Source organism: Rutidosis leptorrhynchoides, chromosome 11 (assembly GCF_046630445.1).
Source record: "Rutidosis leptorrhynchoides isolate AG116_Rl617_1_P2 chromosome 11, CSIRO_AGI_Rlap_v1, whole genome shotgun sequence".
NCBI lineage: Eukaryota > Viridiplantae > Streptophyta > Magnoliopsida > Asterales > Asteraceae > Rutidosis > Rutidosis leptorrhynchoides.
The window spans coordinates 331,596,891-331,668,979 of record NC_092343.1 but is presented as its reverse complement, the minus strand read 5'-3'; the positions used below and the strand labels follow the sequence as shown (position 1 = coordinate 331,668,979).

The following is a 72,089-nucleotide window of genomic DNA, read 5'->3' as shown; positions in this document are numbered from 1 at the left end:
CCTTTAGTGGCTTCATCAGGTGGATCACTTCGGAGCCCCGGATTCTTTGCGGGCGTTTCATTATCCGGATTCATTGACGACGATACAAAACGACGTCGGTTTAAGGAGACCTGAAATGATCAATCGATACAATAAAACAACGATTAAGATAATTAACTTAGCTAAAATTAGGTTTAATTAATGATTAATTGAACCTGTGTTGAAGAATTAGTCAAAATTGAGGGGATTCTAGATGCAAAATAATAGGGTTTGGTTGTAGATAATCGTAATAATGAATTAGCGGTCAATAAATAAGCCATTTTGACAACGAAGGTGACGTCAATTGTGTCCGTGTAGCGGTGATACTGGTTTGCCTGAATGAAATACATGATATATTGCAATTTTACCCCTCACGAATATTTATATGTATTTATTTCACTTGAAATTATACATTATACATTATACATTATATTATACATTATACATTATATTATACGTTACTCTATATACTAATATGCGTAAATGGAATACCACACTTTCCCACGGTTCAACTGTAGCTACAGTACCCATTTACTGTAGCGTTTTTTTTTCCCCACTCCCACAGATTTCTGGGAGTTTCTTCAACTATTCCATTGGAACAAATTTCATAAACATGAAATTACAATCAATATGTTCCACGAGATAGTCAAACAAAAAGAAGATTCACTTTTAAAAGCATGAATACATGAGAAACCTTATCGGAATAGGGTCAAAAAATTAAATTAAGGTTTTTGATGCTTACCTTATAATCACATGCTGTAAAGTATAAAAATTAGAACAGTGATTCATTTGTTCATCTTGATATCTATAGCCTACAACACTAATTATATAACGACCCGTTCTAATCCATTTGGACGAATACATTACATTTGGTTACATCGCGAGGTACTTGACCTCTATATGATACATTTTACAAACATTGCATTCGTTTTTAAAAGACAAACTTTCATTATAATAAAAGTTGACGGCATGCATATCATTTCATTATACATCCAACTATAATTGACTTAATAATAATCTTGATGAACTCGACAACTCGAATGCAACGTCTTTTGAAATATGTCATGAATGACTCCAAGTAATATCTCTAATATGAGCAAATGCACAGCGGAAGATTTCTTTAATATCTGAGAATAAACATGCTTTCAAGTGTCAACCAAAAAGGTTGGTGAGTTCATTAATTTATCATAAATAATCATTTCATAATTTTAATAGACCACAAGATTTCATATTTCAATTTCTCATAAATATACGTCCCATGCATAGAGACAAAAATTATTCATATGGATTGAACACCTGATAACCGACATTAACAAGATGCATATAAGAATATCCCCTATCATTCCGGGACATCCATCGGACATGATAAAAACGAATTCGAAGTACTAAAGTATCTGGTACTTTGGATGGGGTTTGTTAGGCCCAATAGATCTATCTTTAGGATTCGCGTCAATTAGTAGATTGGTTTACTAATTCTTAGGCTACCAAGCAAAAGGGGCATATTCGGCTTCGATCATTCAACCATATAATGTAGTTTCGATTACTTGCGTCTATTTCGTAAAACATTTATAAAAGCGCATGTATTCTCAGTCCTAAAAATATATATTGCAAAAGCATTTAAAAAGGGAGTAATGAAACTCACCATACGATATTTTGTAGTAAAAATATACATACGACGGAACCGAACAATGTAAGGTTGACCTTGGATTCACGAACCTATATCATGTATATATATTAACACATATCACATTTAATCGACTAAGTTTATTTATATTATATAATGTATTAAGATTAATATATATATATATATATATATATATATATATATATATATATATATATATATATATATATATATATATATATATATATATATATCACCATACGATATTTTGTAGTAAAAATATACATACGACGGAACCGAACAATGTAGGGTTGGCCTTGGATTCACGAACCTATATCATGTATATATATTAACACATATCACATTTAATCGACTAAGTTTATTTATATTATATAATGTATTAAGATTAATATATATATATATATATATATATATATATATATATATATATATATGGGATTATATTAAGATATGTTTTTATATAACTACTACTTTATTTGGTAAAATAATATTTATAATAGAATGTGGTAATATTTTTATAAAAAATAAGGACACTAATAATAATAATAAATAATAGTAGTGTTAGTAAAAATGATGATAATAATATATAAAAATCTTGATAATGATAATGATAATAATAATAATAATAATAATAATAATAATAATAATAATAATAATAATAATATCAAGTGTGTGTGTGTGTGTGTGTGTGATGGGTTTTCGGCCCAAGAGGAATTTCATAAGATTTCACTAGTCCACATTAACTTAGTTTGGCCCAACAACAAGCTTGTCCTCGGCCCATCAACCAAATAAGTTTACACGGCCAGACTGAATAAGATAGATTTTTGGCCAAACAAAATTACACGGCCAACACAAGAAATGGTACATGCTTATGATTTTTAAAATTCGAAACAGGTAACCAGAGGTCTCCATCATCTAATACTTTCATCATCAACATAACCCAATCTCAGTTTCATCATCACATCACTCATCGTCATAATTCATGTATTGCGTATTATTATAACCAAATCATCATCATTGTTATAACCGTAATATTATCACTTACGTCATCAATATCATTATCTACACATCATCACATCATCATCGTCCTATATCATTCACCTTCATAAATCTTCATCAACTCCTCGACCCAACTACTAACCCTATTACTGTCATACCCCGTCCTAATCCATCTGGACGAAGTCACCAACATCTGGTCCCATTGCGATGATCGACTCCAAATAATGACTTTAAAATGAGCAAATGCACAGCGGAAGGTTTCTTTCATACCTGAGAATAAACATACTTTAAAGTGTCAACCAAAAGGTTGGTGAGTTCATAGGTTTATCATAAAACAATAAAATTCATCATTTTGATAGACCACAAGATTTAAATCCTGCATGGTACAAATGGGCCCGAATCCTATACCCACCTGTAATGTACATGCGATATCTTTTAATTACAGTAACACATTTTTCATGTACGCAACCATTTTTCATAAATCTTAGTAACCGTACACATATCTCGTGTACAAAATATCATACACATAACCTGTGTATAAAAATCATTCTCTCGATACATAACATTCACTTCAATTGGTGGCAATTATCATGTCCACATAATTCAATGGTGGCAATTATCATGTCCACATAATTCAATAATAATCCGTAGAACTTTTGTCTGCATATTAATTCATTCGAGGAATGTTTTGCTTGTATCTATCTCGTCAAATATTTATAAAAGCATTTCATGTATTCGCAGTTCAAAATATATTTCAAAAGCATTTAATAAAGCAGTTGTAAAAACAGCGCATGTATTCTCAGTCCCAAAAATGTAAAGAGTAAAAGGGAGCAAATGAACTCACCTAATGTATTTTGTAGTAAAAATACATATGATTATATTGAACAATGCAGGGTTGGCCTTGGATTCATGAACCTATATCATTTGTGTATTTATTAATATACATAATTGTAATCGAATAAGTTTATATATATATATATATAACTTAATAAATGATGTTATTTTTATATTAATAATATATTTATATTTCATTTTTATATAATAAGAAAATATTTTGTTATGTTAAATGTGTTGAATATACATATTTATGTATTGTATTCGTTTAACCAAACAGTAGTTCTAATTATACTAAGTTAATATTAGTAATGATAAAAAAAATAATGATAATAACCTTATTAATATACTTATGTTAATATTAATAGTTATACTATTTTTAAAAATGATAATAATACTAATTTTTATGAAAGTATTAATAAATTGTATCATTTTTATAATAATATTAATAATACTAATCTTATTCATAATATTGATAATAATATTAAAATGCTGAGATTATTAATATTAGTATTTTCTTTTAGTAATGCTAATGATAATATTAATACTAATATAATATTACTAGCAATGATAATGATAATAATAATAGTAGTCATATTTGTAATTTTTACTTGTTAGTAATAATAAATGATAACTTTTATTATGTTTATCATAATACTAATAATAAGCCTAATAACATTAATAATAATAATAATAATAATAATAATAATAATAATAATAATAATAATAATAATAATAATAATAATAATGATTCATATATTAGTAATAATATTAGTATTATATTATAATAATAACAACATTTATGATACTTATAACACTAATTATAATACATATTCTAACAATATTAATGATTATAATGATAACAATAATTAAATTTATAATACTAATATCATTAATAATAATCATAATAATTACTAATAATAATAATAATAAAAATAAAATATAAATGTGTATACCCTTTTGAAAGCTTTCCTAGAAAAAAATTACCCACAACGAGGCTCGAACCCGCGACTTCCTGCTCACCCATCAAACACCCAACCAACACGCCATGACTGTTTTTCAGTTTAATACCCAAACGAAATTTTTATAACCCGTTTCTTTCTGTTTCCATATTTTTTTCTTAAAAACAATACCCATTTACAACTTCATCATCATAACCCATAATCAACATAACATCACCGTTATTCATTATCTTTGTCATTTTATGTTTTAACATCGATCTTAATTATCAAACTAAATCATTATCACCATGGATACCCTTCATTATCTAGTCGCCCCATTGTTAAAAGCTCAAATGAAATTGGGCTTGTTCCGGCCCAAAAGAAACTAGCAACCCAGCTATATATGATCCATATTGCAATTTAACGAATGGCCTATTACCAAAAAAAAAATATGTGGACGTTTGCAATATAAAAGAACTTGGTTTAATTGCAAGTGATATTTTAGGATCCAAGAAAAAAAAATGTCCCTATCCTAGCTTCCTTCATGCTTCCTTTTTATTTGTATAAAGCAACTATCAACCACTTCATTTATCATGGTCACCATCATTAATTCATTATTAATAAACACAATTATTCATCATCATCTTCATAATTTACGTCACCACCAGTTTATCTTTAATCGTTTCATCATTAAAATCATATCACGATCAAAAGGTCACGTCCATTATGATTAACCTCATACGGTGTACACATCACAGAACCAACCTCGTTCCAATCATGTTACCATCATCTTCTCAATTATTCAACAACTTCCATCATCATAACTAAGTATAATTCACGTCACTGTAGAAGAGGAATGCATTTATTGTGTAGCCAGGGGTGGTGGTTTCGACCGGAAAAACAGAAGAAAAACAGCAGGTCCTGCAACAATGGTGGCGGTTGTTTTTGGTATTTCACGGTTACACAAACAGAATGAATCAATAGTAGCTTCGATGGGTGTTTGTGTTGGTTCTTGGCTGCCAAAACAGGAACGAAAATACCAGCAACACTGGAACGAAGGTGGTGGTTCTTGATGGTATTGTTCGAAAATAACCAAAAATAGTGGGTATGATTGTTGAAGGAGAATAGTAGAGAGAGGAGAGAGATGGCGGGGTTGTTCATGCTCGATGGTGGTAGCTCTTACGGTGGTGGTGGTTAGGCTTGAGAGAGGTGGTTGGAGTGATAGAGGTGGTGATAGGTTGAACGGAGATGGTGGTTCATCAAAGGAAAAATAAGAAAGAAAGAAAGTGATTATATCTCTATATACATGTATCTGTGTATTAGTCTATATATATAAATTATAATTATATATATGCTCCTTAACTATGCATGTGGGGAACAAGAAAAATAACTACTAACAACAAAGTCTAAGATGTACAGGATAGCAGCCTTTTAATTTGGCATCATCCGTCGACATATATTAGGGAGATTATTGCGTGCTCCGTTGATAATCAGTGGCGAATAAAAGTCTTCAGGAAAAAAAATCTCATATTTTTTAATCTAACTATCTATATTTATTTATTTTGGTCATTAAGATATAAAATTCGAGCATTAACTATTAAATAAAAATTACATCAATTGTCCCTCTCATTTGTGGGTAAAATATAAAAAGTGTTAAAATTAAATAATTAGGTCCTAAATATACTTTTAATAAGCCTATAACTTATATAACACATTTTCGTATCATCGTTTATTTTAAAATCAAATAAGTTTCCTTTTTTTTTAACTCGTTTACTATTAATTGAATTTACAATTGAGCGTTACCGTTGTTTACTAAATAACTTCGAAATCACAAAATATATTTAATATACCTTTTACGTATATATATAGATCTATTTTTAGGTAATCAATTTTATTATCTATAATATTATTTATAATTTAAAGCATATGTTAAGCCAACTATGTTTCAAAGTATTATATATATTTATACATATTTAACTATATATGTATTTATTTATTTATATGTAATAGTTCGTGAATCGTCAGAAATGGTCGAAGTTAATTTGATTGTATGAAAAACAGTTCAAAATTTTTGAGACTCAACATTACAGACTTTGCTCATCGTATCTGAAACATATAAAGATTAAGTTTAAATTTGGTCGAAAATTCCCGGGTCGTCACAGTACCTACCCGTTAAAGAAATTTCGTCCCGAAATTTGAGTGGGGTAGTCATAACTAACAATAAGAATATTTTCATGACGAATATTAATTGATAAATAGAGTTTTATCATTACTGAGTAGTACAGATAAAACAATTTGATTATTCGAAGAACACGAATGAAGCTATCACAAAAGAGTGAAATGAATAAGTGCAGATTCATCTTAACTTTTGACGTAGTCATGGTTGAATTTAGAAAATAAGGTGCGTCTTAACTTTGGACGTTGTCTTGGTTGAATTCCGGAATTTAAGGGATTTAAAGAAAATCTTCGAAATCTAAAAGAGTTGATTCTTCGACGAATAAGGAAATTAGGATCTCTCTAATTAAATGCGGTCATCTGCCTCGATTGCTCTGTTGGATGTTTCCATTATAAATTTACCTCTTCCTTTCCATTCTTTTCACCGTTCCTTTACTCAATTCATACTTCCAAAAGATTCTGGAAATGCTGAATCCAGTACTAATACTTTGTATTTTCCTGACTATCGCTTCTGTCATTCTTCTCTTTCATTTATCACCAGAGGAATCTGTTTACTTCTATGATTACCTTGGGGTTATAATATTTTTAATTCTCCCGTGTCTTTACGTTGCAATACGTATTGATATACAGGGTTTGTAATTTATGTGTTGCTGTCGGGCTTTATATTTTTCCTTATATTTCGGAGTTCCATACTCTAGTTTTCTCTTCCTGATTCTAAATCAAGCGAATAATGGTCCAGAATTCGTAGATATAGAGTTTTGAATGAATCCTAATTAAGATTTTAAGCCGAGAGGAATGGTATTAGTATGATTTGATTTGGTAAATTGCTGGAAATCACAAAAAAAAAAATAGAACTATTAAGGAAATATGTTCTTGATATATTTGGAGATTATGTAGAATGCAAGAGTTGTGTAACATGGTTCATGATAAAGGTATGATATGTGATCCTTTATCACGTTTCATCAGAAACTCAGCATGACTTACTGTAATATAATCACGTTGGCCAAGCGTCATTATATTATACTAACTCATGCTTCAATTTCCAACACTTCTCCACAATTCATTCATAATGTATACTTAGATTTTTACAGAAGTTTCCAATATAATGAAATACAGAAAACACGAAGAGGTAGATAATTTCGGACAAGAATATTTATGAAAATATCCTCAGAAATATCGAAGATATTTATGATGGTATTTTGGAATTTCTAAGTTCGAAGGTTGATGAAGAAAAGTTTTCCGCAAGATTTTAACATGACTTCGGAGCAAGATATTCTCTAAAGATTTCATCGGATCCAGAATTACCTGGATTCTTTGAATATAGGGTTTGGTCCTTGTATTTGCCCTTGGTCTCCTTCATGGTTATCTCAATCCGTTTTTCAGTACCAAATTTTTCTATCGAACGTTCCCAACACTCCATTATTTATCATCAAACTCTTAGCCATTTAGGCCATCTACAATTTTACTGTTTCCTCTACATTTAATGCAGCCATATCTGAATCGTCGGTTATCAATCCGAGGTGGTTTCAAGAAAATTGTGTTTTTAGATAATTAAACGCTGATGGTATTATGGTAGAATATAAAAGGTTCCCCAGTAACAATAAAAGAGCACGCGTATATATCAAGGTTATAATAAGGTTGTTTCGAACGAAAAATCGAAGTTGACTTGCTGGAGCTGTGACAGAATTTGCTACTTTGAAGGGGATTATCAAGTTATTTTGGGTAATAATAACGCTAAGGAATTAGCACAACTATGTGTTAAACGTTTACTCAGTTTCCGAGAGTTTTTCAGGTGCATATCTATACGCATCAATCTTTTCTTCCGTAGATGAAGTGTGGTTGGTTCATCCTCCCGATTGAGGAGTTTTCAAGATTCGTGAAAGGTTTGAACACAGATTATAATCGTCAAGATACAAATGAGGTTTAAGATGAAATCAAGTGGCAAACTTGTAGAAATTTTTAGTTTCATATGTTATATTCAATATTTTAATTCATTTTAATTGTCCAACATTATTAGTCCACAGTCGATAGTCCACAGTTAACAGTCCAATAAATTCATATATAATATTCGAATTAATTAATACGTATCGTGACCCGTGTACATGTCTCAGACTCGATCACAACTCAAACTATATATATTATTATAGAATCAACCTCAACCCTGTATAGCTAACTCCCGCATTACTGCATATAGAGTGTCTATGGTTATTCCAAATAATATATATAGATGCGTCGATATGTGTGACAACCCGTAAATTTCCGACAAAATTTAAACAAAAATCTTTATATGATTTCATTTAACCTCGACTAATTCCGACGATTCACGAATAATTATTTGTAAATAATTACGCATTAATTTGATATATTAATATTATTATTATTAATATCCTTTTTGAACAAGATATCAATAATTAATATCTTTATTATCAGTATTGTTATTATGAATAAAAAAATATTGACAAATATTCTTGGAAAAGTAGTAAATCAATTTGTGTATTTTAAAAAAAATATAAAAAAAATCCTTAAAATAAATGATTTTTTTAATAAAATAAATAAATAAATAAATAAATTACTTTTTAATTAAAAATTATAATGGAAAACTACTTTTATTATTTTATTTTGTGCATTATCCCATGACCTAACATTTAATACTTTTGAATTTTAAAATCCCATTAAAAATTAAAATATTTCTTTTTCTTTTAATTATTTTTTTTTACCTAATTTTTTCAAGTATAAATACCCCTCATTTCTCATTCAAACTCACACCAAAATTTCTCTCATTCTCTCTTTGAAGAATTACTACTAGTAAGTATTCTTTTCTTACTTTTTACTTTTTACTTTTTACTATTTACTTCAGTTTATTATTTTTTTACCGAAACATGTAAATAATGTTATAAATTATATGCAATTAAAATTAAAATAAATAACATGTTATAATTAGTAATATATGTTACTAAAAATTATAAAAGTATTTTTATGAATTAATATATAGGAGTTATAATTAAAATCGAATTAATGAATATATATGTATATACGCACCTAACGTGAAGGTTATAATTAAAGATAGCGTACAAAGACTACAAACATCACCGTTACTTGTGGCCTAGGGTGATCCTTGTTACCATTATGGGACGCTTGTGGATCTCAAATGCCAAGACTTAGATTCTGGTCAAGAGATCCTGGGCCTCTCGGTAACAATAGATCATTCGAGACGAAGTTTGGGCGAGATTGTACAACATCTTTGTTAAGAATTATAACCCGAACATTCTTAAACTAGAAGCTTACTATAAGTGAAAGTTTTTCATAAATAGTAGGTTTTCAAAAATAGAAACTTTTGAGAAATAGGAACTTTTCTCGAAAATCGTCACTGTCAATATAGTTGCTATATTAATAAACATACTTTATGTCAAGTTAGACATTAACTAATCAAACGTTATACCTCAAGGTTGATATCCAGATCACTTACTTGTTTACTTTCCTTCTTGCGTGAAATACTTCAACTGCTATTTAAGGTGAGTTCATCTGCTCCCTTTTTATATATTTTTGGGCTGAGAATACATGCGCTACTTTTATAATTATTTTTATGAAATGAATACAAATACTAAAACTGATTTTTCGTGAGTTTTCATATGCTCCCTTTTACTCTTTACGTTTTTGGGCTGAGAATACATGCGCTACTTTTATAACTGTTTTTATGAAATGAATACAAATACTAAAACTGATTTTTCGTGAGTTCATCTGCTCCCTTTTTATCTATATTTTTGGTCTGAGAAAACATGCGCAACTTTTATAACTGTTTCACACGTATCAACTATTAAACTGTAATATGTTGGGCTATGACCAGCAAGTCCCCAACCGACAAGTATAAACGATAACTTGTTACGGGGCAAACTTGAAAGTCTAGTCTAAATACAAGTACCAACTATTAAACTGTGATATGTTGGGCTATGACCAGCAAGTCCCCAACCGACAAGTATAAACGATAACTTGTTACGGGGAAAACTTGAAAGTCTAGTCTAAATATCAGTACCAACTGTTAAACTATGCTATACCCGGCTATGTCCGACTAAGTCCCTACAGTGATATTTTTAATTGCTGCGGCATTCTTAATTATTGGGGATAGGCCTATCGGGAGTAACGTCCCCAATACATTTGACTAAGTCTTTGTATTACTTGATAATGAAATTAAACGACAAGGACAAAACAACTTGTCACGGGGCAAACAACGTTTAGTCTAAATATCACGCACTGGCATAACTTTTTGATCCTGCGGGAGATCAACTTTTGGATCTTGCGAGATCTACTTTACAAACTAAATCTTGTGGTCTAATACTATTACTGAAATCATTATTTATGACAAACCTATGAACTCACTCAACCTCGTGTTGACTTTTTAAGCATGTTTATTCTCAGGTACTTAAATATTACTTCCGCTGTATATCTGCTGCTTTGATGATGATTGCTTGCCATGCTTCTATTTATCTTCCGCTGCAAAACTCAATAAATCGTCTCATATAGAGTTGTTCTCGTTTATACAACTGTAATTTGATATAATTAGTCACAAATACCCTAGGCCCTATTTGGGGGTGTGACAGATTGGTATCAGAGCAGGTTGTTGTAGAGAACCAGGATTGCATTTTATGTGTGCCTTATACAATTAGGTACCTTAGCAATGTAGGACTACAACTTTCCTTGACCATAGTGCCTTTAATTGTTGCCTTTAATTGTTAAATGCTATATTATACTTTAGAAACTTTACTTATCTTAGAATGCCGAGCCAACATATGAACTTTGCTCACTTTCCTAAGTACTATCCAATTCCGCCACCACATTTAAATACGACACGTCATACTGCCATTATTGCATAAGTGGAGTATAGACACATCATATCTTATCATATCTATCTCAATAGACTTTGTCTAACACTGTTCCTAAATTTCTTCCGTAAATGATGGAAATCTTTTTGCTATATATACTATTCGAGGAGACGAAGATATCATTCAATATTCAATACCCATTTCATATCAAACCCTATTCCAAACACATAATATGAATTTCTCGAACTCCTCGAGCTCCAACGGCAGCGTAACCGGAACAAACGAACCAATCAGCCATCATCTATTCTGGATAAATTGGGGATGGGTTCGTATCCGACTTAATCAATGGAGGCAAGAAGAAGGTGATCCCTTCCACCAACCGAATTCACCTCTTGGCGAAGAACCTGAAGCGCTTACCGGTGAACCAGTCCGAAACACCATTTTCTCTCTTCTTTCCAGGGTATCCCGTCACGAATATATAATATCGAAGATTTTAGATCTTATTCACCCCATTGTTCCAACCGCCAATCATCCCGGAATAGTAGAAGAAGTCAACGAGCTTCACGCTCGAGTGGTGGCACTGGAGAATACGGTGCGATATCTACAAGCATCAGCAGTACCAGCAGCATAACCAGTACCATCAGCATCACAACCAACATCATCAGCTTCATCAACAACAACATCCGCATCTTACTCAGTACCTCGGATATCAACATTATACGTCCCATATATACCAAGGAATATTAATAATAATGAGTTAAGATGTATTGACTCATTCTTCGTAAAGAATTATATATGTATACTTTATATATATATATATATATATATATATATATATATATATATATATATATGATTTGGAACAATAATAAATCTTGTCGTACTAAGCAATTACGTGAGAATCTTAACTAGTATGTACTACTTGGTTAATTCATATCACTAATATGCTATGATGTAATCCCTTCGTTAATGACTTAACAATTGTTAATCACTGCTTTAACACAGTAAACTCCATTTCATAATAAATCAAGTGTAACGATGAATGTATTGATTCATAACTTCATTAGCGAAATATTTCGCGACAATTATGAAATTATTTACTCTCGTTCCAAACCGCAAATCAGATGAGTTTAATATATATTAACTCATTAAATCCATGATTATATCTGAAGAATACATATATGAACGTATATCTTCATAAAGATTGTAAATTCTGTTGTACAAACTATTAATTGTGAAAATATTTTAACGGATAGGTAATACCCGAGAAATATTTACGTCTCACATTAATACATTGTACATTCTTCAATTTCGATTCATAAATCATTAATTATACGCACTACCTTCACACTGATACACAATCATCTTCATACAAAATCAATTACACATTCTGAAATTAACATATTGGAATTCAAGTAAAGCTTTAGCAGGTGTTATCTTCCTAAAGATTACTACATTCATGAATTATATTCATTCGTATTCTATGATGAATTATCACATCAAACCACCGAAATTATCATTCATTACTTTTGAAATCAACAACACCTATTCGTCAACCATTAGATCCGTTGACGATTACAGTTAGCGTTTAATCATCTAAAAATAAAATTTCTTGAAACCATTGATAACCGATGATTCAAATATAGATGCATTAAATGCAGAGGAAACATTGTAGAAGGTCTTAAGGGCTACAAGTTTGATGATAAAGAATGGTATAAGCTCAGATTTGGGACTGGAAAACGGATTGAGCAAAGTATGAAGGAGGCTGTGGATAAATCACAAAAACTAAACCTGCCTTCAAAGAATCCAAATGATTCAGTATCTGCAGAGGTCATTAACGAATACCATGCTCCTGACTCTAAACCTTTACGGACAAATCTTCTTTATCATCCTTCGATCTTAGAAATTCTAAGATATCACTGTATCTTTCGTTATAAATATCCTCTATATTTATGAAGATATCTTTATAACGATTCTTGTCCGCAATTAATTATCTCTTTGCAATAACTTTATTACATCATAAAGGAAACTATATTAGTTTCTATATTCTAAAAAAATTCAAGTTTAAAATGTTTTGAAGAAGTGTTGAGAATTGAAGCATGAGTTAGTATAATATAATGACGTCAGGCCAACGTGATTATATTACAGTAAGTCATGCTAAATTTTTAATGGAAGATGATGATTCATAGACTTTATAATCATCATTTGCCATGTTACACGACTCTTACATTCTATATAATCTCTAAACATATCAAGAACATATATTCTTGATAGTTTTATCTGGTAATTTGACAAATCAAGATCGTACTATTGCTTTCTTAGAACATTAAATATGTTCATTCGAAACTTCATACCTACAAATTCTGGACCATTACTCGCTTTACTTAGAGTCGAGAGGAGAATAAAAAGGCAAAGAGCTCCGACATATAAGGGAAAATATAAAGCCCGATAACAACACTGAAATTACAAACCGTGTATATCAATGCGTATAGCAATATAAAGACACGGGAGAACAAAAAACACAATAATTCCTAGAGCATAATAGAAGTAAACAGACTCCTCTGGTGGGAGTTGGAAAAGAAGGAAGATTGTGGCGATAACCAATATAAGGTCAAGAACAAGAACTGGATTGAGCATATTAACAAATCTTTTGGAAATATGAATTGAGGAAAGAAAGTATAGAAGTGGTGAAGATAATGAAAAGGAAGAAGCTAATTTATAGCGAAATTCCAGACACAGCAATCGAGGCAATTCACCGCATTTAATTAAAGAAAATCCTAATTTCCTTAATTACCGGAGAATCAAATCCTATAGACTACGAAGATTTCCTCTAATTCCTTGAATCCCGGAAATCAATCGTGACTACGTCAAAAGTTAAAGCGAACATTTAATTTCCTCATTTCAATCTTTTGCGATAGCTTCGTTTATACTCTTTCTATAATCGAATCGTTTTATCCACATTATTCAAAGGTGATAAAACTCTATTTTTTAACTCATATTCATCATTACAATATCCATGTTGTAAACAATGATGATCTCTATCAAATTTCATGATTATGATTTTCATGAACTCCTCTCTATTTTGTCTACCCTAATATTATGGCATAAACGCTCAAGGTTTAAATAAGCTCACTATTATTCATTTCATGTGTATTGAAATGCCTACATAGTGTCATCATCTCCTTCTGAGGAAACCTAATCAATGACACTCTTGTTAAATCCTTTAGATAACCTCCGTATTAATAATAAAATGCACTTCGTAGAATTTATGGATCGTAAGATTTAAACGCTAGAAACAAAACAATATCCTATTAGTTGGAATTCACGAAAGGCCCCGAGCATACCTGGGAACGTAAAGACCAAATAAAACGAAAATATCCTCACCTGTTTACAAACAATGCCGACTGATGGCAACAACTAAATTTCGGGACGAAATTTCTATTAACAGGGGGATACTGTGACAACCCGTAAATTTTCGACAAAATTTAAACAAATATCTTTATATGATTTCATTTAACCTCGACTAATTCCGACGAGTCACGAATAATTATTTGTAAATAATTACGCATTAATTTGATATATTAATATTATTATTATTAATATCCTTTTTAAACAAGATATCAATAATTAATATCTTTATTATCAGTATTGTTATTATGAATAAAAAAAATATTGACAAATATTCTTGGAAAAGTAGTAAATATATTTGTGTATTTTAAAAAAAAAATATAAAAAAAATCCTTAAAATAAATGATTTTTTTAATAAAATAAATAAATAAATAAATTACTTTTTAATCAAAAATTATAATGGAAAACTACTTTTATTATTTTATTTTGTGCATTATCCCATGACCTAACATTTAATACTTTTGAATTTTAAAATCCCATTAAAAATTAAAATATTTCTTTTTCTTTTAATTATTTTATTCTTTTTACCTAATTTTTTCAAGTATAAATACCCCTCATTTCTCATTCAAACTCACACCAAAATTTCTCTCATTCTCTCTTTGAAGAATTACTACTAGTAAGTATTTTTTTCTTACTTTTTACTTTTTACTTTTTACTTTTTACTATTTACTTCGGTTTATTATTTTTTTACCGAAACATGTAAATAATGTTATAAATTATATGCAATTAAAATTAAAATAAATAACATGTTATAATTAGTAATATATGTTACTAAAAATTATAAAAGTATTTTTATGAATTAATATATAGGATTTATAATTAAAATCGAATTAATGAATATATATGTATATACGCACCTAACGTGAAGGTTATAATTAAAGATAGCGTACAAAGACTACAAACATCACCGCTACTTGTGGCCTAGGGTGATCCTTGTTACCATTATGGGACGCTTGTGGATCTCAAATGCCAAGACTTAGATTCTGGTCAAGAGATCCTGGGCCTCTCGGTAACAATAGATCATTCGAGTGACTTGCATGTTAGCGACGAAGTTTGGGCGAGATTGTACAACATCTTTGTTAAGAATTATAACCCGAACATTCTTAAACTAGAAGCTTACTATAAGTGAAAGTTTTTCATAAATAGTAGGTTTTCAAAAATAGAAACTTTTGAGAAATAGGAACTTTTCTCGAAAATCGTCACTGTCAATATAGTTGCTATATTAATAAACATACTTTATGTCAAGTTAGACATTAACTAATCAAACGTTATACCTCAAGGTTGATATCCAGATCACTTACTTGTTTACTTTCCTTCTTGCGTGAAATACTTCAACTGCTATTTAAGGTGAGTTCATCTGCTCCCTTTTTATATATTTTTGGGCTGAGAATACATGCGCTACTTTTATAATTATTTTTATGAAATGAATACAAATACTAAAACTGATTTTTCGTGAGTTTTCGTATGCTCCCTTTTACTCTTTACGTTTTTGGGCTGAGAATACATGCGCTACTTTTATAACTGTTTTTATGAAATGAATACAAATACTAAAACTGATTTTTCGTGAGTTCATCTGCTCCCTTTTTATCTATATTTTTGGGCTGAGAAAACATGCGCAACTTTTATAACTGTTTTACACGTATCAACTATTAAACTGTAATATGTTGGGCTATGACCAGCAAGTCCCCAACCGACAAGTATAAACGATAACTTGTTACGGGGCAAACTTGAAAGTCTAGTCTAAATACAAGTACCAACTATTAAACTGTGATATGTTGGGCTATGACCAGCAAGTCCCCAACCGACAAGTATAAACGATAACTTGTTACGGGAAAAACTTGAAAGTCTAGTCTAAATATCAGTACCAACTGTTAAACTATGCTATACCCGGCTATGTCCGACTAAGTCCCTACAGTGATATTTTTAATTGCTGCGGCATTCTTAATTATTGGGGATAGGCCTATCGGGAGTAACGTCCCCAATACATTTGACTAAGTCTTTGTATTACTTGATAATGAAATTAAATGACAAGGACAAAACAACTTGTCACGGGGCAAACAACGTTTAGTCTAAATATCACGCACTGGCATAACTTTTTGATCCTGCGGGAGATCAACTTTTGGATCTTGCGAGATCTACTTTACAAACTAAATCTTGTGGTCTAATACTATTACTGAAATCATTATTTATGACAAACCTATGAACTCACTCAACCTCGTGTTGACTTTTTAAGCATGTTTATTCTCAGGTACTTAAATATTGCTTCCGCTGTATATCTGCTGCTTTGATGATGATTGCTTGCCATGCTTCTATTTATCTTCCGCTGCAAAACTCAATAAATTGTCTCATATAGAGTCGTTCTCGTTTATACAACTGTAATTTGATATAATTAGTCACAAATACCCTAGGCCCTATTTGGGGGTGTGACAATATGATATGTCAAAACCTTGTATACGTGTCCCGATATTTAAAGTGCGTAAAAATAAATAACAAAAATTAAATGACGATAAATAAAGTGCGTAAAGTAAATAACAGAAATTAAATGACGATAAATAAAATTGCGAGAATTAAAATTGCGATAAATAAAATGTGATAAATAAATTGCGATAAATAAAAGGTAATACGGAATTAACAGTTAGCTAGGAACAGTTAGCGTGGATTCTTAACAAATTTTCTCATAGTTAATTTGTTTGTTTCTAACAAATTTTATTTTGTCCAATGTTTTCTTCATTATGCCACTTGTTGGATTCTGATAAATCAAAATCCAAATATGAATTTGAATAAAAATGGTTATTCTGCGGTGAACGGATACATATATCTGCGGATGTAAGTAGGATAGTAAATGACTGTTGAATCAGATTCGAAGAATGTACAATGTAACTTATTAATATGATATCTGAATATTCCTCGAGTATTACCTACCCGTTAAAATATTTTTACCATTAACAGTTTGTACAAAAGAATTTTTAATTACAATCTTTTTGAAAACATATATACGTATATATTTTCTTCAGATGTAATCATGGATTTAATGAGTTAATATGATATTAAACTCATTTGGTTTACGTTTAGAACTAGAGTACATAATCTCTAAAACATTAGAGGTTACATAACTATCATGTCGAACGAAGATAAATGATGTAGAACGTCATGTAGAACGATGATTATTCTCGAGGTACAGAATGAGATGTTGAGGCATGTGATGTTGAAACTTGGGTTGTTGGTGGTACTGTTGGTGCCGGTGATGTTGTTGAAGCTGGTAAATTTTGCACCATATTCTCCAAATTTATTTTTCGAGCGCGAAGTTCGTTGACTTCTTCTATTATTCCAGTATGATTGTCGGTTGGAACGAGCGGATGAATAAGATCTAGAATTCGAGATAGTATATAATCATGACGAGGTACTCTAGAAATGAGAGAGAAAATGGTGTTTCAGACAGATTCGCCGATAAGTGCTTCGGGTTCTTCACCAAGAGATGAATTCGGTTGATGGAAGGGATCGCCTTCTTCGTGTCACCATTGATTAAGTCGACTACGAACCCATCAGATGAATTGGGGATGGTTGATTGGTTGATTCATTCTGGTGACGCTGCCTTCGGAGCTTAGGTGAACATCCAAGTCGGAATAGCTGTCGGAATGACTATCGGAATAGTTATCGAAATCTGAGGGACACGAACTGGTTGAGGGATTCATCTCGTACGATTAGATGAAGGATTTTCGATAAGAAACAGATTATAGGATGTAGATAGTACCCTGCTATACATAATTTACATATGCATATATAATACTAAAATCCCATAAGTTACGGAGAAATCTACGGAAGCTGTCAGGCAAAGGTAACAATAACAGATACGCTAAGATATGAATTTATCTATTCACAGTCTATGCAATAGAGGCAGTAAGACGTGTCTAGACTTTAAGGATGATAAGTAAATAATTTTTGACACTAAATGATAAGCAAAACTTTTGACATGCAGACACGGTCGAAGTACAGACTCACTAATGCATCTAAACAACTAATAGTTAGACACACTAATTCAAGACCTAGTTCGCTAAGACCACCGCTCTGATACCACATGTCATCCCCCGTCCTAATCCATCTGGACGAAGTCACCAACATCTGGTCCCATTGCGATGATCGACTCCAAATAATGACTTTAAAATGAGCAAATGCACAGCTGTGACCACCCGGAAATTTCTGACCAAATTTAAACTTTAATCTTTATATTATTCCGACACGATAAGCAAAGTTTGTTAAGTTAAATCTCAAGAATTTTAAACTGTGTTCATACATTCATTATACCTCGACCAAATTTCGACGATTCACGAACCGTTATATATAAATAGATATGTATATGTATATATATATTATAACTTGAGAATATTAATAAAGTATTAAACGTATAATACTTTACACGAACGTATTTGTTTCAATATGATTTTCGACAAAAAAAAATATATTAAATGATTGAATTATCAGAAACATTGAATTATGATTACAGGTCTCTGTTGAGAGGTCCACTATGATTTGAGAAAATCTATTCCTCTTAACGATATTCAGAATAATTTGTAAAGCTATTTATAAATAAAAACAAAAAGTGTCATTTACGAAAGTTAGACAAAAGTTAGTGGAGAATTGGTTTCCATAATATTCTATTAATCTATTTTCAAACGTACAAAGACGTTTTCAGTTTAAAAAGAATTTTATTATTAAAACATATATAACTTTTATAAATATCTAGAATCACTTTTGACAACTCATTACTTAACCATTATAATAAATATAACGATATTTATATTTTATTTCATTAAATATATATAACGATTTAAATTAATATTATATATATTTATACGCGTATTATACATACATAGTTTTTTATACTTTTACTATACTTTAACTTTACCTTTACTTTTACTTTTACTTTACTTTACTTTAACTTTAATAATTCACTTTAATAATTCATACTTTAATAATTCACTTTAATAATTCATACTTTAATAATTCACTTTAATAATTCATAATTTAATAATTCACTTTAATAATTCTTACTTTAATAATTCACTTTAATAATTCTTACTTTAATAATTCAAAAATCTATTATAAATAGAATTCAATAGGTTTCATTATTTCATAGAAACTTGAAAATATATTTATCTAAACTCTCTCAATCGATTTATATATATATATATATATATATTTGCTCTGTATTATTTCATGATATTATTAGTATACATAAAATATTACGACAGAGTGCTGTCCGAGTGATTTCAAAATAGTTTTTTTGAATGATTCGAAGCTAAGGAAATTATGGGTTATAGCTATGGAGGTGATGGGTATGGTTCATGGGTATGCTCGTGAGGTCAATCTAGTATTTATCATCTCCGTTGCGTCGATGTACTTTCCTGCAATATTGAATCTCAATATTGATACGTTCGTGAATCCGAGGCCAACCTTGCACTTGTTAAATGACGTTATATGTATTTTTACTACGAAATACAGTATTATGAGTTTCATTTGCTCCCTTTTATATATATTTTTGGGACTGAGAATACATGCGCTGTTTTTATAAATGTTTTACGAAATAGGCACAAGTACTAAAACTAATTCTACGTGGGTTTAAACCAAAAATATACCCTTAGCTTGGTAACATTAAACTACTTGTCTATGTACGGTAGGCGCGAATCCTAAAGATAGATCTATTGGGCCTGACAAACCCCATCCTGACTATGGGATGCTTTAGTACTTCGAGGTTATTTTAAACACACCTGATCTGGTGTACTTCAGAGGATAAAACATGAACGTTAAGGCTTGTTACCGGGTGCCTACAACTTATAGAATACTTTTATACACTTGCGAGTGTACATATATTTATAAACGGAAATCTTGTGGTCTATTAATATGTTGAAATGATTGTTATGATAAACCTATGAACTCACCAACCTTTTGGTTGACACTTTAAAGCATGTTTATTCTCAGGTATTAAAGAAATCTTCCGCTGTGCATTAGCTCATTTTAAGGATATTACTTGGAGTCATTCATGGCATATTTTGAAAGACGTTGCATTCGAGTCATTGAGTTCATCAAGATTATTATTAAGCCAATTATAGTTGGATGTATTATGAAATGGTGTGCATACCGTCAACTTTCATTGTAAAGAAAGTTTGTCTTTTAAAAACGAATGCAATGTTTGTAAAATGTATCATATAGAGGTCACATACCTCGCGATGTAATCAACTATTGTGAATCGTTTATAATGTATATGAACGGGTCCTTTCAACAGCGAAAGGTTTCTTTCATACCTGAGAATAAACATGCTTTAAAGTGTCAACCAAAAAGTTGGTGAGTTCATAGGTTTATCATAAAACAATAAAATTCATCATTTTGATAGACCACAAGATTTAAATCCTGCATGGTACAAATGGGCCCGAATCCTATACCCACCTGTAATGTACATGCGATATCTTTTAATTACAGTACACCTTTCTCGTGTACGCAACCATTTTTCATAAATCTTAGTAGCCGTACACATATCTCGTGTACAAAATATCATACACATAACCTGTGTATAAAAATTATTCTCTCGATACATAACATTCACTTCAATTGGTGGCAATTATCATGTCCACATAATTCAATGGTGGCAATTATCATGTCCACATAATTCAATGGTGGCAATGAATAGATAAAACGATTTGATTACTCGAAGCGTACGAATGAAGCTATCACTAAATAGTGAAATGAGATAGACAAGTTTCATCATAACTTTTTACTAGTCATGGTTGAATTTCGGAATTCAAGGGATTTACAGAAAATCTTCGTGATCTGATTAAGATTTGATTCTTCGGTGATTAAAGAATTTAGAATCTCTTTAATTAAATGCGGTAATCTGTCTCGATTGCTACGTCGGATTCTTTCATTATAAATTTATCTTTTTCCGTTACATTATTTTTCCACCGCTCCCATTTTCTATACTTTAATTCATATCTCCAATCATCAGTCAATATGCTTCATCCAGTTTTAATTCTGGATAAAATCCTGACTTTCATATCAGTCATTCTCCTTTTTCATCTACCACCGTAGGAATCTGTTTACTTCTACTATTACCTTGGGGTGATACTATTCTTAATTCTATCGTGTCTTTATATTGCTATTCGTATCAATATCCACAGTTTGTAACCTCCGTGTTGTTATTGGGCTTTATATTTTCTCTTATATTTTGGAGCTTTTTGTCTTTTTATTCTCTTCTCCACCTCTAGTAAAGCGAGTAATGGTCCAGAATTCATAGGTATGGAGTTTCGAATGAATATAATATTCTAAGTAGAGAGAAACGTAATAGCACGATTTTATTTGTTAAATTACAAGAATCACAAAAGATAGAACTATCAAGAATATATGTTCTTGATATGTTTAGAGTTTAGATAGAATGTAAGAGTCATGTAATATGGCACCTAATGACGTTATGGTCTGTGAATCATCAAGTTCCATTAGAAACTCAACATGACTTACTGTAATATAATCACGTTGATCAAGTGTCATTATATTATACTAACTCATGCATCAGTTTCCAACACTACTTCAAAATCACTCATAATTCAAATTCGAATTTTAAAGAAATTTAGAAACTAAAGTAGTTTCCTTTATGATGTAATATAGATAGCACGAAGAGATAAATAATTTCGGACGAGAATATTTATGAAAATATCTTCAGAAATTTCGAAGATATTTATGATGATATTTTGGAATTTCTAAGTTCGATGGTTGATGAAGAAAGATTTTCCACAAGATTTTAACATGATTACGGAGCAAGATATTCGTTGAAGGTTTCATCGGATCCAGAATTACCTGGATTCTTTGAATATATGGTATGGTCCTTGTATTTGGCCTTGGTCTCCTTCATGGTTTGCTCAATCTATTTTTCAGTACCAAATTTTCTATCGAGCGTTCCTAACACTCCTTTCTTTATCATCAAACTTTTGGCCGTTTAGACCATCTACAATTTTTCTGTTTCCTCTGCATTTAATTCTACGATATCTGAATCATCGGTTATCAATTCAAGGTGGTTTCAGGAGAATTGTATTTTTAGATGATTAAACGCTGATGGTAATATGGTGGAATATAAAAGGTTCCCCGGTAACAATAAATGAGCACACATATATATTAAAGTTATAATAAGATTGTTTCGAACAAGAAGTCTAAGTTGATTTATTGGAGCTGTGACAAAATTGGCTAATTTTGAAAAGGTATGTAAAGTTATCTTCGGTAATAACAACGCCAAAGGAGCTAGCACAGATACGTGTTAAACGTTTACCTAGTTTCTGAGAGTTTTCAGGTACATAACTATATGCATCTATCTCTTCTTTCGTAGATGGAGTGCGGTTGGTTCATCCTCTCGATTGAGGTGTTTTCAAGAATCATGAAAGGTTTGAACGCAGATTTTAATCGTCAAGATACAAACGAGGTTTAAGATGAAATCAAGTGGCAAATTTGAAGAATTGTTTAGTCCCATATGTTATAATCAATATTTTAATTCATTTTAATTGTCCAATGTTGGTAGTCTACAGTTAATAGTCCACAGTTAGTAATTCAATAATTCATATATAGTTTAATATATAATATTCGAATTAATTAATACGTGTCGTGACCCGTTATATACATGTCTCAGACTCGATCACAACTCAAAGTATATATATGTATATTATTTAAGAATCAACCTCAACCCTGTATAGCGAACTCGAACATTACAGCATATAGAGTGTCTATGGTTATTCCAAATAATATATATAGATGTGTCGATATGATATGTCAAAACATTGTACACGTGTCCCGACATTTAAAGTGCGTAAAATAAATAACAGAAATTAAATGACGATAAATAAAATTGAGAGAATTTAAATTGCGATAAATAAATTGCGATAACTAAATTGCGATAAATAAAATGTAATACGAAATTAACAGTTAGCTAGGAACAGTTAGCTAGGAATAGTTAGCGTGGATTCTTAACAAAATTTCTGATAATTAATTTGTTTGTTTCTAACAAATTTTATTTTGTCCAATGTTTTCTTCATTATGCCACTTGTTGGATTCTGATAGATCAAAATCCAAATATAAAATTGAATGAAAATGATTATTCTGTGATGAACGGATTCGTATATCTGTGGATGTAAGTAGGATAGTAAATGACTGTTGAATCAGATTCAAAGAATGTACAGTGTAACTTATTAATGTGAAATCTTAAATATTCCTCGGGTATTACCTACCCGTTAAAATATTTTCATCATTAACAGTTTGTACGAAAGAATTTTTAATCACAATCTTTATGAAAATATATATACATATATATTTTCTTCAGATGTAATCATGGATTTAATGAGTTAATATAATATTAATCTCATCTGATTTACCGTTAGAACTAGAATACATAATCTCTAAAACATTAGAGATTACATAATCGCCATGAAGAACGAAGATAATTGATGTAGAACGATACGTAGAACGATGATTATACTCCAGGTATAGACTGCGATGTCGAGACGTGTGATGCGGATATTGTTGTTGGTGGTACTGGTACTGTTGGTGCTGATGTTGGTGGTACTGTTGATGTCAGTGTTGCTGCTAAAGCTGGTAAGTTTTGCGCCATATTCTCTAAATTTATTACTAGCACGCGAAGCTCGTTGACTTCTTCCATTACTCCAGGACGATTGTCGGTCGGAACGAGCGGATGAATAAGATTTAGGATTTTAGATAGACTATAATCATGGCGAGATACTCTGAAAATGAGTGTGAAAATGGTGTTTCGAATGGGTTCGCCGGTAAGTGCTTCATATTTTTTCACCAAGAGATGAATTCGGTTGGTGGAACGGATCGCCTTCTACTCGTCTTCATTGATTAGGTCGACTACGAACCCATCAGATGAATTGGGAATGGATGATTGGTTGATTCATTCTGGTAACGCTGCTTTCGGAACTTAGGTGAACATCCATGTCGGAATAGCTGTCGGATTTCGAAGAACTTGAACTAGTGGCGAGTTCCATTTAGTACGATTGAATAACGGATTTTCCGATGTGAAATAGATTATAGGATGTAGATTAGTACCCTGCAATACATGATTTACATATGCATATATAATACTAAAATCCCATAAGTTACGGAGAAATCTACGGAAGCTGTCAGGTAAAGGTAACAATACCAGATACGCTAAGATATGAATTTATCTATACACTGTCTATGCAATAGAGGCAGTAAGACGTGTCTAGACTTTAAGGATGATAAGCAAATAATTTTCGACACTAAATGATAAGCAAAACTTTTGACATGCAGACACGGTCGAAGTCCAGTCCCACTAATGCATCTAAACAACTATCAGTTAGACACACTAATGCAAGACCTGGTTCGCTAAGACCACCGCTCTGATACCACCTATAACGACCCGTCCTAATCCATCTGGACGAATACATTACATTTGGTTACATCGCGAGGTACTTGACCTCTATATGATACATTTTGCAAACATTGCATTCGTTTTTAAAAGACAAACTTTCATTATAATAAAAGTTGACGGCATTCATACCATTTCATAATACATCCAACTATAATTGACTTAATAATAATCTTGATGAACTCGACGACTCGAATGCAACGTCTTTTGAAATATGTCATGAATGACTCCAAGTAATATCTCTAATATGAGCAAATGCACAGCGGAAGATTTCTTTAATACCTGAGAATAAACATGTTTTCAAGTGTCAATCAAAAAGGTTGGTGAGTTCATTAATTTATCATAAATAATCATTTCATAATTTTAATAGACCACAAGATTTCATATTTACATTTCTCATAAACATACGTCCCATGCATAGAGACTAAAATCATTCATATTGATTGAACACCTGGTAACCGACATTAACAAGATGCATATAAGAATATCCCCTATCATTCTGGGACATCCATCGGACATGATAAAAACGAATTCGAAGTACTAAAGCATCCGGTACTTTGGATGGGGTTTGTTAGGCCCAATAGATCTATCTTTAGGATTCGCGTCAATTAGTAGATCGGTTTACTAATTCTTAGGCTACCAAGCAAAAGGGGCATATTCGGCTTCGATCATTCAACCATATAATGTAGTTTTGATTACTTGTGTCTATTTCGTAAAACATTTATAAAAGCGCATGTATTCTCAGTCTCAAAAATATATATTGCAAAAACATTTAAAAAGGGAGTAATGAAACTCACCATACGATATTTTGTAGTAAAAATATACATACGACAGAACCGAACAATGTAGGGTTGGCCTTGGATTCATGAACCTATATCATGTATATATATTAACACATCTCACATTTAATCGACTAAGTTTATTTATATTATATAATGTATTAAGATTAATATCTTTATATATATATATATATATATATATATATATATATACATATATATATATATATATATATATATATATATATATATATATTTATATTTATATATAGGATTATATTAAGATATGTTTTTATATAACTACTACTTTATTTGATAAAATAATATTTATAATAGAATGTTGTAATATTTTTATAAAAAATAAGGATACTAATAATAATAATAAATAATAGTAGTGTTAGTAAAAATGATGCTAATAATAAATAAAAATCTTGATAATAATAATAATAATAATAATAATAATAATAACAATAATAATAATAAAGTCACTAATATTGATAATAATACCTAATACTAATACTGAGTAATAATAATAATAATACTAATTATGATAATAATGATAAAAATAATAATTTACTAATAATGTTAATCTTAATAAGTTGACAATAATAATAATAATAATAATAATAATAATAATAATGATAATAATAATAATAATACTACCTTAAGTATATTGTAGCTTCCATGGTTGATTAAACAAAAAAAAATGTCACTGCCCAGATTCGAACCCATGACCTCTTGTTTCAACTAGCATCTTACTAACCATTTTATCTATCTGTTATTTTCTGTTATAGTTCGTCCCTTAAACCCTTTAACCATTTTTCTGTCTATTTTCCTCTTCCTAATCCAATCATCCTTATCATCTAATGAATCACCATCATATTAAAACAGTATTATCATCATAACTTCATTATCATCTCCATATCATCTAAACTGTATCAAGTGTGTGTGTGTGTGTGTGTGTGATGGGTTTTCGGCCCAAGAGGAATTTCATAAGATTTCACTAGTCCACATTAACTTAGTTTGGCCCAACAACAAGCTTGTCCTCGGCCCATCAACCAAATAAGTTTACACGGCCCGACTGAATAAGATAGATTTTTGGCCCAATAAAATTACACGGCCCAACACAAGAAATGGTACATGCTTATGATTTTTAAAATTCGAAACAGGTAACCAGAGGTCTCCATCATCTAATACTTTCATCATCAACATAACCCAATCTCAGTTACATCATCACATCACTCATCGTCATAATTCATGTATTGCGTATTTTTATAACCAAATCATCATCATTGTTATAACCGTAATATTATCACTTACGTCATCAATATCATTATCTACACATCATCACATCATCATCGTCCTATATCATTCACCTTCATAAATCTTCATCAACTCCTCGACCCAACTACTAACCCTATTACGGCCCAAAGTATTAATCGAACCCCGGCCAAATACTCACAATTCACGGTTCAATAACTAAAATATGGGAGTTATTAGATTGGTCCTAGTAATTCGCCAAAGTAATCGGCCCAATTTCTAGTAACAAGTTCACGTTCCTAATTTCTCAAACATATTCACGACCCAATATAAATTTGCAGTTTAAAAACTAATTTCGTCCAGCTATTTGAATTGATTCAAAAATTGGTTTCTATCTTTTGTCTTACCATCTTCTTCTCATCATGAAATATAAAAAGAATGAGATGTAAACCCACTTGGTCGGCCATGAAGTATTCCCTTTTGTCCCATATACATATTTTAGAATGCTTTATATAGGAATTAATAATTTAGTATAATCATAACATGTTCCACTACTATCCCTTTTAGTTCAAAGTCGGCATTTATAAAAACAGAAAAGTGAGCTGCTGTAGCAGCGTACTAAGATAATTCCATGGTGTTGGGTTGTTAACTGCCTAAACCGAAAAATAGAAGAATGTTGTAGTTGGTGTTTGGTTTTACTAATTATTAATGATGGTGGTGATTGAAAAAAAATAAATAATGGTGGTTTGGCTCTTGGTAGTAAACAGGAGAAAGCAAGAAAGGTGACAACATGGGTTTAGTGTGGCGGTTGTGCAAGGTGATCAAGGATATTAAGTGGTGGCGGTTTATGAATTTGGTGATGATCTTGGAAGTGAACCACAAAGAGGATGGTGAAGGTGATATAGTGATCGTGGATGGTGCGTTTAATGATGGTCTAGTGAAGTGGCGATATTGGGTGGTGTTGGGTGGTTCTTGGCTACAAGAATAGTAGTGTTTTAGTGTGGTTTTGAAGGCTATTTAACGAAACAGAAGGAAATGGATAGATACGAAAAATAATTAAATAACTAAATAAATAAAAATGATGACCGTGGGTCTCGATGATTGCAGGTTGCTGTGGTGTGTTCTTCGACGGTAGTAACTAGTGTTGTACAATCATATTATTAATTAGAAGATATTTGCAAGTAGGAAGGTGATAATATGGGATGATGGTTTAATCAAGGGTGGTTGTGATGGTGGGTAGGTTATGATTGTTCACGGTTACAGAACATTAGCTGTGTTCTTTGTTTTGGATTTTATCAAATATGAATTTAGAAGTAGGAATTTGCATGTGATGTTGGTGTATGGGTTTGGTTGAAGATGGTGATGTGATTCATTGTGGTGTTCAAAAGTAGTTGTAGTAACATGTTGTGATGAAATAAAGAAGTAAAAGCAATTCATTTTATATTATTGTTTTGCACTGACACCTCCCTCTTTTTCTCTATCTGATTGATAAAAGCTCACGGGAATACAGGAACATGAGAAAAGAAAATAAAGTCTGATTGAGATAGCTAACAAATTTTGGATTGTAACTGTGATTGATTCCTAATTTGTGCGAGATTGAAGACAGGAAAAACAAATTACGTACCATTTGAAAGATACATCTAACAGATTCTGTGATTCTTTTATATGATTTATAGAATTATTATTAAATTAATATTAATAATTAATAAGTATATTATTAATATTAATAATAATATTAATTAGTAATAATTATATTAATAATACAGAAAAAAATAGAAACACTAATAATAATAATAATAATAGAATTTACTTATTTTATAAAAAAACAAAAGATTGTATTATTTTCAAAAATAATCATAATGATATTAATTTATAATAATAATAATTGTTAATAATAATATCTTAATACTAATCATAATATCTAAAATTAAAATTTTATTATTATTTATAATGATATTAATAATAATATCAATAATTTTTATTATTAAATTTATTAATAACCCTACTTATAATAATATCAATAATACTTGTACATATCAAATTTCATATATTTATATATATTTTATTTCAAAATAATAGTATAGATCATACAAATATTACTGTTAATATTAATAGTTATAATGAAAGTAATAATAACATTCTTAATATAATATTTTTGTTTTATTTTATAATTACATTTAATATTACAATTTATTAGTTATGTAATAACATACAATTAATATTTAATTACAATACATATACTAATAATAATATCAGTGTTGTAAAAGTCGGCCGACTTGGCTGACGCGTCGGCCGATGCGTCGTTTTTTTGGGTTCTCCGTCCTGTTTTTCTGAAAACGACTCAAAAGGCGGTCAAAGCTAAAAGTTCGGTCAAAGTTTGTCAAAGACGGTCAAAGTTGGTCAAAAACGGTCAAAATCAGTCAAATTTTCGTCAAGATGTGATATGTTTCTAAAATTAGGGTTTGTTTTCATTTTTTGGGCCGCCCTTTTCTCTGTGTCCTTACTGATTATGTACTCAGTAACATTAATTGAGTTTAAAGTTTGATTGTATTTAAATTCAAGTTCTTATTTAAGAAATATATGGTATAGCATCAACTATTTTATACATATATAAATACATATTCAAGAAATTATTAATAAAGTCAACGTTGGTCAACGACCGATGCGTCACCGACGCATCCCCGACTCGGCCGACGCGTCCTTTTTAGGTCTCGACTGATGCGTCCCCGACTCGCGACTTTTACAACCTTGAATAATATTAACATTCTGTTTAATAATATCATTGATAATATTGCTTAATAATAATACTAGTAATGATAATAATATATTAATATATTCAACTTGCAATTAAGTTTAATATATTACCATTTATTATATAATATCTATAATATTAAATCTATAATATTTATTAATTTTATATATATATATATATATATTACATTTTTATTTATACATCGTTGTTTGTGAATCGTCGTGAATAGTTAAAAGTTAAATGAGTATATTAAAACAGTTCAAAAATTTTGAGACTCAATATTACCAAGCTTTGCTTATCGTATCGAAATCATATTGAGATCAAGTTTAAATTTGGTCGAAAATTTCCGGTCGTCACAAATTACTCTTTACTAAAGATAAAAAAAAAAAAAAAAGGATTAGCAGCAACACAAAAAATAAAAAATACAAATTTGAAAAACAATCAGATCGGAATTACAAAAACGCACCAGATCTGAAAATAAAAACGCACTAGATGAAAAATACAAAAATACATTCAGATCAGAAAATACAATATAAATAAGATCTAAGAAAATACAAATTACACATTTAGATCCAGATCTAAAAAAAGGCATATCTGAAAGCAGAGTAAGCAGCGGTTCAAATGAAGAGTATAGTCGTCGACCACCATCTAGCAACCGCAGCAATCCAAATCCGACCAAAACGATGTTGACCACCAACTATCACCAAATTAACCCCGTCATCCAGCATGTGCCATCAATCAGCACATCCCGACATTCGGCTAAAAACATACAATAACAGTTGGTGGCGAAAAAGAGAAGTGGTGGTTTTCCGAAAAAAGTGAACGAGAAAGGCTATAAGGATCGGTGGTTAAACGGTGGTGTGACGGATTCGTAAAAATGGTGGTCTTGGCAGCCCTAATTGTGTGAGAGAGATGAGATAACTTTTTAGATCAAGGCTTTTTTGGGAGTATTTGTGGGGAGAGAGATGTTTTTAGATCTGGGTTGGCTGCCGTTTGAGGAGGAAGGGATGGAATAAGTTTGGTCTCACAAGTAAAAGTAAATCAAATTAAATAAAACCAAGAATAAACGTTTCTTTATTTCATTTGACCCATGTTCACTAACCACATATTCACATACTTCACCAATTTACTAGCAAGCATGCTTCACGTACAACTCTATAGTTTCTATAGTTTTGTTGCTTCACCAACCAAAACAATTGTACTTTTTTTTACGGTTGACCAAGTTACACATTTTTAAGAATATATTTCAAAAGAAGCAGCACTACCTTAAATTAATAATTTAACAAACCTTTAAATTATTGTAATTCATATCATCATACTTCATATTAACATTAACATTAACATTAAATCTCAAAATTTTCCTTTCAATAAAAAAATACATCATTAAAAAATGTTCTCTCTTCTCTCCTTCTCTCTCTTGCATACATCTGACTTCCGGTAAACATTCCGGCAATTAATCTTACAATCGTTTGTTCTTTTTATTATTTTAATTTTAATTCAGTTCTAGTACAATGTTCAACATACCTACATCACCTTTCACCCCTAATCAACCTACTGCAAACCGCCCTCATCGCTATACCCATACCTTGAACAACACCAACCACATCAAATATCAACCGGACAATGTAGGAATCTGGGTCAAGGTGGAAAAGAATCGAAGCAATCACTCTGAACAGACTCACACCAAGCAGACCCAAATAGGTGAAGACTTCCCTCATCTCAGCCGCCACCAATACAACCCTAAACCCCACCTAAACCCTAGATTAAATTCTGCAAGCAATATGATTTATCAAAGATTCAAACAACAGGAACAAGCCAGAAATCTTATTCACAATTTCGGTAACCCTACAACTTCCAACAAACCACCACAACCGTTAAACAAAAACATCACATCCTTCCTATTTTTTAACTTCCCTGAAACTTGGACCGCTGCCAACCTGTGGGGTCTTTTCAAAAAATACGGTGACCTTTTTGAAGTTTACATCCCAAAGACAAGATTAAAAAATGGTAAAAGATATGGTTTCGTACGGTTCAAGAATGTGCACAACCATCAGATTGATATGTTACTTCGTAAACTTAACTTGGTGGAGGCTGATGGTATGCTACTTGTTGCATACAAAGCTCACGATCGAAATCCTCCAAACACCCACAAAACCATAAACCAACACACCAAACAGAAAACTAATCAATCCCCTGCCTCGAAACCAACCTATATCCCAACCAACCTCACCGATGAACGCAATTACGCCGATGTCGTTTACAACAAAAAACAGACTGTGTCCTCGCTCCATACAAAAGAATTCTCTGTCAAAATACCCACTGATGAAAAACTCATTGATATTCTTGGTCATGCCGTAATCGGGAAAATAAAAGTTATCGAACACCTTGAATACTTCAATGAAATTTGCAAATCGGAAAATCTCCTCGGATTTGAATCAAAATATCTCGGTGGGAGAGATGTCATGCTCATCTATGAGGACAAAAGACTAGCACTTGAGATGCTAAGCTATAAGAAAAACCCTTTATGGAATTGGCTAGACGATATACAACCTTGGGACCCGGAGGAATATTCATCTTCGGGTCGACTTGTTTGGATCGACATCAAGGGGGTCCCTATTACTTGTTGGTCTGAAGTTACGTTCAACAAAATTGCAAGCTGTTGGGGTGAGGTCATCAAACTTGAAAATTGTTCCATTGAAGTTAAAGGTTCACAAGATCTATCTCTTGGCAAGGCACTAATCAAAACGAATTATCACGCTCTTATCAACGGTCTTGTCTACATTCATCACGACAATAAAATCACCCCTGCCTATGTGAACGAAAATAATTTGCAACCTATTGATTTCAACTCCACCGATAACGAATCTTCATGCTGGGACAATGATGATCATACCGAGGATTATATCTCTGATGAGGATTCGTGCATGGATGGTGATCAAAAAGACGATGACCAAGCCTCTCAACCGGAAAAACTAGACTCACCAGGTAATCCATCGGTTCAACATAACACCGGTGACACTTCGTTTTCTTCAAAAAAGATGAATGCTACCACCTTCCCAACCAACCATATTAATTGCCACCCAACTGAATTTAGCGAATCTCAAAGTCAAAACATTCATATTACCCAAGAGGATTCCCACGTTTCGGATACCCAACATGTTAACCACCTACACAGTCACCAAAAACCCTATCATAACTCCTCACCCAACTCCCCATGCCCCACCGTAACTCACATGCCCAATGCCAATGAACCAAATATCCCTATAAGCCCAATCCAAATCATAAATAACTTAATAGCTGAAAAGCCCATTGACTCTCATACCTCATCCTCACACGAGCCCAACAAGCAGACTATGGACCCGATCTGTGAATTAAATAAGCCTATTACCGAATTGAATTCACCGTCCGAATCTGTAGATGAGGATACCACAGCTTCGGCTTCACCCACAGATAATAACATCCAAGGAGATAATTCAAATGTTAACCCTAGCCAACTGCCTATAATCGAAGAAACCGATATCTTCTGCAACCCGTCTATTGCTACCAATAAATCAAAAGGTAAAGGATCAAAAAAATCTAAAGCCATGGGTAAAGCAAGTTCGAAAATCCTCAGTTACGATACCACATACTTTAAGAAGAAAGCTTACGACAACTTGGTACCAAGCCCTTCAAAGCCAATTACATATGCTAATCCACCTTCTGATCTCAACAAAAAAGGCTCTAGGTCAAAAATTTTATATGTTAAACAATGTGCTAGAAGCGGACAAAAGCTGAAACTGTCACAACTTTCTAGAAAGACGACATCATCTACTAGTAAAAAGCCATCGAGCAAAGGTGGGAACCGATCAAAATTGACCTCTTCCAACACTATCGACACCAATGAATTCGGCCAAGAGCTGGGAATTCGTTGGACCGCGGATCACTGACCTCCTATCATCCACTTCCTCTGTAAGTTTCTCAATGTCTTGTATTTCTCTTAATATTCGGGGTGTGGGACAATCGGGTAAAATAAAATGGCTTAAAAAAATATGCATTGAGGAAAATCCGATTATTCTAGGTCTACAAGAAACCAAATGTGCTCAATCTCCTGACTCCCTAATTGAATCGTTTTGGTATAATTCGAACTTTCAATTTGTACAAAAGGATGCAATCGGGGCATCAGGCGGTTTACTCTTAATTTAGGATCCAACCACTTTTTCTTTCGAACAAGCCCTAGAGGGGGAATTCTTTATCGCCATTAAAGGGACATGGGCGGGTTACAATTCTGACATTGTAATTGTAAATGTCTATGGCCCGCACTCCCACCAGAAAAAAATCAAATTTTGGGCAGGACTCACAAACCTAATCAATTACATCAATGTCCCTCACATCATTTTCGGTGACTTCAATGAAGTCAGATCCAAATCCGAACGTCTCAACTGTAATTTTAAACAAACATGGGCTGATAACTTCAATAACTTCATAAATAACTCGAATTTAATCGACCTTCCTTTAGGGGGAAAGAAGTTCACCCGTATCTGTATTAATAAAATGAAATTCAGTAAACTCGATCGATTCCTTATCTCTGAAAATATCCTAAATCTATGGCCAGACATCTCCTCCAAAACCCTTGATCGAGACCTCTCAGATCATTGCCCAATCATACTCAAAAATTCATTCATCGATTTCGGCCCTAAACCTACGCGCGTCTTCAACACTTGGCTAAACCTACCAAATGCTGATGATATCATAAAAGCCACATGGCTACTCCCCGTACCCGGTAACCGCCCAGACTGTATCTTTCGAAATAAATTAAAAAACGTTAAACTCGAACTTAAAAAATGTAGTCATCAATTAAACAACCTTGACAACGAAATCAAAATGCACTTGAACGCCTCCAATGAATGGGAAAAACTCGCGGAATCTAGACCTCTAACCGAAATCGAAAGAAAATCTTGGTTAAACGATAAAATGCAACACTTTGAAAAAGAAAAAAAGAAAACTAACATGCTCAAACAAAAAGCACGAATTAAATGGAACCTCGAGGGCGATGAAAACTCCAAATACTTTCACAACTACATTAAACGACGCATAAGCAAAAACAACATCCGTGGCATATCACTAAATGGATCATGGTCAGAAGAACCTAACACAATAAAAAACGAAGCTCTTAAATATTTCGAAACAATTTTCACATCCAAAAAGAGAAAAGGGATATGCCCGTTTGAAAATGAACCTAACCGCTCCTACATATCCCACACGGATAATCTCCTCCTTGAAGCCCGTTTTTCTGAAAATGAAATATGGGATGCACTTCATGGTTGTGACAGCTCAAAGGCCCCCGGTCCTGACGGCTTCAACATGAAATTCTTCAAGAAATACTGGTGGTTGATAAAAGACGATCTCATCAATGCCCTTGAATGGTTTTGGTGTAATTCTGAAATATCCAAAGGCTGCAATGCATCTTTTTTCACACTAATTCCTAAGAAAGCCAACCCAATTGGTTTCAACGAATATCGCCCAATATGTCTAATCGGTAGCTACTATAAAATCCTCACCAAAATTCTTGCAAACCGCATCTCAAAAGTTATCCACAAATTAATCGGAATTGAACAAACCGCTTTCCTGAAAGGTCAAAACATCTTAGATAGTGTCCTAATCGCAAATGAAATAATAGATGAACTCAAAAGGAAGAAACAAAAAGGCCTCATTTTCAAAGTTGATTTTGAAAAAGCCTTCGATTGCATATAATGGGACTTCCTCTTCGACACTATGAAATTCATGGGCTTCGGACCTAAATGGATCAGCTTTATTCGTGCTTGCCTCTCCTCGTCTTCCATCTCCATTCTCATTAATGGATCCCCAACCAGGGAATTTTCTCCCGGCAGGGGTATCCGTCAAGGAGATCCCATTTCCCCCTTTCTATTTATCATTGCCGCTGAAGGCCTTAACATCCTCACTAAGCGTGCAATTGCAAACGACCAATTCCGTGGCATCTGCGTTGGACACGACAAGATTGTGGTATCACACCTCCAATATGCGGATGACACTATCTTCTTTGGCGAATGGAGCAAACGCAATGCAAAGAATACCTCTAAATTATTAAAATGTTTCGAAAATATCTCCGGACTTAAGGTAAATCTTAAAAAAAGCAATCTTTACGGAATTGGGGTCCCGAAAAAGGATGTTGAGGAAATGGCTACTTATATCGGATGCTCGGCCGGCTCAACCCCTTTCACATACCTCGGGTTACCCATCGGCACTCCTTCCACAAAAGCCTCCACTTGGCAACCAATCATTGAAAAATTCGATAAACGTTTCTCCGACTGGAAAGCGAAATCCATATCTTTTGGTGGTCGCTTAACCTTAATCAAATCGGTCCTCACTAGCATCCCTTTATACTACTTTTCCCTATTTCATGCACCCATTAAAATAATTAACACACTCGAAACAAAACGAAGGAAATTTTTTTGGGGTGGGGCAGAAGCGGATAACAAAATTAACTGGATTAAATGGGAACACATCCTCTTACCTTATGAAAAAGGCGGGTTAAACATCGGGTCCTTAATTTGCAAAAACATATCTCTACTCTGCAAATGGTGGTGGAGATTCTTTAATGAAAAAAATGCACTTTGGGTTAAAATTATATCGAGCATTTACGGGGAGGGGGGGGGGGGTTTCTACTAACGTTTTCTCAAGAAATGTTGCAGGTCGCACAATTTGGAATGAAATCATCAAAGCAGGGAAAACTGCGGACAGCTACGGAGCAAACTTCACAAATTCAATTTCCAAAAATATCGGAAATGGCTCAAACACCAAATTTTGGCATGACAACTGGTGCGGCACAGAAAAATTTTGTAATCAATTTCGAAGATTATTCATGCTTGAATCAAACAAAAACGTCACGGTTGCGGAAAGACTCAAGATAATCAACTCAACAACAACTACTTCATGGAATTGGTCCCGTACACCCAACGGTAGATGCCTCACCGAATTAACAGAACTAAATCACCTTATAGAAACAATCAGTCTCTCAGATAAGCCTGATACCTGGAAATGGAATCTTGACCAATCCGGCATATTTACAACAAAAGCATTAGCCACCATCCTCGACAACCTAAAACTTGATACACCATCTTCTACCTTTAAGACACCTAGAAATAAACTCTTACCCCAAAAAATTAACATCTTCATTTGGAGAGTTCTATACGGGAGAATCCCGACGCGCGTAGAACTCGACAAAAGAGGTGTTGATCTCGACTCAATTCTTTGCCCACTATGCAACCTACACACAGAGTCTATTGAACACATACTATTTCAATGCACGCTTTCAACATCTATCTGGAATTCAATCCTACAATGGTGGAACCTCCCCGTAGACACCTTCACCAATCTCCGTGACATAATCTTAAGTGATCAGTCCCTCACTACGCAACAAAATGGTTCCAACATTTGGCTAGCCGTTAAATGGGCATCCACTTACATCATCTGGAAATACAGGAATCTTAAGGTTTTCGGCAAAAAAGAATGGTGCACCGCCACAATTTTATCTGAAATCCAAACACAATCATTCGCATGGATATCCAAAAGACACAAAAAATCAACGGTTATGTGACATCAATGGCTAATCAATCCCGTCTCATATATCTCCTCGAATCATCAAAGATCTGGCATTGGTTAATTGTAACATGTCCTTTACATAGTCCTAGTCGTTAGATCATTCTTGACTTGGTTGTCCATTTTCACTTGGTTAAATGGGGAGCGTCAACCGACTTTGTCATCGCAAGTGCGGTACTGTCTGGTTGCCTCTTCCCAGCTTGATGTCTCAAGTCCTGGGGTGTCTATGGCCTCCTCGTTCATGAATGTGTATAGTTTTCATATTCGGACTCATTAAATTGTATAGTTATAGGGCTTTGTAACTCTCTGATATATGAATAAAAGTTTTTTGCTTGCTTTTCAAAAAAAAAAAAAACATTAACATTAACATTTAACATATTCTCAAATAACAAAAAGAAATCATGGCTCCATTGGAAAAATCAAAATCGACAAAAATCACCCCCAACCAGCCATTAACTGTCTTCATTAAACGTTCAGTTGACAGACCGTTAACTGAAAAAAATCATCCCGCAAAAATCAGGTCTTATGAAAAAGGAAAAAACAAATCTAAATTTTCTAACTAAATAATTATCATCAAAGATTTTCAAAAGTTATTTAAAAAAACTAACACATGGGTTAAAAATATAGTAGAATATTACTATAACAGTTGACGGACATTGCGTAAATGGTCTGGAAAGAGTGGACAATATTTTGATGACTTTCAGGCCGACAACTGTCTAACAATATAGTAGCGTTAAAATGACATTAATCCGCCGCGAAGCGCGGACCACAAATCTAGTATAGTACTAATTGTGATGGGGTCTGTGGTCATTTTGGCCACCCCACCATATAAAACGACACCCACCCCAAACTCAACCACAAAAAACGCAAAAAAAACCCTTCAACTATAACCAACTTACAAAAATTACCATGAATTTCAGGGAGTTAAGACGTAAATTCAGTCAACAAACAAAAAAACCTTCCCCAACCCCTTTGACAGCCCGTATCTTCCTCCTCGCTCCGAGTTAAATGTCACCGACCACACCGTTAAACTCGAAATAATTTTATGAACAAATTGAAACTAACTACGTTCAAAACGGACACTTTTTAAAAAACGCTAAACACAACGACAGCCCGTATCTTCCCGCTCTCCGCGTGTTAAATTTTTTCGACAGCAGCGTCATATTCGAAATAATTTTATGAACAAAACGATAAAAAGTACGTTCGAAACGGACACATTTTAAAAAACGCTAAAAACAACGACAGCCCGTATCTTCCCGCTCGCCGCGAGTTAAATTTTTTCGACAACAGCGTCATACTCGAAATAATTTTATGAACAAAACGATAAAAAGTACGTTCGAAACGGACACTTTTTAAAAAATGCTAAAAACAACGACAACCCATATCTTCCTGCTCGCCGCACGTTAAATTTTTTCGCCAGCACCATCAGACTCGAAATAATTTTATCAACAAAACGAAACTAACTACGTTCGAACCGGACAGATTTTAAAAAACACTAAAGACGACGACACTAACAACGGCGCATAACACATGGGCCGTTTTTCCTTCTGTAAATACATAAAGCTACGTTAAATATGAATACGCAGATCGAATGGCCCAACCGCATCGCGCGGGCCTGACCCGAACTAGTTACAAATAAACTTAAACAATCCTTCGAGTTTTTTTATAGACAAAATTACACATATAGTCCTTGTGATTTGCTCAAAAACACACGGATAGTTCAAAGTGGTGATTTTTTCAACTAAATAGTCCTGAAGTATGAACTTATTCCACGGATAGTTCAATTTTTCGTCGGTCGTTAATTTTATCCGTTAACTTATGGCATGTGTCAAACATGTGAGGTTAGTTTTGTCCATTTATCCTAATTTCACTTAGCGCGGATAGTCCAATACTTCTTCTCCCTTCACCTTCTTTCCCTTATTTCTCTTCATCCAAACACACCTAACTCCATCTACCTAATTATCCAATCGTAACAGAGACACGAATTCCTTCAACGAATTTACCAAACACAAATTCAAAAACATAAAATTACCAAACACAAACTATAAATCTGGAATCGTTCCTAAATCATGTTCAATTAATATACCAAAAATTTCATAAACCACGAAACCACTATGTTGCCTCATACTTTCAAAAACCTCCGGTTGGGTGATTCAGCTGGCCATGACATTGGATACTATGTTGCCTCATGCTCTCGATAAGCTTGGTTTTGATTTCACTAGTTCCTTCTACAGAGACATTGGATGTGGTGATTCAATCAGTTCCTGGTCCGATCGATGGATTGGGAACACTCCTCTTAAGACTCGATTCAATCGACTTTTCGCAATTGAAAGCAACAAATATGTATTGGTAAAAGGCGGGTTTTTATTCAGAGATGGGTCATGGCCAGTTAAATGGAATTGGTCAAGATACCCTCGCGGGAGAGCTTTAGATGAATTGGATGAGTTGACAAGTTTGATCAGTGATGTTCGTTTAAACAATAGATCCGATTCATGGCGTTGGAACTTAGTTCCTAGAGGTTCATTCACTGTTAAACAACTCTCTACTCTTACCGATGAAAAGAAGTTGGCATCATCTAGAAGCACTTCGGAAAGTTTGCGGAACAGAACAATCCCTCAAAAGTTTGGAATTTTTATTTGGAGAGCGAAAATGAAACGGTTACCGGGTCTCAATGAGCTCGACAACGTGGTATAAATCTTAACTCTATTCTTTGTCCTTTATGTTCTATGGACGTTGAAACTATTGAACATACCTTGATATATTGTTCTAAAGTGGTTGACGTCTGGAATTTAGTTTGTAATTGGTGGAACATTCCCGTTTCTGGCATGCCATCTTATGCTCCTACATTATCTGGAAGGCGAGAAATACAAAAGTATTCGAAACAAAGGTTGGGATTCTGCTTGTATTTTAGCGGACATTCAAAATTGGAGTTTCATGTGGATTTCAAAGCGTCAAAAGAAGTTCTCATTAGAATGACACCAATTTGTTTTTTCGTCTCTCGAGCGAATACCAGAACCGGAATTGGCTAGAATGAGTCAATTTTTTTTATATTTTTTCTATTTTTTTATTTCGGTACAATCTACGCCTCATAGTTATGGGCCTGGTTTTTTCGTCTAGTGGATCTATATAGCTCTAGTGGCTGTTTTTTTCTCTTGTACATTCTTTCTTTCTAAAAGAATGCTTGCTTTTTTAAAAAAGAAAACAAGTGATTGTAAATCTAATTATAGCTCACATGCTTAGAATATATGTCATGTGAGGTTTACATTCAACGGGCCAAGTAATAATTAATTAATTCATATCTATTACATTCTTTGAAAAGGCCATGAAGATGACATCACTTCCTAATTAAAACCTTAGCTTAAAAAAATATTTGGACACTTGGCACATTAATATATAACCTTGCTTACATCATAAAAAAAACCTTTTTTAGTTAAAAAAAAAATACGTAATTAAAAAAAATAAACCGGACAAATGCGAATACCTTTTTTAGGTTTTTTTAATCAATACATTTAATACAAATCAAAAAGTATCGATATGCTTCACGCTTGCGTCTGAAACCCTAGATTTGCATAATCTGTATCTCTGCATCCTCGATCAATTCCAAGACGAACGTTTCAGTTTTCCAAGCATCTTTGTAAAGATATGGTTCACGCTTCCATTATAAATCTACCTATACATCATCTCAGTTCACATCATCTAAAGTTCTTCAATTCAATTGCTTTTCGTTTAAACAACAACACAAGATTGCTGAAGAAAAATACGATTTAATTTCAGAGATTGACAATGTCAAAAGCTCATGGAAATTGAAGGTCAGGGTTCTGCGTATTTGGAAGACACTCTACGAATTGCAAATGATTGTCATGGATGAAAAGGTAACTTTAATTTTAGCATTATTAAGTTGTTATAATACTTGAATTAGATGATTGATAATGATTATTGTAGCTGTTTAATGTTGCTGTTAATTTTGTTAGAACATGTATGTATGTTTGTAGATAATCTGCACATTTTAGTATCAGTCTAAGCATTATTAAGTTGTTATAATATGCCAATTAGATAGATTAAACATATTGATTAGTGTTGTTCTTTAATGTTGATGTTAATGTTTCTGTTCATTTTGTTAGAACATGTATGTATGTTTGTAGATAATTTGCACATTTTCGTATTATTCTAAGCATTATTAAGTTGTTATAATAGGCCAATTAGATAGATTAAACATATTGATTAGTGTTTATCTTTAATGTTACTGTTATTGTTGTTATAGCATTTATGTTTTCTTACTATACTATTTTTTGATTTTGAATTTAACGATGTTAAAATGATTGAAAGGTGTCCTTACTTTAGATTGTTGAATTTGTATCATGTAGTGCCACAAAATCGGTGTTGTTGTGAAAAAGGTGTTATGTCCAGAGTTTGAGAACGATTTGCAAGAAGGTGGAGTGTACATCTTAACTAATTTTGGTGTGGGAGATAACAAAGGTTCTTATCCAGTGTATATGCATAAGTGAAAGCTTAACTTTTATCGTAATACTACTCTCCGGCGTGTGTCCTCTTTTGATGGTCCTGATAACGATTTCCAATTCTTGCCATTTAGTCAAGTCTTTGACAAAAAGGATGAGACTAACCTTTTAGTTGGTAAATAACTTTTTATTATTGGATGCTTTTCTTATAATTATTATATATATATATATATATATATATATATATATATATATATATATATATATATATATATATATATATGTATTGAAGTAATTGCTACAAATATGACATTTACACTTATATAAATATTATTTTAGATGTCATTGGGAAAGTTGTTGACTCTGGTGATGTGAAACCATATGATAAAGATGATGGAGGAGAAGGAAAAAAGTTGAACATTCAAATAGAAGATGCTGAGTAAATTTTTAATAATTTTTTTTTATGTTTAAATAGTGCAATATAATGTCAATATTAATTCATCTTTGTAATTGTATTTATAGTAATTTGAAGTTATGCTGCACATTTTGGGATGATTATGCACAACAGATGCATGATTTTATTGCTGGAAACAAAAGTCTAGATACTCCTGTTTTAATCATTCAGTTTGGAAGAGTTAAATACTGGAAAGGTACCCTAATGACCAACTTTATGAACATCAATATAGTTTGAATCTTATGTACACATATAATGGCTTTATTGGTTTTGTCTTACTGTTTTTTTTTCTGCTCACAGTTAAAAAGGAATTATCCATCCAGAATGCATATTATTGCACAAAACTATTGTTCAACTCTGATTTACCTGAAGTAGTGGAATTCAGAAAAACTTTGATTTCCAAATTTGGCACAGCTTCTTCTTCTCAAGGTGCTAGTCAACTTTCTTCAAAGGTTAAGTCTTTTCGTGATGAGTTTCTTTCAATGCCAAAAATGACGATTGGTGAAATCATTGATGCAACTAAGGTATCAATGGCAAATAAAATCTATATACTATGTTAGTTTTGACCTTTGATATGTTTAGTAATAATGTTTAAAAATGCAAAATTTGTAGCCTATTACTTGTGTTGTGCTTGCTACCATAACATGTGTGGAGGAGAGGTGTGGTTGGTCGTATATTGCCTGTAGAAAGTGTAAGAAGAAAGTCATTAAGAAGTCTGAACACATTGATCTAGAAAACAAAGAGGATAGTGTGGGAAAAAATCTTGAAAACGATGGTAAATTGTATTGTCCTGGATGTGAATGTTACGCATCATCAGTGTTTCCAAGGTAAATGATACAGAATATATTTAATTGTGAGCACAATAATTAAATTATAAATTAAATGTACACATTTGTTTTTTATTATTCCAGTTTCAAAATACAAGCTCGAGTTCGGGATGGTTCTGGTAATGCATCATTTGTAATGTTTGAACGAGAGGTTACTAAGTTACTTCGAACGACTGCTGCTGAAGTTCGTGAAAAACAGGTATTTCACATATTTATTCAATTACCTTTATGCAAATTTTATAGATATTATAGTATAGTGATACTGACATTCACATTTACTGTTTTACAAAACTAAGTTACAAGATGAAGATGAGGTTACCTTTCCTGAAGTGTTTGCAAATCTCAAAGAAAAAAGAGTTCTATTCATGATTAGTGTGTCAAAAAATAATATCGACACACTTTACCATGTCTACACAGTTAGTAAAGTGTGTAATGATCCAAGTATTATGGCTGAGTTTGATAACAATCAACTTGGTGATGATGATGATGATCAGGTATTGACTACACAGAATTCAGTTTTTTAACTCCTCCAAAACTGAGTTTGATCACTTAAAATTTATGTACATATTATCTAACTAATTTATTAAATAAAATGTCAGGGTAATGACCATGGTGGTGCTTATGAGGAAGCAGGTAATACAAAAAAGGAATGTTTACTAATCAAGGTTGTAACCATATCTAATTCAAGTTTAATAGTTTATGATAATGATAATTTTAGTTAACTATTTTTCATGAACAATCATAAGAACTATTTAAAAACTGAATTAACTTTGTCATTATGTTTCTCTATAGGATGTGGTTTCGTGTACCGATGAATCGTCGAATGCTTTGGAGGCCACTTCTGAAACAGCTGCCAGTCCTCTAAAACGCCCACATGAAGCAGTTGATGATGATGAAACAATTGGTCAGAACTCAAGCACCAAGAAGAAGTTATTTCCAGTTAAAATTGAGAAGTGAACATTTTGAAAAAAAAAGTTTACCTCATATTTTCTATGCTTCAGTATTTTTCATTGTGTTATGTATTTCAATTTGAGACTATCTTTTGTTTGTGTTTGGTTATCATCATGGTTTTGAAGCGTTTCATAAACATTCATGATAAGCAGCACATTTGCATTTGATGATGCTTTATGCTTATTTTAATTTTCCTTTCAATGCTTTCATTAGACTCTTAAATTTTTCTTATGTTATCTGATCATCAAGCTTCTACATTGTTTTTTTAATGTTTTCATGAAAATGTGTATATTATCTTAACTAAATGTTATCAATGAATACATTTAAAATTTAATATAACATGTTCTTACTGATTTTCTGTTTTGACACATCTACATTGGTCATTTAGACCCATTTTTATGTTTACATGTATGCATATCTAGAGTGCCCTGAAATGCATTTTGACCGATTTTTTTGTTTGACCAATATTCAATCTTTGGTCAGTTAGCATCTTAGACTTTATTAAAATTTTCTGTGTAGCAATCTGGACCCCTTAGACTTTATTAAAACGCGTGCTTTATGTAAATTAATTATAACTTGGAAACAAAATCTTTTTGATATCTTAAATAGTCGCCATTATCAACATGTTATAATCATTATATAAACCGCATGCTTTATATGGATGGATATTTACTCCTACGCTTCAACTCTCGAGATTATTGGGGTCTGCAAAATAATACCCGATCAACTACATCCTTATCTTTTGTCGAATTTAAAAGGTCTGCAAGTCATCATCATTATATTTACTGCTGGATAAATTCAGATTGATAATGTGATTAACTGTCTCGAGACACGAAACCTTGATACATAGGAAACGATTCATTTGCTCTAATTAATTATTAGCTCGAAAAAATTGATAATTTGTCATTTTGATTAAACTTTCATATTACCTAATATTAACAAAGAAACTCTGTTCATGAGCTGTTGGACATCATGAATCCTTACAACAACAATTCGACAGCAAGACGACGTTTTCAAATGGCAAGGAGTAAGAAAACTAACGAAGATCTCAATCTCAATAAACATGATAAAGAAAACTCAATTACACCATCAGCATGCACATCTTCTGTGTTACCTGTTTCATCAAATTCAAAAGGTATACATTAAATATCTTTATGTTTTCATTAGCATGCTACAATGCTAAATTCATATGGTCAAATATTTAAGATGTAAACTGGGATCATAAAAGTATTTCATATAATGATTCAAAATGTTATATCTGTTGATCAAACTTATGGTTTAACATAAACTGTATTTATCATTGCAGAACCCTGGGATTGCAACATATTCAATTACAAGCGTACACAATCTACTCCTTTGACCAGTTCTTCAAGAACCCCATTAAGTGATGTTTCTAATGGTAAGTTCCAAATTGCTCATCACATTGTATCAAAAGACTGTAAAGACTTTTATGTTATGATTATGATATGATTTTGCATGAAGTTCTGAAACATCCTGCTATTCAAATGTTATTTGTATCAAAATGTTAAATCTGTTGATGATTATTATGGTTTAACATAAACTTAAAGTGTATTTATCATTCAAGAACCCTGGGACTGCAACATATTCAATTACAAGCATGTTGAAACTTTAAATGCTATTCACATTATAAAACAACTACATTTGTATCCAGGTCAATTACAAAGCATACCAACCATAAAATGTGCTAGCAATTCCTACCAAGCAAGACAAAATCGAATTTCTATTATTGCTGATAAGAAAACGAAAAATATAGATAATAGATCAAAAAATAAAGCATTTCCTAAGAGGATTTTGGTTGCAGGAACACCAAACTTGACTCCCTGTAAGTTATATTTTTACAAGCATTTACAGGAGTATCATTATGTAAATTAATGTTATAAGTTGTTAAAATCATCATTGAAATACACTGCAGTTGATGCTGTAACAGACAACTTGACCAACACATGTTTGACCAACATTACATCTATATCGTCAACTACTGTTGGTTGTATTACTCCTGTTCCGTCTACACGTGCAGAATATACCACTCTTCCATTTGGTTAGTTTTTATGATATAGTTCATCAGCTTATTCTAATTTAATATGACTAATCAATCTCTAACTTTATGTATACCAACAATATAACAGATCTTCACACACCTATTTCTATATTGGCAAGAGAGATCTTTTCACCCGGTTCTACATCTATTAATTTTACTTCCTCAGTTAATATGCAATATGATGGTAGTTAGTTATATCCTTTTTCATGGATTGTAATTCTTTGCCAAAATATATTTTTAGCATTTAACAAATTTACCCATCATTTCAGGTTTGATGAATACACCAAATGTTCAATGCAACATTTTGCAAGTGTCCAATTGTAACTCAAATACTTCACATACTGATGAAACCTTCAACTTCAGAGACTCTACAAAAAAGAACAAGTGTATGTCAAGGATTAATCCTAATAACCAAATCAGTTCTATTCAACTTTCTGTTGACAATGAACAATATGTTGAGTCAGTCAAAAAATTCTTTGGAATATCTAAAGGTAAACATACAACTTACATTCTGTAGAATTCATTTAATACAAATGCTATTTACACTAAAATTGAATGTTGACTTCAAATTCATTTTTTGTTTTTTATTTTTTCTATAGAGTACTTTGACCATGGAGATCCAACTTACATTTGTACTTTTTGTTGTGCTACTGTTTGGCATTCGGAGGCACTTACTAACAATCCTAGATGTGTCAAAACTTCCTATTCAATTTGTTGCAGTAATGGAAAAGTTCAGCTTCCAATAACACCAGAACCTCCTCAGTTATTTATCAACTTATATTCAAACAAACATCCAAGCAGCAGCAACTTCATAAAATACATTAGGAAATATAACAATATGTTTTGTTTTACTTCTATGGGTGGCAAAATCGACAATTCTCTGAATAATGGTCGTGGTCCATATGTTTTTAGATTATCAGGTCAAAATTGACATCGATTGGGTAGTTTGCTTCCTATTGCTGGAAATACCCCTAAGTATTCACAACTTTATATATATGATACCGAAAATGAAGATCACCATCGTATGAATGCTTACAGGTATGTTAACAATTGTTTTTTTTTTCTACTTTAATACTTCAGATACATTTATCATTAACTAAAATATTCAGTATATTAATCTCTTTTATTATCAGGCCTGATGCCAAACATGGAGAGTGCAATGACTCAATTGATCCTGCATTCATGAAGGAAATAAAAATAGTTTTGGACCAATGTAATCGTTTAGTCAAAGCTTATAGAATGGCAAGGAACGGATTTGCTGAAAATCCACATGAAAGTGTTAGATTAAAACTTATAGGAGGACGAAATACTGATGGAAGGAACTACAATCTTCCTACTGTTGATGAATTAGCTGGTCTAATCATTGGTGATGTTGAATGCGGATTGGAAAAACGTGATATAATAGTTGAAAAACAGTCTGGTCAGCTGAAGAGAATCAGTGAACTACATCCATCCTATCTTGCTCTTCAATATCCTCTTCTGTTTCCATTAGGACAAGATGGTTATAGACCTGGAATCAAGCATAGAAATGTTAGTGATAGCAGCAAGTCTGGTCATACTGATTTGACCATCAGAGAGTTTTTTGCATATCAAATTCAAGAAAGATGTAATTCCTATTCACTTATGCACTCGGCCAAGAAACTTTTCCAACAATTTTTGGTCGATGCATATACTATGATGGAGTCTGACAGGTTGAGATATATTCATGCACAGCAAAAGAAGCTTAGGTTAGATAGTTACAATGACATTTGTAACAATGTTACAAATGGAAATACTCAAGCATCAAACACTGGAAAACGATATATTCTACCTTCCTCATTCACCGGTGGTTCAAGATATATGATGCAAAACTACTTGGATGCAATGGCAATTGTTAGAAGATTTGGATATCCGGATTTGTTCATAACTTTTACTTGCAATCCAAAGTGGCCTGAAATTCTTCGTTTCCTACACAATAAGAACCTCAGACCTGAGGATAGACCGGAAATCCTGTCTAGGGTATTTAAAATGAAGCTGGATAGTATGATTAAAGATTTCAGAGAAAATCATGTATTCGGTGAAGTGGAAGCATGTAATTCCAAATCTTATTTTTATTTTCTGTACTTTTATAATAAATAAATTTCATAATTACACCTTTTATATGAATACTAATCTAAACATATGTTTACACTTTCCTTACAGTCGTTTACACAATCGAATTTCAAAAATGTGGCTTCCCTCATGCACATATATGTTTGTTTTTGAAAGCTGCATATAAGTTTCTCACAGTAGAAGATGTTGATCGTGTTATTTCAGCTGAAATTCCAGAAAAATCTGAGGATCCAGAATTGTACGAGCTTATGTCTGATTTTATGATGCATGGTCCATGTGGAGCTCAGAATCCCAGAAGCCCATGTATGAACGACAAAAATAGCTGTTCCAAATTGTTTCCTAAATCTATCAGAGAGGTAACATCTGTTGATGATAATGGATATCCTGTTTATAGAAGGCGTGATAACGGTTCCATCATACAGAAAGGTGATTGCACCTTACACAATGGATTTGTTGTTCCATATAACAAATTTCTGTTAAAAAAATACCAGTCTCATATTAATGTTGAATGGTGCAACCAGCATGGTGCCATTAAATATTTGTTTAAATATATTAATAAAGGGCCCGATAGAATAACTGCTGGAGTAATTCATAGAAATAGAGACACAAGTGTAGATGAAAGGGGAAATCAAAGTGAACGAATCGTGGATGAGATAAAGGAGTACTATGACTGCAGATATATATCTGCTTGTGAGGCATCTTGGAGAATTTTTGGAAACGAACTGCACCATAGAACTCCTGCGGTAGAAAGGTTATCATTCCATCTTCCCAATGAACATTCTGTGATTTTTGAAGATGCCGCTGATCTTCTTGATGTACTTGAAAAGCCCTCGGTAGCTAATTCACAGTTTACAAATTGGATGGAACTCAATAAGGTAGATGCGAATGCACGAAAATTATCGTACATAGAAATTCCAAGTCAGTATGTTTGGGATTCAGCAAGTAGAAGTTGGAAGCCAAGGAAAAGAGGGACCAAGTTGGGAAGAATTCATCATGTATCTCCATCAGCAGGTGAAGCTTATTACTTGAGAATTCTTCTTAACAAAGTCCACGGTCCAACGTGTTTTGAAGATATTCGAACAGTTAGAGGAAAAGTTTGTCCAACATTTAAGGATGCTTGCTATGAGCTTGGACTTTTAGATGACGACAAAGAATATGTTGAAGCTATTAAAGAAGCAAGTAAATGGGCATCGGGTCACTATTTAAGAACATTATTTGTGATGTTATTAATATCTAATAATGTGACAAAACCGGAGCTGGTATGGTCTAAATGTCACAAGGAACTTGGTGAAGACATATTACACAAACAGAGGACGATCATCCAGTATGCAGGTTTTATTTTAATCATTTAGTGTAACTGTTTTTAATTTATGTCATACATATATGGTTTTGAACTATTATAAAACCTATAACCCTATCTCACTAAAAATTTTAATTTTTTAATTTAAGACAGTAAAAAAAATATTTTTATTTATTTATCTAATAAATAGCTAACACTACCTTTTTGACTACAGATTATACTATGGAGCAAGACGAGATTGACAATCATACATTGTATGAGATTGAACAGCTTCTGCGCAACCAAGGTAGTTCGTTGAAAATTTTTAATGGTATGCCATATCCTTCAAATGAGTATGTCATAAATACTTCAAACAAATTGATTCATGATGAACTTCGATATGATCGTAAAGCGTTAAAAGTAGAACATGATCAATTGTTTAGTAGTTTAACTTCGGAACAGAAAGGTTTATATGACAAAATAATTTCTGCTGTTGAAAAATATGTTGGCAGTGTTTTCTTTGTTTATGGATATGGTGGTACCGGTAAGACCTTTTTGTGGAAAACATTGTCAACAGCCATCCGCTCATTAGGAAAGATTGTCTTCAATGTTGCTTCAAGTGGTATTGCCTCTCTTTTATTGAGTGGCGGTAGAACCGCACATTCTCGATTCATAATCCCAATAAATATTAATGAGGATTCAATTTGTTCCATTGAAATAAACAGCCAACTGGCAGAATTAATGAAGTTAACTTCACTGATAATTTGGGATGAAGCACCAATGATACATAAACATTGTTTCGAAGCCTTAGATAGGACAATGCGAGATATTATGCGTTCTGCAACTCCTGACAGTGAGGAAAAGGTTTTTGAAGGAAAAGTTGTCGTTTTTGGTGGAGATTTTAGACAAATTCTACCAGTTATTCCTAAAGGTAGTAGACAAGACATAGTTAATGCTTCTTTAAATTCATCTTATCTTTGGGATCATATTCAAGTTCTAAAGCTTACTGTCAACATGAGATTGAAATGTGGTTCAACTCCAGAAGATATACATGAGATGAAACAATTTGACGAATGGATTTTAGATGTTGGCAATGGTACGTATGGCGGGCCAAATGATGGTGAAGCTGACATTGAAATACCAGATGAATTATTAATAAAGGTAAGTAGTGATCCAATCATGTCTATTATTGAATCCACATATCCGAATGTCATTGCAAATCTTTATAAGCCAGAATATTTCCAAGAGAGAGCTATTCTTGCTCCAACCCATGAACAAGTAGATCAAATTAATGATCGTTTGCTACAGATGGTTCCTGGGAATGAAATGATTTACCTTAGTTCTGATAGTGTAGATGAGTCTGAGAAGTCCATAGATACAGAACAAGGTATGGGATCTACAGAATTTTTGAATAGCCTTAGGTTTTCTGGTGTTCCTAACCACAAATTAGTCTTGAAAATTGGTGTTCCCATAATGTTACTCCGAAACATTGATCAGCCTAACGGTTTGTGTAATGGAACAAGACTAACAGTGATTAAACTTGAAAAGAGTTTAATTACTGCCAGAGTTATAGCAGGTACAAACGTTGGATTTACAACTCTAATTCCACGTATGAAAATTAATCCTTCAGATAGATCGTTACCATTCAAGATCACGAGAAAGCAGTTTCCTATTTCAATGTGCTTTGCGATGACCATTAATAAAAGCCAAGGACAATCACTATCTCATGTTGGTCTGTTTTTACCACGTCCAGTTTTTAGCCATGGCTAGTTATACGTTGCAATTTCGAGGGTGAAAAGTAAGAAGGGATTAAAGATACTTATATGTGACAATGATATGAATCTTGGAAGTACTACAAAAAATGTCGTTTACAAGGAAGTGCTACAAAGATTGTAAGAAAATAATTTTCATTCAACTTTACAGATGGCTGATTATTATAAGGTACTTTGTATCTCTTCAAAATACTTTTAGGTATAAAAAATGGTCAATTGTATTTTAATTTTTGTTTCATGATGCAGGTTGGTGAAAATACTTTTAACATAGGTGAAGATGGTTACAAGAACTTGAATGGTTGAATCTGCACAACAGGTCAAGTTTATATGTAAATTTTTTCTAATGCCATGCTAATAAATTTTAACCTTCAATTTTGTACTTTACTACTAACTCTTGCCCTCAACTTTTTTATCAATAACCATTTCTTTTGTGATGGCATTAATCTAATAGGTTGGAGTCCAGGTTTTCAAAGGAACAGCTACAATCCGTATCAAAGATCCGGTTGAAAGCCAAAACACTTAACAATTTGAGTAAAAAAAATCAATTTGAAATGGATCAAAATTCAGAAGTAATGGCACCATATTGTATTTGTATTCATTCAAACTTATGCCATTTTGTTTAATATAGCATAATTGTGTGTAGTGATTCGGATATTTACGTTTTAGAACAATTGCATGTATTGTGTAAAACTAATGTGTGGCATGTTTTGTAACCTAGCCAAAAAACATTATTCTGCAATTTTACCACCTCACTAAAGCAGAATAAAAATTTAAGCATTGCCATCTTCTCATTGTTAAAATGCTATGTTTTGCTTTATTTAGATTATTTTACATAACATGTTTGAAGTTCAATATTTATATCCATTTTTGTTCTTCATGTATTAGTGTTCACTACAAGGTTTAGCCATTCCTTATAAGCATGCTAAAAAACATTTTTAATCGATAAATATGTTTTAATGACATCAAATAACTAACAACCAAAATATGCTGTCAATTTAATAAAATTAAATGATTCATGTATTTTAAACATATATTATTCTAAAAAAATACTGTATGATTTATCACTTCATATTGGGCCGTTATAATAAAAGTAATATTATTATGGACACAATTGGGCCTGTGATCCAATAACGTTTGGATATTTAGTTGACCCATTCAATTTGTCGTATCCATTCATATATCATCAATCCATTCAAGAATCATTTAATAACTGCACAACTATTTCGGCTTTCTCTTCCACTTCGCTCCTTCCCCAAATTGAAAATAGCCCTTGATAATAGAATCAACTCTGAATTCTTACGCTTCTAAAAAATCCTGTAAAGATTTTCAAGTATATCGATGGTGCTTTTTAATCTTCTGATAATTATATATGAACCTAAACCCTCATCTTCTTCCTCAATCTCAAAACCCTACATATTCAAATTCTTTACGATACTCTGTTCTTAAACAAGATGTACGAACTGCAGATGATTTTCATGGAGGGAAAGGTATTATCGTCTTATATACTTTTTTAAGCCTTTCCTTTTGTTCATAATACATGTCTGATTTGAACGTAGGGTTGCCTGATATATTTTACTGTATGAAATTGCTTTTGGTATTTTCTTAATTCATCTTGAATATGGTATTGAACATCTTCAGTATCATTCGTAATTGAAAATTATCGTTTCTTTATGAATACTTACATGGTTAATTTACTTTAGTAAGTTTAGTTTCATTGTAGCATAAAAACCCATCGTAATTGAAAATTATCGTTTCTTTATGAATACTTACATAGTTAATTTACTTTAGTAAGTTTAGTTTCATTGTAGCATAAAAACCCAAACATGAAACTTTATTGCATACTGTCGAAAAAATACGACAATTTCTTTAGTGTTTATCATACTACATACTCATGCCAAATAGAAAATTAAACTGTATTTAATTTTGTTTAGTTGCTGTAGTGGTAAAAAGTAGTTTGGTGCAACTCTGTTGCCAAATACAATCAAACTGCTATTGATGTTGGTGTTCTGCACAAATTGATAGTCACTATTGCTGTATTGTGGGTCTTTTTTTGTTAATATAATTCTGACTTTCCAAAAAAAAAAATCATAGTAAATGCTTAAGGTTACATTAGTTTATGTAAGAATATTTAGGCTCATGTATGTAATTTGTTTTACAGACAGTATTTATAAACAATGAAAAATCCCATTTCATATCAATCATATATTTGTGTAGATATTTGTGTGGATATTTGTTTTCATATTTGTTTTCTTACGTCGTTTATACATAATTTGGTTTTTACACTACAATTGCTTACTTTATTTTATTATTTTTAATCATGTAGTGTCTAAACATGGATACTTTTGTTAAGGAAGTCTTGTGTCCAGATTTTCAAAACAATTTGGAATAAGGTGGTGTCTTAATTCTAAAAAGATATCTTGTGGGTGATTATAAAGAAAAGTATCCTACCTTGAAGCATATCTTTAAGCTTAATTTCTATCGTGATACATCTCTTAGGAGGGTTTGTTGTTTTGATTGTACTGAAATGTCCCGTTCTTATTGATTAAAAACGTTCCATATTAATTGATTTCGTTGCGAGGTTTTGACCTCTATATGAGACGTTTTTCAAAGACTGCATTCATTTTTAAACAAACCATAACCTTTATTTCATCAATAAAGGTTTAAAAAGCTTTACGTTGATTATCAAATAATGATAATCTAAAATATCCTGTTTACACACGACCATTACATAATGGTTTACAATACAAATATGTTACAACAAAATAAGTTTCTTGAATGCAGTTTTTACACAATATCATACAAGCATGGACTCCAAATCTTGTCCTTATTTAAGTATGCGACAGCGGAAGCTCTTAATAATCACCTGAGAATAAACATGCTTAAAATGTCAACAAAAATGTTGGTGAGTTATAGGTTTAACCTATATATATCAAATCGTAACAATAGACCACAAGATTTCATATTTCAATACACATCCCATACATAGAGATAAAAATCATTCATATGGTGAACACCTGGTAACCGACAATAACAAGATGCATATATAAGAATATCCCCATCATTCCGGGACACCCTTCGGATATGATATAAATTTCGAAGTACTAAAGCATCCGGTACTTTGGATGGGGTTTGTTAGGCCCAATAGATCTATCTTTAGGATTCGCGTCAATTAGGGTGTCTGTTCCCTAATTCTTAGATTACCAGACTTAATAAAAAGGGGCATATTCGATTTCGATAATTCAACCATAGAATGTAGTTTCACGTACTTGTGTCTATTTTGTAAATCATTTATAAAACCTGCATGTATTCTCATCCCAAAAATATTAGATTTTAAAAGTGGGACTATAACTCACTTTCACAGATTTTTACTTCGTCGGGAAGTAAGACTTGGCCACTGGTTGATTCACGAACCTATAACAATATATACATATATATCAAAGTATGTTCAAAGTATATTTACAACACTTTTAATATATTTTGATGTTTTAAGTTTATTAAGTCAGCTGTCCTCGTTAGTAACCTACAACTAGTTGTCCACAGTTAGATGTACAGAAATAAATCGATAAATATTATCTTGAATCAATCCACGACCCAGTGTATACGTATCTCAGTATTGATCACAACTCAAACTATATATATTTTGGAATCAACCTCAACCCTGTATAGCTAACTCCAACATTCACATATAGAGTGTCTATGGTTGTTCCGAAATATATATAGATGTGTCGACATGATAGGTCGAAACATTGTATACGTGTCTATGGTATCTCAAGATTACATAATATACAATACAAGTTGATTAAGTTATGGTTGGAATAGATTTGTTACCAATTTTCACGTAGCTAAAATGAGAAAAATTATCCAATCTTGTTTTACCCATAACTTCTTCATTTTAAATCCGTTTTGAGTGAATCAAATTGCTATGGTTTCATATTGAACTCTATTTTATGAATCTAAACAGAAAAAGTATAGGTTTATAGTTGGAAAAATAAGTTACAAGTCATTTTTGTAAAGGTAGTCATTTCAGTCGAAAGAACGACGTCTAGATGACCATTTTAGAAAACATACTTCCACTTTGAGTTTAACCATAATTTCTGGATATAGTTTCATGTTCATAATAACAATCATTTTCTCAGAATAACAACTTTTAAATCAAAGTTTATCATAGTTTTTAATTAACTATCCCAAAACAGCCCGCGGTGTTACTACGACGGCGTAAATCCGGTTTTACGGTGTTTTTCGTGTTTCCAGGTTTTAAATCATTAAGTTAGCATATCATATAGATATAGAACATGTGTTTAGTTGATTTTAACAGTCAAGTTAGAAGGATTAACTTTTATTTGCGAACAAGTTTAGAATTAACTAAACTATGTTCTAGTGATTACAAGTTTAAACCTTCGAATAAGATAGCTTTATATGTATGAATCGAATGATGTTATGAACATCATTACTACCTTAAGTTCCTTGGATAAACCTACTGGAAAAGAGAAAAATGGATCTAGCTTCAATGGATCCTTGGATGGCTCGAAGTTCTTGAAGCAGAATCATGACACGAAAACAAGTTCAAGTAAGATCATCACTTGAAATAAGATTGTTATAGTTATAGAAATTGAACCAAAGTTTGAATATGATTATTACCTTGTATTAGAATGATAACCTACTGTAAGAAACAAAGATTTCTTGAGGTTGGATGATCACCTTACAAGATTGGAAGTGAGCTAGCAAACTTGAAAGTATTCTTGATTTTATGAAACTAGAACTTTTGAAATTTATGAAGAACACTTAGAACTTGAAGATAGAACTTGAGAGAGTTCAATTAGATGAAGAAAATTGAAGAATGAAAGTGTTTGTAGGTGTTTTTGGTCGTTGGTGTATGGATTAGATATAAAGGATATGTAATTTTGTTTTCATGTAAATAAGTCATGAATGATTACTCATATTTTTGTAATCTTATGAGATATTTCATGCTAGTTGCCAAATGATGGTTCCCACATGTGTTAGGTGACTCACATGGGCTGCTAAGAGCTGATCATTGGAGTGTATATACCAATAGTACATACATCTAAAAGCTGTGTATTGTACGAGTACGAATACGGGTGCATACGAGTAGAATTGTTGATGAAACTGAACGAGAATGTAATTGTAAGCATTTTTGTTAAGTAGAAGTATTTTGATAAGTGTATTGAAGTCTTTCAAAAGTGTATAAATACATATTAAAACACTACATGTATATACATTTTAACTGAGTCGTTAAGTCATCGTTAGTCGTTACATGTAAGTGTTGTTTTGAAACCTTTAGGTTAACGATCTTGTTAAATGTTGTTAACCCAATGTTTATAATATCAAATGAGATTTTAAATTATTATATTATCATGATATTATCATGTATGAATATCTCTTAATATGATATATATACATTAAATGTCTTTACAACGATAATCGTTACATATATGTCTCGTTTAAAAATCATTAAGTTAGTAGTCTTGTTTTTACATATGTAGTTCATTGTTAATATACTTTATGATATGTTTTCTTATCATAGTATCATGTTAACTATATATATATATCCATATATATGTCATCATATAGTTTTTACAAGTTTTAACGTTCGTGAATCACCGGTCAACTTGGGTGGTCAATTGTCTATATGAAACCTATTTCAATTAATCAAGTCTTAACAAGTTTGATTGCTTAACATGTTGGAAACATTTAATCATGTAAACATCAATCTCAATTAATATATATAAACATGGAAAAGTTCGGGTCACTACAGTACCTACCCGTTAAATAAATTTCGTCCCGAAATTTTAAGCTGTTGAAGGTGTTGACGAATCTTCTGGAAATAGATGCGGGTATTTCTTCTTCATCTGATCTTCACGCTCCCAGGTGAACTCGGGTCCTCTACGAGCATTCCATCGAACCTTAACAATTGGTATCTTGTTTTGCTTAAGTCTTTTAACCTCACGATCCATTATTTCGACGGGTTCTTCGATGAATTGGAGTTTTTCGTTGATTTGGATTTCATCTAACGGAATAGTGAGATCTTCTTTAGCAAAACATTTCTTCAAATTCGAGACGTGGAAAGTGTTATGTACAGCCGCGAGTTGTTGAGGTAACTCAAGTCGGTAAGCTACTGGTCCGACACGATCAATAATCTTGAATGGTCCAATATACCTTGGATTTAATTTCCCTCGTTTACCAAATCGAACAACGCCTTTCCAAGGTGAAACTTTAAGCATGACCATCTCTCCAATTTCAAATTCTATATCTTTTTTTTTTAATGTCAGCGTAGCTCTTTTGTCGACTTTGGGCGGTTTTCAACCGTTGTTGAATTTGGATGATCTTCTCGGTAGTTTCTTGTATAATCTCCGGACCCGTAATCTGTCTATCCCCCACCTCACTCCAACAAATCGGAGACCTGCACTTTCTACCATAAAGTGCTTCAAACGGCGCCATCTCAATGCTTGAATGGTAGCTGTTGTTGTAGGAAAATTCTGCTAACGGTAGATGTCGATCCCAACTGTTTCCGAAATCAATAACACATGCTCGTAGCATGTATTCAAGCGTTTGTATCGTCCTTTCGCTCTGCCCATCAGTTTGTGGATGATAGGCAGTACTCATGTCTAGACGAGTTCCTAATGCTTGCTGTAATGTCTGCCAGAATCTTGAAATAAATCTGCCATCCCTATCAGAGATAATAGAGATTGGTATTCCATGTCTGGAGACGACTTCCTTCAAATACAGTCGTGCTAACTTCTCCATCTTGTCATCTTCTCTTATTGGTAGGAAGTGTGCTGATTTGGTGAGACGATCAACTATTACCCAAATAGTATCAAAACCACTTGCAGTCCTTGGCAATTTAGTGATGAAATCCATGGTAATGTTTTCCCATTTCCATTCCGGGATTTCGGGTTGTTGAAGTAGACCTGATGGTTTCTGATGCTCAGCTTTGACCTTAGAACACGTCAAACATTCTCCTACGTATTTAGCAACATCGGCTTTCATACCCGGCCACCAAAAATGTTTCTTGAGATCCTTGTACATCTTCCCCGTTCCAGGATGTATTGAGTATCTGGTTTTATGAGCTTCTCTAAGTACCATTTCTCTCATATCTCCAAATTTTGGTACCCAAATCCTTTCAGCCCTATACCGGGTTCTGTCTTCCCGAATATTAAGATGCTTCTCCGATCCTTTGGGTATTTCATCCTTTAAATTTCCCTCTTTTAAAACTCCTTGTTGCGCCTCCTTTATTTGAGTAGTAATGTTATTATGAATCATTATATTCATAGATTTTACTCGAATGGGTTCTCTATCCTTCCTGCTCAAGGCATCGGCTACCACATTTGCCTTCCCCGGGTGGTAACGAATCTCAAAATCGTAATCATTCAATAATTCAATCCACCTACGCTGCCTCATATTCAGTTGTTTCTGATTAAATATGTGTTGAAGACTTTTGTGGTCGGTATATATAATACTTTTGACCCCATATAAGTAGTGCCTCCAAGTCTTTAATGCAAAAACAACCGCGCCTAATTCCAAATCATGCGTCGTATAATTTTGTTCGTGAATCTTCAATTGTCTAGACGCATAAGCAATCACCTTTGTTCGTTGCATTAATACACAACCGAGACCTTGCTTTGATGCGTCACAATAAATCACAAAATCATCATTCCCTTCAGGCAATGACAATATAGGTGCCGTAGTTAGCTTTTTCTTCAATAACTGAAACGCTTTCTCTTGTTCATCATTCCATTCAAATTTCTTCCCTTTATGCGTTAATGCAGTCAAGGGTTTTGCTATTCTGGAAAAGTCTTGGATGAACCTTCTGTAGTAACCAGCTAGTCCTAAAAACTGGCGTATGTGTTTCGGAGTTTTCGGGGTTTCCCACTTTTCAACAGTTTCTATCTTTGCCGGATCCACCTTAATACCTTCTTTGTTCACTATGTGACCGAGGAATTGAACTTCTTCCAACCAAAATGCACACTTTGAAAACTTAGCGTACAATTCTTCCTTCCTCAATACTTCTAACACCTTTCTCAAATGTTCACCGTGTTCTTGGTCATTCTTTGAGTAAATAAGTATGTCATCAATGAAAACAATGACAAACTTGTCAAGGTATGGTCCACACACTCGGTTCATAAGGTCCATGAACACAGCTGGTGCATTAGTTAAACCAAACGGCATGACCATAAACTCGTAATGACCGTAACGTGTTCTGAAAGCAGTCTTTGGAATATCATCTTCTTTCACCCGCATTTGATGATACCCGGAACGTAAGTCAATCTTTGAATAAACAGACGAGCCTTGCAGTTGATCAAATAAGTCGTCGATTCTCGGTAGTGGGTAGCGGTTCTTGATGGTAAGTTTGTTCAACTCTCGGTAGTCGATACACAACCTGAATGTACCATCTTTCTTCTTGACAAACAAAACAGGAGCTCCCCACGGTGATGTGCTTGGTCGAATGAAACCACGCTCTAAAAGTTCTTGTAATTGGCTTTGCAGTTCTTTCATCTCGCTGGGTGCGAGTCTGTAAGGAGCACGAGCTATTGGTGCAGCTCCTGGTACAAGATCTATTTGAAATTCAACGGATCGATGTGGGGGTAATCCCGGTAATTCTTTCGGAAATACATCGGGAAATTCTTTTGCAATGGGAACATCATTGATGCTCTTTTCTTCAGTTTGTACTTTCTCGACGTGTGCTAGAACAGCATAGCAACCTTTTCTTATTAGTTTTTGTGCCTTCAAATTACTAATAAGATGTAGCTTCGTGTTGCCCTTTTCTCCGTACACCATTAAGGGTTTTCCTTTTTCTCGTATAATGCGAATTGCATTTTTGTAACAAACGATCTCCGCTTTCACTTCTTTCAACCAGTCCATACCGATTATCACATCAAAACTCCCTAACTCTACTGGTATCAAATCAATCTTAAATGTTTCGCTAACCAGTTTAATTTCTCGATTCCGACATATATTATCTGCTGAAATTAATTTACCATTTGCTAATTCGAGTAAAAATTTACTATCCAAAGGCGTCAATGGACAACTTAATTTAGCACAAAAATCTCTACTCATATAGCTTCTATCCGCACCCGAATCAAATAAAACGTAAGCAGATTTATTGTCAATAAGAAACGTACCCGTAACAAGCTCCGGGTCTTCCTGTGCCTCTACCGCATTAATATTGAAAACTCTTCCACGGCCTTGTCCATTCGTGTTCTCCTGGTTCGGGCAATTTTTAATAATGTGGCCTGGTTTTCCACATTTATAACAAACTACATTGGCATAACTTGCTCCGACACTACTTGCTCCGCCATTACTCATTCCGACACCATTTGTTCCTTTTGTTCTATTAACCCCTGTTCCGTAGACCTCACACTTCGCCGCGCTATGACCATTTCTTTTACACTTGTTGCAAAATTTGGTGCAGAACCCCGAGTGATTCTTTTCACACCTTTGGCATAGTTGCTTCTGATTGTTGTGGTTGTTGCGGTTATTATTGTTGTTGGGATGATTGTTGTAGTTGCTGTTGTTGTTGTTGTTGTTGTTGTTGTTGGGCCGTTTGTTGTAGTTGCGATTGATGTTGCGATTGTTGGGATAATTGTTGCGATTATTGTTGTAATTGCTGTTGTTGTTGTATTGGTGATTCTTATCACCGTTTTCCTCCCACTTTCTTTTGACTTGCTTCACATTGGCCTCTTCAGCAGTCTGTTCTTTAATTCTTTCTTCAATCTGGTTCACTAGTTTGTGAGCCATTCTACATGCCTGTTGTATGGAGGCGGGCTCGTGTGAACTTATATCTTCTTGGATTCTTTCCGGTAATCCTTTCACAAACGCGTCGATCTTCTCTTCCTCATCTTCGAATGCTCCCGGACACAATAGGCACAATTCTGTGAATCGTCTTTCGTACGTGGTAATATCAAATCCTTGGGTTCGTAACCCTCTAAGTTCTGTCTTGAGCTTATTGACCTCGGTTCTGGGACGGTACTTCTCGTTCATCAAGTGCTTGAATGCTGACCACGGTAGTGCGTACGCATCATCTTGTCCCACTTGCTCTAGATAGGTATTCCACCATGTTAACGCAGAACCTGTGAAGGTATGCGTAGCGTACTTCACTTTGTCCTCTTCAGTACACTTACTTATGGCAAACACCGATTCAACCTTCTCGGTCCACCGTTTCAATCCGATCGGTCCTTCGGTTCCATCAAATTCCAAAGGTTTGCAGGCAGTGAATTCTTTGTAGGTGCATCCTACACGATTTCCTGTACTGCTAGATCCAAGGTTATTGTTGGTATGTAGCGCAGCCTGTACTACGGCTATGTTTGAAGCTAGAAAAATACGGAATTCCTCTTCATTCATATTCACGGTGTGTCGAGTAGTCGGTGCCATTTTCTTCAAAATAGTTAAATGGAACAAGTTAATCATACAGAATATTAAGAGTAGTTAATAGTATTTCGTAGCATAATATGAACTCATTTATAAAAGCTTTTTCTTCATATTAGCATTTTATAAGTTTAAATTCGGGTAGTACCTACCCGTTAAGTTCATACTTAGTAGCTAATATACAATTCAACTACTACAATTCTATATGAAAAACTGATTATAATAATATTTCGCGTTCAAACTTTTATACAATATTTTACAAACTTACAATACCGCTTATTTTACATAAAGCATGAAATATAGCACACAATAACTTTGATACAAGATAGTTGTGAAGACAATTCTAGCTAGTACACAAGTCGTTCAGCAAAGGCAATAAAGACACGTAATTCATACGTCCAGAAACAAGTCATGCATTCTGGTTTTACTAGGACTACTTCCCATCCTTGGTCTTGTGCAACATAACCGTTATGGCCATTGATAAGACAGCGTGTTGTAACGTCATCAAAGGGACGAGGGTTACGTAATGTCCAACAGTCCCGTAATAATCTAAAAACCTCATTTCTTACCCCAATTACCGACTCCGTCACTTGTGGAAATGTTTTGTTTAATAGTTGTAGCCCGATGTTCTTGTTCTCACTTTGGTGAGAAGCGAACCTTACTAATCCGTAAGCATAACATGCTTCTTTATGTTGCATGTTAGCCGCTTTTTCTAAATCACGAAGTCCAATATTCGGATATATTGAGTCAAAATAATTTCTTAACCCATTGCGTAAAATAGCATTTGGGTTCTCCGCAATATATGCGTCAAAGTAAACACATCGTAATTTATGGGTTTCCCAATGTGATATCCCCCATCTTTCAAACGAAAGCCTTTTATAAACCAAGGCATTCTTGGAACGTTCTTCGAATGTCTTACAAACTGATCTCGCCTTAAATAGTTGTGCCGAGGAATTCTGACCGACTCTAGACAAGATTTCATCAATCATGTCTCCGGGTAGGTCTCTTAAAATATTGGGTTGTCTATCCATTTTGTGTTTTTATACTGTAAAATAGACAAGAGTTAGATTCATAAAAAAAATACTTATTAATACAAGCAATTTTTACATATATCATAAAGCATAAGCACACTATATTACATATATTACACCACACGAATATAACTATCTTATTCCGACTCGCTCGTTTCTTCTTGTTCGGTTTTGGTTCGTTTTGCCAAGTTTCTAGGGATATATGATGTTCCCCTAATACGAGCCGTCGTTATCCACATTGGTTTAGAAAAACCTGGTGGTTTAGAGGTTCCCGGGTCATTGTTACAACTTAAGGACTTCGGGGGTTGACGATACATATAAAGTTCATCGGGGTTGGAATTAGATTTCTCTATTTTTATGCCCTTTCCCTTATTATTTTCTTTTGCCTTTTTAAATTCAGTTGGGGTAATTTCTATAACATCATCGGAATTCTCGTCGGAATCCGATTCATCGGAGAATTGGTAATCCTCCCAATATTTTGCTTCCTTGGCGGAAACACCATTGACCATAATTAACCTTGGTCGGTTGGTTGAGGATTCTCTTTTACTTAACCGTTTTATTATTTCCCCCACCGGTTCTATTTCTTCTTCCGGTTCCGATTCTTCTTCCGGTTCCGATTCTTCTTCCGGTTCCGACTCTTCTTCCGGTTCCTCTTCGGGAACTTGTGAATCAGTCCACGAATCATTCCAATTTACATTTGACTCTTCATTATTATTAGGTGAGTCAATGGGACTTGTTCTAGAGGTAGACATCTATCACATAATATCAAATGAATTAAGAGATTAATATATCACATAATATTCACATGTTAAAAATATATAGTTTCCAACAAAATTTGTTAAGCAATCATTTTTCAAGTAAACACGGTCGAAGTCCAGACTCACTAATGCATCCTAACAAACTCGATAAGACACACTAATGCAAATTTTCTGGTTCTCTAAGACCAACGCTCTGATACCAACTGAAATGTCCCGTTCTTATTGATTAAAAACGTTCCATATTAATTGATTTCGTTGCGAGGTTTTGACCTCTATATGAGACGTTTTTCAAAGACTGCATTCATTTTTAAACAAACCATAACCTTTATTTCATCAATAAAGGTTTAAAAAGCTTTACGTTGATTATCAAATAATGATAATCTAAAATATTCTGTTTACACACGACCATTACATAATGGTTTACAATACAAATATGTTACAACAAAATAAGTTTCTTGAATGCAGTTTTTACACAATATCATACAAGCATGGACTCCAAATCTTGTCCTTATTTAAGTATGCGACAGCGGAAGCTCTTAATAATCACCTGAGAATAAACATGCTTAAAATGTCAACAAAAATGTTGGTGAGTTATAGGTTTAACCTATATATATCAAATCGTAACAATAGACCACAAGATTTCATATTTCAATACACATCCCATACATAGAGATAAAAATCATTCATATGGTGAACACCTGGTAACCGACAATAACAAGATGCATATATAAGAATATCCCCATCATTCCGGGACACCCTTCAGATATGATATAAATTTCGAAGTACTAAAGCATCCGGTACTTTGGATGGGGTTTGTTAGGCCCAATAGATCTATCTTTAGGATTCGCGTCAATTAGGGTGTCTGTTCCCTAATTCTTAGATTACCAGACTTAATAAAAAGGGGCATATTCGATTTCGATAATTCAACCATAGAATGTAGTTTCACGTACTTGTGTCTATTTTGTAAATCATTTATAAAACCTGCATGTATTCTCATCCCAAAAATATTAGATTTTAAAAGTGGGACTATAACTCACTTTCACAGATTTTTACTTCGTCGGGAAGTAAGACTTGGCCACTGGTTGATTCACGAACCTATAACAATATATACATATATATCAAAGTATGTTCAAAATATATTTACAACACTTTTAATATATTTTGATGTTTTAAGTTTATTAAGTCAGCTGTCCTCGTTAGTAACCTACAACTAGTTGTCCACAGTTAGATGTACAGAAATAAATCGATAAATATTATCTTGAATCAATCCACGACCCAGTGTATACGTATCTCAGTATTGATCACAACTCAAACTATATATATTTTGGAATCAACCTCAACCCTGTATAGCTAACTCCAACATTCACATATAGAGTGTCTATGGTTGTTCCGAAATATATATAGATGTGTCGACATGATAGGTCGAAACATTGTATACGTGTCTATGGTATCTCAAGATTACATAATATACAATACAAGTTGATTAAGTTATGGTTGGAATAGATTTGTTACCAATTTTCACGTAGCTAAAATGAGAAAAATTATCCAATCTTGTTTTACCCATAACTTCTTCATTTTAAATCCGTTTTGAGTGAATCAAATTGCTATGGTTTCATATTGAACTCTATTTTATGAATCTAAACAGAAAAAGTATAGGTTTATAGTCGGAAAAATAAGTTACAAGTCATTTTTGTAAAGGTAGTCATTTCAGTCGAAAGAACGACGTCTAGATGACCATTTTAGAAAACATACTTCCACTTTGAGTTTAACCATAATTTCTGGATATAGTTTCATGTTCATAATAACAATCATTTTCTCAGAATAACAACTTTTAAATCAAAGTTTATCATAGTTTTTAATTAACTATCCCAAAACAGCCCGCGGTGTTACTACGACGGCGTAAATCCGGTTTTACGGTGTTTTTCGTGTTTCCAGGTTTTAAATCATTAAGTTAGCATATCATATAGATATAGAACATGTGTTTAGTTGATTTTAACAGTCAAGTTAGAAGGATTAACTTTTATTTGCGAACAAGTTTAGAATTAACTAAACTATGTTCTAGTGATTACAAGTTTAAACCTTCGAATAAGATAGCTTTATATGTATGAATCGAATGATGTTATGAACATCATTACTACCTTAAGTTCCTTGGATAAACCTACTGGAAAAGAGAAAAATGGATCTAGCTTCAATGGATCCTTGGATGGCTCGAAGTTCTTGAAGCAGAATCATGACACGAAAACAAGTTCAAGTAAGATCATCACTTGAAATAAGATTGTTATAGTTATAGAAATTGAACCAAAGTTTGAATATGATTATTACCTTGTATTAGAATGATAACCTACTGTAAGAAACAAAGATTTCTTGAGGTTGGATGATCACCTTACAAGATTGGAAGTGAGCTAGCAAACTTGAAAGTATTCTTGATTTTATGAAACTAGAACTTTTGAAATTTATGAAGAACACTTAGAACTTGAAGATAGAACTTGAGAGAGTTCAATTAGATGAAGAAAATTGAAGAATGAAAGTGTTTGTAGGTGTTTTTGGTCGTTGGTGTATGGATTAGATATAAAGGATATGTAATTTTGTTTTCATGTAAATAAGTCATGAATGATTACTCATATTTTTGTAATCTTATGAGATATTTCATGCTAGTTGCCAAATGATGGTTCCCACATGTGTTAGGTGACTCACATGGGCTGCTAAGAGCTGATCATTGGAGTGTATATACCAATAGTACATACATCTAAAAGCTGTGTATTGTACGAGTACGAATACGGGTGCATACGAGTAGAATTGTTGATGAAACTGAACGAGAATGTAATTGTAAGCATTTTTGTTAAGTAGAAGTATTTTGATAAGTGTATTGAAGTCTTTCAAAAGTGTATAAATACATATTAAAACACTACATGTATATACATTTTAACTGAGTCGTTAAGTCATCGTTAGTCGTTACATGTAAGTGTTGTTTTGAAACCTTTAGGTTAACGATCTTGTTAAATGTTGTTAACCCAATGTTTATAATATCAAATGAGATTTTAAATTATTATATTATCATGATATTATCATGTATGAATATCTCTTAATATGATATATATACATTAAATGTCTTTACAACGATAATCGTTACATATATGTCTCGTTTAAAAATCATTAAGTTAGTAGTCTTGTTTTTACATATGTAGTTCATTGTTAATATACTTTATGATATGTTTTCTTATCATAGTATCATGTTAACTATATATATATATCCATATATATGTCATCATATAGTTTTTACAAGTTTTAACGTTCGTGAATCACCGGTCAACTTGGGTGGTCAATTGTCTATATGAAACCTATTTCAATTAATCAAGTCTTAACAAGTTTGATTGCTTAACATGTTGGAAACATTTAATCATGTAAACATCAATCTCAATTAATATATATAAACATGGAAAAGTTCGGGTCACTACATGTACCAATAATCTCTTTCAGTTTTTGCCATTGAATCAAGTGTCAGACATAAATCTTGAACCAAACCTTGAAGCTGGTACACAAATTTATACTCTGTGTGTGTTTATTTATATATATGTATGTAATAAATCAGATATTAAATTTAATGTATTTGTATAATATGTATATGTAATGTATATTTTAGATGTCATTGGAAGAGTTGTAGATTGTGATAATTTGGAATGTTTCAATAAAGAGGAAGTAAAGCGTTACAAATTTCAACTAGAGGATTCTGAGTATGTTTTCAACCATATTTTATTTGTATGTTCAATTAACAAAATGATTACATAAGTGACCCGTTGTTTGTTATTTTTCAGTTATTTGAAGTTGAAATGTACATTGTCTAATGAAGCTGCAAGGAAGATGCAAAATTATATAGCTGGAAACAATCAAGAAGATTTTTTTGTGTTAATTGATTTTGAAAAAATCAATTACTTGAAAGGTATACTATACATAAATTTTGTGTAATAAACTGTTTTTAGTTATATGCAGATACAATTGATGTTACTAAATATCAACTTTTGATGATTCTTTGTATTCACAGTTGCAACAAATTGTCCAATCGGGGATGCTTTCATTGGTACACAACTATTTAGTGATCAACAGTTGCCTCAACTTATGGATTTTAAAGAATTTATTACTGTGAGGATTACTCCTGCTAAATCTTTCCAAGATGAACTAAATCTTCCATCCAATATTAAGTCTTTAGTCAAAACTTTTGGATACCCACAATTGTTCATAACTGTCACGGTCAATTCAAAATGGCCTACAATACTCTCTTTCTTAAAAAATAAGATTTTAGGAAGCGAGGACAAAAAAGAGATCTTATTTAGACTTTTTAAAGTGAAGCTAAATAGCCTCATAAAAGACTTGAAAGAAAAACATGTATTGGGTGAGCTTGAAACAGGTAATAATATTATTACTTCTTTTGATACTTATATAAATTTAAATATTTAATATCTATTTGCTATTTCTCTTAACTTTTTAAATTGTAAAGTTTAATTAATTTGTACATTTTCATTGCAGTTGTTTACACTATGGAATATCAAAAAAGGAGCCTCCCACATGCACACATTTGTATGTTTCTGAAAATTTCGTAAAAGTTTCAAATCGGTGATCTTCAAAAGTAATGAGCTTCCTACTACAAAGAGGATTTGATTATTTTTGGAAGTATTGAATTATTAATATCCTTTTCAAGTTGTTTTGTTAATGTTTTGAATATTAAACACTATGCTTTTGGATTTGTCTTTTTTATTGTCGTTCTACCAAGTATTTCTTTAAACAATGTTGTTTTCTATCTAATATTTCTCGATGAATTTCGTTAGTGTATCTGCACGTTTGTTATATAATGTATCATTATAAAAAAAATCTTAAAAATCTCGTGAAACCACGGGTCCCTTCACTAGTAATTATATAAAACTTCCAAACAACCAACCATCTACTTGCAAACTACAATATTACCCTTTTACAGCTACTACATAGTATTTCATAATATTTCACTACTTACTATATTCCCATTCTACAAAACTTTAGACACAACTTTAACATTTCTGTTCTAATACAAAATACGAGAGTATAACATTACTTAACTTTATATCCACAAAAAAAGCCCTAGAATCCTAACTTTAACTTCCCATTTTTACCATACTTTCTTCACATAACAACACAAGCATTTGGATTCTCATCACTAAACAACTCTGGTGCATGAACATAATCCACATAACCCGACCCGAACACATTATGCGGATGCGGATGCGGATGCTGATGCGGATACCCGATCGGACCCACATAACGTTCCATCTTATGCACCCCTTCCCACTTACCTCCACCATCATCACCACCACCGCCGCTTTTAACCTTCTTCTCACTGCCGTCGCCACCCTTTCGCTCACCGCCATTACCGCCACCGCCCTTCCCCTTCTCTCCACCGACACCTTTCCCTTTCTTCTCACCGCCACCATCTCCGCCATCTTTCTTGACCGGCACAATTTCAACCACCCTTTTAAGTTTTGTTTGCAAAGAAACTGCCAATAACTTCATATCAATAGCCCCTTTTACCGTCACCAAATCTTTATTCTTATCAAAAGACATCTCCACAAAGCCTACAAAAAATAAAATAAAAAAACAAACTCAACAACAAAAAATGTAAATTACTTCAAAACAAAATTCAATTCAATGCACCAAGTCAAATTAGCAAATGACAAAATTACCCTTGGTTTTGCTAACAAGTTTATGAATACGCCTGACACAACCCTGACAGTGTAACGAAACCTTAAATACCGCCGTAGTCACCGGTAGCTAAATAGCAAAAACGATTCAGTCAAACAGTCAACATATGCAGGTATAAATTGGCGTAAGTTAGCAACATCCAAATTTACTAACATGTACCTCTTTTGGTTTCTTTTCCTCTTTCTTTACGGCGGTTTTTGTCTTATCTGGCTTTGTTTGTTTCTTCTTTTCATCTCCGCCGCCACATCCACCGCCGTCATCGGTTTTTTTAGTCGCCGGAGAAATAATTTCCACTTTTTTCTTAGTTTTTTCTTCAACTTTCTGCCGGAGTTTAACCGGATCAATGTTTCCGATCACCGTTAGTTTGTTTAACTCACTGTCACCGATCCTCACTGACTCAACACCTACTTATACAAAAAAAAAATTAAAAAAAATAAAACATAAATTAAATCAATATATCAATATATATTGAAAAATGGAAAGAAAAAAAAAATATAGACAGAAATTTAATTTAATTACCATCTAAAGTACGAACAGCTTTGCAAACTCTACCGGCGCAGCCTTCACAATGCAAGTCCATTTTTAGAACCACCACTGTAACGCCGGTAGCTTTTTGCTTATTTTCACCTCCGCCGCCGCTTTCTCCGCCGCCGGCTTTGTTTTCATTGTTGTTCTTGTTTTGGTTAATTTTCTGAAAAACTCCATTAAATTTAGGGAAAAAAAAACATGTATAATTAACGGCTAAATTTATAAAAGTTAAAAATATACTAAATTTGTGGGGAGATGGAAACATTACCTTGGCCATTTTGGTGAGAAAATGTGAAAATGTGAAAATGTAGGAGAGATTGGAAGTAATGGTGATTAGATATAGGAAGTAATTTGAAAAATAATAATTACAGGGAAAAAAGTGTCAATTTCGAATTTAATGAAATGAATGATGATTCTGGAGATTTGATGGTAAAATGATGAGGAAGGAACAGAGAGCAAAATAAATGGAGTGGCGGTTACAGAGTAGTGGGATGAACATGTGCTTATGAAATGAAACAGTTTTTAACTTTTTATACGTCCGTTTCGTGAGTTATCGGAACAATAAAAATAAAATGTAAATGGAAAAAGTTGAATTATGTTGCTGTTAAAAACATTGTAATTTTAAGGATTTTTTTAATTATTTTTTTTAGGCTAAGATTGTGGTGTCCGAATAAAATAAAGAAGAACGGTTTTGAGAGCAACTGTTTCATTTTTCGACCGATTGATTTTCTGAAATGGGCATAAGGGCATTAGAGACTCAAAATTTCAGAAGTTAATCGGTCCGACCACTTTACCTGTTGGTCCTCTATAGTTCGGGAAATTAAGATGAAATTTTTTATTGGAGTTCTAATTCCAAGTTATGTTCGGGCATCAAGTTTACGTTTGAGACTCCAACCCGAAGGTCCTGATTCAGAATGCTTAAAGTTATATTTTGTCATGCTTGTTTGTATTCTCAAATGTTCATGTAAAGTTTTGTCAATTTCGATTCATGTATTGTAACTTCATCAACTGAATCATCACTTTGATGATTGTTTATTAATATACGCTTCCTTTTTCACTAAAAAAAATAAAGAATTTTTTAAACATGTTTAAACATAAAAACATGTTTTCTTTACTTCTAAATAGTTAATAACCTTCATTAATAACGTCAGTAACATAATTACCATCATATATCATATAATTGATTAAATATTTTCTTAAGCGTATCATTTAGACCATTTTTAATAGTGATGGAGAATGTAGTGTGTTGAGGGATGGGGTGAGGTGGGGTACTTGACTTGCCGTGCTGGTAAACTGTTAGATAGTGAATTTGCATATTGAATGGCGTGTTGAGGGTAAGAGTGTATTTTTAATTTCTTTTTCATTAATCTTAATGTATAATTTATTTTAGTTTTTATTTTTCTTAAATAGTTATATTATTATTTTGTAACTCTAAAAATAGATTAAATTAATAAAATACACTTAAAATGAATAAAACAATTACAATAATTTTAAAATTTCTAAAAAAAAAGAAAATTACATTGTTAAAAGTCCTAATACAATTACTATTTATCCAAAGTCCTAAAAACATAAAATTACAATTATTAATAGTCTTAAAATGACGCTCCTAATTCGGGACTACTTTTGAAATCGGAACGACCAGATTAGTTTTTCACCAGCCTAATCGAAAACAATACAAGAATTCGACTACCGTTTGTCCTGGCTCGTCTTTTTAGCCTTCCATACGTCATCATGAAACATGTGCAACAATTCAGTCTTGTTTTCGTCTAAATACACAATATTCGAAAATGGGAACAATTTTTCTTTTCGAGTAATTCTTTCAACTTTGATAGATCAAAGTCATTAATGTAGAAGTCGTTAAATTCAACTTTTGTCCTGCCATTGTATGACTTACAGTTAACCGCTGGTTCATCTCCGTAATATACATCGAATGAAACCCTCATCAGAGCTATTGATGAAGTTGGACAAGTTGGATGAAATTGAAATGAGAGTTAAAATTATAAAAAATAAGAGAAAATATGGATAAAGTGTATGAAAATAGTGTTAAGTAAACTGTATATATATAGATATACTTGTATAAGTTAGTTATCATTAATTATATATTTGACAGTACAATGTA

The 72,089-nt window shown here is 32.7% G+C and overlaps 4 protein-coding genes across 4 annotated transcripts in view; 2 read left to right on the top strand and 2 right to left on the bottom strand.

The window, feature by feature from the left end:
• LOC139877094 (lactoylglutathione lyase-like) overlaps positions 1-354 on the bottom strand; it is a 3,086-nt gene extending 2,732 nt beyond the window's left edge. The window contains exons 1-2 of the mRNA XM_071864508.1: positions 195-354; positions 1-110 (exon numbers count right to left, since the gene is read on the bottom strand). The exon at positions 1-110 is cut by the window's left edge and continues 19 nt beyond it. Coding sequence (XP_071720609.1) covers positions 1-110; positions 195-299 — 215 coding nt within the window. The 5' untranslated portion in view covers positions 300-354. The remainder of the gene's footprint in view (positions 111-194) is intronic.
• Positions 355-36,922: 36,568 nt separating this feature from the next.
• On the top strand, positions 36,923-37,657 carry LOC139875765 (uncharacterized). Its single transcript, XM_071863068.1, has one exon. It carries the CDS (start codon positions 36,923-36,925, stop codon positions 37,655-37,657), a length of 735 nt encoding a protein of 244 aa, XP_071719169.1.
• A 7,663-nt stretch (positions 37,658-45,320) lies between these two features.
• LOC139875764 (uncharacterized) lies at positions 45,321-51,547 on the top strand. The gene is made up of 11 exons (XM_071863067.1): positions 45,321-45,483; positions 45,655-45,747; positions 46,021-46,191; positions 46,282-46,407; positions 46,496-46,591; positions 46,677-46,898; positions 47,007-47,169; positions 47,353-47,445; positions 47,541-48,478; positions 48,589-49,830; positions 50,013-51,547. Exons 1-11 carry the CDS (start codon positions 45,321-45,323, stop codon positions 51,545-51,547), a joined length of 4,842 nt encoding a protein of 1,613 aa, XP_071719168.1.
• A 17,319-nt stretch (positions 51,548-68,866) lies between these two features.
• LOC139875763 (heavy metal-associated isoprenylated plant protein 3-like) lies at positions 68,867-70,247 on the bottom strand. The gene is made up of 5 exons (XM_071863066.1): positions 70,239-70,247; positions 69,962-70,133; positions 69,602-69,846; positions 69,424-69,511; positions 68,867-69,315 (listed from the first exon to the last, which is right to left on the bottom strand). Exons 1-5 carry the CDS (start codon positions 70,245-70,247, stop codon positions 68,867-68,869), a joined length of 963 nt encoding a protein of 320 aa, XP_071719167.1.
• Between the last annotated feature and the right edge of the window lie 1,842 nt (positions 70,248-72,089).

Coding starts and splice junctions, on each gene's coding strand:
- LOC139875765 (XM_071863068.1), top strand. CDS start 36,923: ATGCTTGAATCAAACAAAAACGTCACGGTTGCGGAAAGACTCAAGATA.
- LOC139875764 (XM_071863067.1), top strand. CDS start 45,321: ATGAATCCTTACAACAACAATTCGACAGCAAGACGACGTTTTCAAATG. Junction 45,484..45,654: donor TGTTTCATCAAATTCAAAAG/GTATACATTAAA, acceptor TTATCATTGCAG/AACCCTGGGATTGCAACATA. Junction 46,192..46,281: donor AACACCAAACTTGACTCCCT/GTAAGTTATATT, acceptor AATACACTGCAG/TTGATGCTGTAACAGACAAC.
- LOC139875763 (XM_071863066.1), bottom strand. Junction 69,512..69,601: donor AGGAAAAGAAACCAAAAGAG/GTACATGTTAGT, acceptor TTTGCTATTTAG/CTACCGGTGACTACGGCGGT. Junction 69,316..69,423: donor ACTTGTTAGCAAAACCAAGG/GTAATTTTGTCA, acceptor TATTTTTTGTAG/GCTTTGTGGAGATGTCTTTT.